At 39.8% G+C, this 72089-nt stretch overlaps 1 protein-coding gene across 1 annotated transcript; it reads left to right on the forward strand.

Moving 5' to 3' along the window:
• The first annotated feature begins 7035 nt into the window (after positions 1–7035).
• LOC126473786 (uracil-DNA glycosylase-like) lies at positions 7036–59812 on the forward strand. Its single transcript, XM_050101060.1, has 6 exons — positions 7036–7462; positions 7564–7714; positions 22961–23003; positions 36034–36122; positions 36488–36666; positions 59198–59812. Exons 1-6 carry the CDS (start codon positions 7172–7174, stop codon positions 59351–59353), a joined length of 909 nt encoding a protein of 302 aa, XP_049957017.1. The 5' UTR covers positions 7036–7171; the 3' UTR covers positions 59354–59812.
• Positions 59813–72089: the final 12277 nt, after the last annotated feature.

Here is a 72089-nt window from a genome sequence, read left to right on the forward strand (position 1 = left end):
GAATGTCCTGCAGGCTGGACATTTCGAGAACCTAATAAGAAACCCTTGCAGAGGATAGAACACAGTTAGGCGTCCTGCAGGCTGCAGGGTTCTGATTTTCGAGATTGAGTGCTTATTTATTAATTTAAGCATGATGTCACCTTTCGATTGCAGCCATGTGGTAGGTTCTAGAGCTAATGTTTGAAATGACACATGATATAAGGATGTAACCAGGGTTCTCGAATCTGCTGTCCATGGGCTGCATATGACCCAAAGCAAGTAGTAATGCGGTCCTAGAATTGAGCATCTGTCACATGAGCGGTAAAAAAAAAATCCCATAAAATTCCGTTTATGTAAAGTTATGATAAATTGAATATTTTCAATTTGAAATTCCCACCACACAATGCTAGTCTCTCATTGGTCCATCCCATTCTTAACATTGCCGCCCTTGCTGTATTTGAACTCCTAGAGTCTCGCTCTCACAACCAGCCAGTCCATCAGATGCGCAGGTCTGTTACCTCATGGCTACTTCAGTTGCAACTGCGAAACTAGAGATTTAGAGACATATTATGAAATTAATTTATAGAAATACAAGGAAAATCTGTATTATTTCTGTACAATTATGATAAAGAACCTTTTTCACTGTAGTTCTGATCACTAGAAGTCGGTAGAAGTCTCAAATCTTCATGTGGGTTACAACTACTGCCAATGTTTGCTATCTAACAGTACCATAATTCTGATACAACAGTTTTAATTTAATATCGTATCCATTGTTCAAATAAGAACAACATTTGAACATGAACATCTCTATAAGGGGTTTTATGAAATCTTTTTACTTCCCTGTGCAATTTGTACCATTTCAGATGATCGCTACAAATCGAAATACGTTTGCATTACACGTAATGGCGGAAAATGGTTCCCTTACCCTGTGTCGTCCTGCAGCAGTCACCATGCTCATTCCCCACACAACCCATCCAGAGTGCAGCAGTACATGGTTGTACTGCTGTACTATCTGGCCACAACAATTTGGCCCCTGTCTCTGAGAGGTAGATATCAGAAGTCATCGTCTTGGAACTAATGAAGTACTATCTACCAATGTGAGCTAACATCCTACATTTGACTATCGTCCCCCCCCCCCCTACGCCTCGACGTTGAAACCTCGCTTAACGAGCACCTCCCATAACGCGCAATTCGCACAACGAGCAAAGCAAATTGTAAAAGAATAACTCGATTAACGAACGATGTTTCGCATAACAACCGACGAGGGTTTAGTGTGACGTCACCAGCCGTTCCCGCACGGTAGGGGAGACGTTCAACAATATGAACACCTTTCACTGCTGGCAGCGACACATGAACAATGTGTTTAGTACGCACTTCAATCTGGGTTTAGCGCTTTTTCTGCTACTAACTTAGTGAAGCTTGTGATCAGACATTTTTCTAAACTTGTGTTCACTCATTTTTGTGTGTGTGTGTGCAAATTTTAATTATTTTCATAGAAATGTTCCTCAAAGATAAAGCTGCAAGAAGACGACTGTAAGAGAGAGAAAATTACCTTAGAAATGATACATAAAATCACTGAAAATCGCGAACAGAATGTGAGTGTTGCTGATTTGGCACACACATATATTCTCAAGAACAAGGACAAGATTAATGAGACAGATGCTTCAAAGGGAGTGACAAGACTATCTAAACAATAGTTTCACGTTCTGTACGATGTCGAAAGGTTGCTCCTTATATGGGTAAATGAAAAACAATTGCTAGGCAACACTATTATCGAGAACGTTATTTGTGAAAATGCGAGAATGATCTTCGCTGACCTCGGTAAGAAGACGCTAGGATCATCAATGGCCGAAGAAGTGTTTAAGGGAAGCCATAGATGGTTCGAGAAGTTTAAGTGAAGAACCGGCATCCACAGAGTTGTGAAGTGCGGGAAATCAGCCAGATCCAACACAAAGGCAGCAAAGAACTTCATCAGCAACTTCAAGATGCACAAAGATTCTGAGGGTTATCGGCCACAAAAGGATTTTATTTGTGAAAAGATGGATCTATTCTGAAAAAAGATGCCGCACCTTTATAACAGCAGAGGAGACTGCATTGCCTGGTCCAAAGCCAATGAAAGACCAGGTCACACTGCTATTCTTTACTAATGCAAGCAGCAATTTGAAAATGAAACCGCTACTTGTTTACCATTCAGAAATTCCACAAGCCTTCAGGAAGTGTAAATTCCAGAAGAGCAGGTTAAATGTGATGTGGAGGTCCAACAACAGGGCTTGGGTGTCACATGATCCTTTTTATGATTGGATCAATGAAGTGTTTGGTCCTTTGGTGAAAAAATCTTTGCTTGATATGAATCTGCCAGTCCATGTCTTCCTTGTTATGAACAACGATTCTACCCATTCTCCAGGCCTACAAGACTACCTCCTTGAAGAATTTCAATTCATCAATATCCAATTTCTGCCTCCCAACACCACTCCAGCCTATGGACCAGAAGATTATTTCTAACTTTAAGAAGCTCACACTAAAACACTCTTCGAGCATTTCTTTGAGTTGACTGAAACTATCAATCTCACTCTCAAAGAGTTTTGGAAATAACAGGTCAACATTGTATCCTGTGTTCAGATGATTGAAATGGTGTGGGAAGTGGTTACCAAGAGAACTCTCACTTCTTCTTGAAAGAAGCAGAAGTGGCCGGAGAGTGTTGCTGAATGTGAATCTGAGGCAATGCAGTCAGTACATGTGGAGACTATAATCAATGAGATTGTGTCTTCAGCCAAATGAATGGGACTAGAAGTGGATAACAATTATATTGATGAGGTTGTGGAAGATCACAGTCAAGAAATGACCACTGAAGAGCTTGTGGAGTAGCAGTGCGTTTCACAGCAGGAAGTTGTGGAGAGGAGTTCTTCAGAAGAGGTGGAGGAGGCAGTAACAGCAAAGCAGCGATCTTCTGGTGCAATAAGAGAGATGCTGAAAGCATGGGAATCCGTTGCATTGCACACTGAAAATCATCCCCCCAATAAAGCAGCGGCTGTGTGCACTGCAAATTTATTTTTTGCCAAGAGTTGAAGTGTTGTCAGAAACAAATGGCTACATATAACTTCCTAGTAAAAAAGAATTAGTTATGTATCATGAGTAACAAAGCACATAATACTGTATGTATAATTTTCTTTGAATGACTTTTATACTTATAATATAAATACTTCATAATATACTTTATACTTTATGATATACTTTATAACATATAACTCTTATACATTTTTGCATGGAATGCGTTATCGTATTCTTCTTTAATTTATATCAGTTAAATTTATTTGATTAAAGAGTGCTCCGCACTATGAGTAAGATTCTGGAAGGAGTTATGCTCGCTATGCATGTATTCATAAATTAGTCTGAAGTACAACAATCACTCAAACACATTCATCATCAGTATAAAGTTCCAAAGTTCATGGAAGCACTAACTTATCTTACACCAGCTGTAAAATGCATGAAAAAACTGGAAAGCAAAAAAAAGTGATGTTCTGACAATATTTCAAATGGATTAAAAAAAATGTCTTTCTTAAAATAAAATTTTGTTCTGGGTTTCTTTTAAAAGTCAGTGTCAGTGTTAATTTTTGCCTCTTTTTCGATAGCAAAAATAGCTTGATTTGTTAAACCCAAAGTGGTCATTGTAGATACTCAATAATTTTTTATTAGCGTCAATGTACAAAGGATTCTCTCACAACTGACATTGCTTGTGGCAGCTATGAGGATTACCTCAGCATTATAACTATATTAGGTAATGCCCCTTCAACTTTGGACTAAAAAATAAACTTTAGTAAATGCAGTGGGCTGGAACAGTAAGTTGTTTCTTACAGTCTGTTGTAGCTATGAAAGCCTGTAGATGCACCCACTTAAGTGTAACTTTACATCGATGTGCAGATGTAGAAAAGAAAGCATAAGAATGTACCAATTTGCCAAAGAATTCACTGAATTCACATTCACCGAGGCCCTTGCAAGCAAACCAGATTTAGCGAGTGATTTGAGCAGGACATAAATTTGGCATTTGTATTGATTTTACTTGTAGCTGCATACCTATTTGTTTTCGAGCCATTATAGCCGTAGTATCGTAAACTTGTCCACTAAAATTCGCGATATCGAATCTATCAGCATTGAACTTATGTAGTATCATCTCACTAATACCAATGACTCCCTTGCTTTTCGTTTCAGTGACAGATTCTGCTAGTCATATTTCCCCATTTTTCAGTCATCGCACATTGTAATATTCAGTTTGTTTGGCCTTTATGGGAAGTACTGTAGAGTCTCTTGGCATTTTTAACCTGACCTATAATTTTTTCCCTGAAATTTTATAAACTCTTTTTGATTTTCTGGTGACATATAAGTAAATTAAGTGTTTTTAGTCCATTTTCATTCTTGCCAAATGTCCTCAGAGAACAGGATATTACTTCGCTAATAGATGCACCAGGTCCTAAACGTTGTCTCTATTGACACTGGTGTCATTTTGCCTGTGGTCACATGACACCAAATTTTGTTTTACCAGAAATCATACATTCTGGTTAGAATTTCATGCATTTTTTTCCTATAGTATTTTGCCCTTACTTATCAGTAGTTTCTACGTTTTTATATTCTGTTGCCAGCTCCAACCAATGAAAAAAATTTGGTTGTGTGTAGCACTTGATTTGTAGTTGGCACTTTGTTTCCAGTTTGTATTTCCGATAGCACAGTGCTATTCATCCACAGTAGGCTATCCTCGAAGCGTTGCCATTTCTTATGACACCAGCTTCTGTTGTGTGTCCTCTAGATGGTCAACAATATTGAATGTTTCCCAGATGGACAATAATATTGACTTCCTAGGAGTGAGATTGAGAGGCTGTGTAAGAGTACCGAGAACTTCAAAACCTTTGGAAGTATATCGTGTTGCCTGGAAGTATTGTGCCATCTGTGAGCTCAAATGCCACACAGAGCAGGGAGCTTAGGTTTGCTGTTGCGTGGAAAATAAGGTCAAAACAAGATGAAAGAGCGTTATTATTACAGTGCACTGAAATTTATAAATCATTGCCGGCACTGTGTGATGTTAGGTCAGTGGAGTACAAAAACAGAAGTGTTAAGAATGTAGTAGTAGTTTAATTCATCTATAGATCTCTTTTACAATGATGTTGGATATCTTTTGGTACTACAATTGAAGAATGGCAAAAATAAAGAAATTAACATATACAGACATTTACAGACTCACAGGTCTAGTAAGATAAGAATGGGTAGGTAGACAGTTGTGGTGTTATAGTAGGAACAATTCTGGCATTTAATGAAGTAATTTAGGGAAACCACAGAGAACCTAAATTAGGATGGGTGGATGAAGATTAGAGCTGCTGCCCTTCTGAATACAAGGCCACTGTGCTTAAAACAGTGCTATCTTACTCGGTTTATACTGTTTTACAAATAAGCTATTTAATGATGAAAGAGGCTAATGCTACACTGTAAATTCATTTCCCACTCCTAGTTATTGCACATACTATACACACTGTACACACATTGCTTCATAACACTACACACCATTAGCTGATGTCAGAACCATTTTGTGCATCTCAACTTTCCCATCGCAGCATGAGAAAGTGAGTCAGTATCAGTCTATAAAGAGCTAGATGTTGAAAAAGAGCGTTGCATAGCCCTGACAGTAAGTTTCTCCAGAAAAGGAAAAAGGAAGAAAAAATATTGTTTGATATTATTGTGTGGAATGTTTTACGTTTTCTTCTTATTATTGTTTGTTTGTGTTACCTTTTTTACTAATCCTCTTATCCGCATTATCTGAGTACTCCATGGATGTATGGAATGTATTGCTCAGCAGGCGCTTTTTAACTGCGTTTTTAAATAAGTTTGTTTTAGCAATGTTTTTAATCTCCTTTAATATTTCACTGTACAGTTTTATTCCTTGATAGAATATGCTATTTTGTTTTTTCTGTTTATTCTTTCTTGGTAAATATAAGTTCAGTTTAGATTTCGTTCCATGGTCATGGGTGGAACTATTTGTGCTGTAATTATCAGTGTTATTTTAGATTGTACAATTTATACTAAACATAGAATGAGATTTTCACTCTGCAGCGGAGTGTGCGCTGATATGAAACTTCCTGGCAGATTAAAACTGTGTGCTGGACCGAGACTCGAACTCGGGATCTTTGCCTTTTGCGGGCAAGTGCTCTACCAACTGAGCTACCCAAGACGACTCTCGCCCTGTCCTCACAGCTGAGCTTTACTTCTGCCAGCGGCTTAAACGTACTGACACAGTGCAGTTAAAATCCACACTGTTTTGCACAAATATCTATATTGAGCTCGACTAATAGTTTTCGTTGTTATTCTCATGGTCCTCTTGAAACTGAATTTCATGGAATTTGTTTTCTTTATACTCAGTGAATCTCTATTGCTTCCTCACCAATTGTAAGCTGCCTTGAGGATTTTGTTTGCTTTGATAAATCGTATGATTTATCGCCAGAAAATCCAGGGAATGGCCATGAAGAAAGATTTTTTAAATTCATAGTTATGGATAAAAGTACATGTAGAAATTTGTCTCTATGTATACATTACTTACCCGAATATAGTCCCTTAGAGCATGTTTTATTGTATGACACGTTTCCACAACTAAACCTATGTCTCAAATACTGTAAGGTGAAACTCCACTTGTAAATTTCAAGTCTTTGAATGAATTGGCAGTAACAAGGTATCGTCGCGCGGTGGATAAGAACGTTGGACCATATGTACACATAAATTTATGAGGTTGTTTTTTAGTTCAATCTCAATTCTCTCAACGAGTTTTCGTGAGTGACTTTTGATGCTCCTTGAACCAACTTTTTACCTACCTTTTTTCTGCTTGCAACAAAGTAGAGCAGTTGTTACAGCAGCAGCATTTTTATCGTCCACAATTCCGAAAGACAGTAATATTGCGCAATGTTTTTGAATTTTGATCTTCCAGGGGCCGCATTACAGTCGGCTGTGTGTTTTCCCTCATGCATTGTGACTGGCACAAATGGCGATCGTGTGTGATGTGCAAGTTTTCAGCTCCTCTGGAAGCTAACCCAAGTCACGCAACAGTTGTTTATGCTTGTGTTTGCGCGGGCAACTTGGAACGCGTCAAATGTATTGTGACCGTAGTATGCCATTTTAGTGCGCGTGTGCCTTTGTTCTGTGGAGTTCGGAATAAGTCAGGATGCCGGCGCAGAGGAGTATTCTGAATTTCGTTAAACCGGTTCAGATCAAAAGGCCACTATCATCTCTTTCAGAAAATGAGACACAAACGTTGAAGAAATTTAAAGAGAGCGCAAATGAAGGCGTAGAATCGAAAACGGAGTCGCCCACCTCTCCACCCCGAGAGTGGCCGAACGCTGTGATTGCAAAAATTAAGCTTACCAGTAAGAGGTGTCCTGCGCTACATCATAGTATTGGTGTCTCTTGGTTCAAGGCCCTGGAATCGGAATTTAAAAGTCCGTATTTTGAGAAGGTATAAATTTTGTGTGTGTGTGTGTGGTACTTTATTTCTTCCAGTAGGCCATTGGAAATAATGAGAAGGAAACTAATTTTAAGCCATTTTTTCCTTTGCAGCTTAGCGAATTCCTACAACAGGAGCGTGGGAAAAGCCGAATTTTCCCCCCAGATGATAAGGTGTGGACATGGACGCAAATGTGCTCCGTTAAAGATGTGAAAGTTGTAATCCTTGGACAGGATCCGTATCACAACCCTGGGCAAGCGCATGGCAAGTGTTACAACAATTTTTAATATTACATGATGTAAAGTTAGCAACAATAGTCAGGCAGTTATACTTAACACACAGAATTTTTGCTTGGATTCGCATTAAAATTTTTTGTTTTCATTAATATTTATTTTGGTTGGATCGATTAGTTGTAGTTTTTAAATTTGTGGGAAATTTCTAGATCGTTTATTACAAACGAAGGTCCTCCAAAGTGCATTTGAGCTCTTTTTCAATATGCATCTGTTGACCCATATTGTTATGACATGGGTTACTTGCCCGATGATGATTGCACTAAACAGTGTTGTAGTTTGTTTCTGGTTTGCAACCTGTGTTGATACCCGTTTCATTCTGTACACAAGTGTGAATCAGCTCACAGCACTATCTCTCATTACCCATTAGGCTAACGTTGTTTCAGTAATGCTCACCCCTTACTGTTTCTGATTAAGTGTGCGGATTTACAAATCAACAACATAATGGAAACTTTGAGAATATCATGGAGAGAACAATGGATAAAATTCAGATGTTAGTACTTGAATAAAATATGTTATTACCATCCAATATTCCAAGCAAAATAGATTGTTGCAACAGCAGCAGCAGTAGTAGTAGTAGCAGCTTTATTCATCCGTGGATCTATCTTTGCAAGGATATAGGACATATCAAAATATTTACAAATTTAGATCAATTTAAAAAAAAGCTAATTTGTATGCACATATATTTAGCTACAGACTTCTAGTTGGAGACAATAATTAGATTAACTCCTCGTATAAAATATTTTTTTTTTTTTTTTTTTTTTTTTTTTTTTTTTTTTACAAATAACATACTAAGTAATGTAATGCCGCATTGTTCACTCATATTTCACTATGTCACTGCACACACTATACACACATTGTTTCGTAACACACACACTGGTGATCTCTGCGCCATTTTCTGTACTGCAACTTCCCATTTGCTATCCTGGAAAACTTGAGTCAGCATCCCTCCATACCGAGAGAGATGTTGAGCACAGAAAGAGGGCGAGGTGATAGTATTGTGCTATGCATGTCTTGGGAGGTAAGTATTTCTAGAAAGGAAAAAAAGAAGGGAAAAAACATAAAGTGAAGGTGTTATGTGGAATGTTGGACATTTCATAATCATTATTATTATTATTATTTATTTGTATAACATTTTTTATCAAACCCCTACGCTATTTTAGCTAAGTAATCCTTCATTGTATAAATTGTATTGCATAACAGGTCCTTTTTAGCTGCTTTTTCAAATAAGTGTATTTTGGCAATTTCTTTAATCTATTTTGATAATTGTACAGTTTTATTCCTTGGTAGAAAATGCTGTTTCGAGTTTTATGTTTATTTTTCTTGGTAAATGTAAGCCGAGTCTCTCTCTTCTTGCGTGGTCATGGACACAGCTGTTTGTGAAGTAATTACTAATGCTATTTTTGATGTGTACAACTGACTGGTAAATGTATTCACATGGAGCAGTTAAAATCCCAAGTGGCCTGAACAGATCTTTACAATGAGCTTGACTAGTATTTTTGGTTATTATTCTTATGGTTCTTTTCTGAAGTTTGAATATTGTGTTCATATTTTGTGCATTTGTCCCCCAAAAAAGAATTCCATAGCTAAGAACTGAGTGTACATATGAATAATACGTAACTAAAAGACACTCCATGATACACACTGATAAGATTCTAAGGTCATAACATGCTGATGACATTCTGTTTGCAAGTACCTTTGTGTGGTTACACCACTTCAACTGCGAATCAATATTCATTCCTAGAAATTTTGCATTTGTCACACAGTCTATAGAGGTGTCGTCTACATTCAATTTAACATTGTCATTTTTTTCTCTTCAAACTGATATTCATGACATTAGTTTCCTGTATGGTCAATGTCACTATATTACTTATTGACCAATCATAAACTTCCTTGAGAGTTTCATTTGCTTTCTTGGCAAGGAGTTCTCATGTTTTCTCAATGACTATAATGTTTCTTGTCATTAGCGAAGAGGAATTTTTCACCATGAGTAACACTACTCGGAAAGTCATTGATGTATATTCAGGAACAGTATTGGTCCTAATACCCGTGTATTAATGTATTTTGGTTCTGATAAGTGTTGTACTAAATGTTTAGATGTATTTGAAGTATGTGTTATCTCTACTCTTTGTACCCTATCTGTTAGGTATGATCGAAACCAGTCATTAGCCACCCCTCTTATTTATTCGTGATGCTTCAATTTATTTAGTAGAATCTTGTGGTCGACTGTATCAAACGCCTTAGAAAGATCCAAAAATATGCCTGTGGCACATACATCTTTATCAAGAGCATCAAGTACAACTTTTGTGAATTCTACTACGGCTGCCTCCGTATTTTTGCCACTTCGGAAACTAAACTGTGATTTGCTTAAAAGATTGTATTTATTCAGGTAATTCATTAATCTGGGTATCATAATTGCTTCTGTTATTTTTGAGAATGCTGACAGCAGGGAAATAGGATTAGATTCCACCCGTTGGCTTTAACCCGTGGCATATGTCTGTTGTGTGTGACATCACGATGGCATGAAGTTTGTGAGAATGGTGTTAGTAGGTGTCATTTTGATGTAATCGGTGGTGCTCTCTGGTAGTGTGTTTGTGTGCTGTGTGTTAGGTGATGTTTTTGGTTTAGATTGCGTGTGTGGCATGTTTATAGGTGGCATATTGTTGTGGTCGGTGGTTCTATCTGGTGGTGTGTTTATGGGTAGCAGGTTATGTGGCATATGGGGTTCATTTGTGTTGTAGCATTGCACGTGTGTGTTATCGGTGGTGGCTGTGCGTTCAGCGGAATATTTTTCAGTGAGTTAACAATTTTGGTTTTGTTATGTCGACATTACATACAATACTGACCTTACGACTTATCTTAGAAGAAAGATTAAGGAAAGGCAAACCTACGTTTCTAGCATTTGTAGACATAGAGAAAGCTTTTGACGATGTTGACTGGAATACTCTCTTTCAAATTCTAAAGGTGGCAGGGGTAAAATACAGGGAACGAAAGGCTATTTACAATTTGTACAGAAACCAGATGGCAGTTATAAGAGTTGAGGGGCATGAAAGGGAAGCAGTGGTTGAGGAGGGAGTGAGACAGGGTTGTAGCCTATCCCTGATGTTATTCAATCTGTATATTGAGCAAGCAGTAAAGGAAACAAAAGAAACAGTAAAGGAAACAAAAGAAAAATTCGGAGTAGGTATTAAAATCCATGGAGAAGAAATAAAAACTTTGAGATTTGCCGATGACATTGTAATTCTGTCATAGACAGCAAAGTACTGGGAAGAGCAGTTGAACGGAATGGACAGTGTCTTGAAAGGAGGATATAAGATGAACATCAACAAAATCAAAATGAGCATACTGGAATGTAGTCGAATTTATATAAGTCGGGCAAAGCTGAGGGAATTAGATTAGGAAATGAGACACTTACAGTAGTAAAGGAGTTTTGCTATTTGGGGAGCAAAATAACTGATGATGGTCGAAGTAGAGAGGATATAAAATGTAGACTGGCAATGGCAAGGAAATCGTTTCTGAAGAAGAGAAATTTGTTAACATCGAGTATAGATATAAGTGTCAAGAAGTCGTTTCTGAAAGTATTTGTATGGAGTGTAGCCATGTATGGAAGTGAAACATGGACGATAAATAGTTTGGACAAGAAGAGAATAGAAGCTTTCGAAATGTGGTGCTACAGAAGAATGCTGAAGATTAGATGGGTAGATCACATAACTAATGAGGAAGTATTGAATAGGATTGGGGAGAAGAGAAGTTTGTGGCACAACTTGACCAGAAGAAGGGATCGGTTGGTAGGACATGTTCTGAGGCATCAAGGGATCACCAATTTAGTATTGGAGGGCAGCGTGGAGGGTAAAAATCGTAGAGGGAGACCAAGAGATGAATACACTAATCAGATTCAGAAGGATGTAGGTTGCAGTAGGTACTGGGAGATGAAAAAGCTTGCACAGGATAGAGTAGCATGGAGAGCTGCATCAAACCAGTCTCAGGACTGAAGACCACAACAACAACAACAACAACAACAACAACAACAACATGTCGACATTATTGTAGTTGTTTTTTCCCCTGTTCGTTGTGTGCGAATTTTGCTAAATTGCGTTGTTTATGTCTTATGGTAGGTAGGGGTATGACCGACAAGGTCAACAGTTTTCGGTTGTAAGCGATAATAAAATTTCTTCAGCTATTCGGCCTGTTGCCTGAAGTCGTGAAGTGTTCAGCGTGTCATGAAGAAATGAGGCTTACTTAAATTTAAGCGTCTCGGACCAGGGTCGGCTATTTGTGATGTCGTAAGGTCACAGGAACTATTAGATTCTAATTTTGATTTTCTAGTTTTTTTTTGTTTTAATAATAATAATATTAGTAGGATTAAGTGTGGTGGTGGTGAAAGTTTTGAGATTTATAGTGTGGTAGCTTTACTGTAGTTTTGAGATTTATAGTGTGGCAGCTTTACTGTATGATTAAATGATGATGGCGTCCTCTTGGGTAAAATATTCCGGAGGTAAAATAGTCCCCCATTCGGATCTCCGGGCGGGGACTACTCAAGAGGATGTCGTTATCAGGAGAAAGAAAACTGGCGTTCTATGGATCGGAGCGTGGAATGTCAGATCCCTTAATCGGGCAGGTAGGTTAGAAAATTTAAAAAGGGAAATGGATAGGTTAAAGTTAGATATAGTGGGAATTAGTGAAGTTCGGTGGCAGGAGGAACAAGACTTCTGGTCAGGTGACTACAGGGTTATAAACACAAAGTCAAATAGGGGTAATGCAGGAGTAGGTTTAATAATGAATAGGAAAATAGGAATGCGGGTAAGCTACTACAAACAGCATAGTGAACGCATTATTGTGGCCAAGATAGATACGAAGCCCACACCTAATACAGTAGTACAAGTTTATATGCCAACTAGCTCTGCAGATGACGAAGAAATTGAAGAAATGTATGATGAAATAAAAGAAATTATTCAGATAGTGAAGGGAGACGAAAATTTAATAGTCATGGGTGACTGGAATTCGAGTGTAGGAAAAGGGAGAGAAGGAAACGTAGTAGGAGAATATGGATTGGGTGGAAGAAATGAAAGAGGAAGCCGCCTGATAGAATTTTGCACAGAGCACAACTTAATCATAGCTAACACTTGGTTTAAGAATCATGATAGAAGGTTGTATACATGGAAGAACCCTGGAGATACTAAAAGGTATCAGATAGATTATATAATGGTAAGACAGAGATTTAGGAACCAGGTTTTAAATTGTAAGACATTTCCAGGGGCAGATGTGGACTCTGACCACAATCTGTTGGTTATGACTTGTAGATTAAAACTGAAGAAACTGCAAAAAGGTGGGAATTTAAGGAGATGGGACCTGGATAAACTGACTAAACCAGAGGTTGTACAGAGTTTGAGGGAGAGCATAAGGGAACAATTGAAAGGAATGAGGGAAAGAAATACAGTAGAAGAAGAATGGGTAGCTCTGAGGGATGAAGTAGTGAAGGCAGCAGACGATCAAGTAGGTAAAGAGAAGAGGGTTAGTAGAAATCCTTGGGTAACAGAAGAAATATTGAATTTAATTGATGAAAGGAGAAAATATAAAAATGCAGTAAATGAAGCAGGCAAAAAGGAATACAAATGTCTCAAAAATGAGATCGACAGGAAGTGCAAACTGGCTAAGCAGGGATGGCTAGAGGACAAATGTAAGGATGTAGAGGCTTATCTCACTAGGGGTAAGATAGATACTGCCTACAGGAAAATTAAAGAGACCTTTGGAGATAAGAGAACCACATGTATGAACATCAAGAGCTCAGATGGAAACCCAGTTCTAAGCAAAGAAGGGAAAGCAGAAAGGTGGAAGGAGTATATAGAGGGTCTATACAAGGGCGATGCACTTGAGGACAATATTATGGAAATGGAAGAGGATGTAGATGAAGATGAAATGGGAGATACGATACTGCGTGAAGAGTTTGACAGAGCACTGAAGGACCTGAGTCGAAACAAGGCCCCCGGAGTAGACAAAATTCCATTGGAACTACTGACGGCCTTGGGAGAGCCAGTCCTGACAAAACTCTACCATCTGGTGAGCAAGATGTACGAAACAGGCGAAATACCCTCAGACTTCAAGAAGAATATAATAATTCCAATCCCAAAGAAAGCAGGTGTTGACAGATGTGAAAATTACCGAACCATCAGTTTAATAAGCCACAGCTGCAAAGTACTAACACGAATTCTTTACAGATGAATGGAAAAACTAGTAGAAGCCGACCTCGGGGAAGATCAGTTTGGATTCCGTAGAAACACTGGAACACGTGAGGCAATACTGACCTTACGACTTATCTTAGAAGAAAGATTAAGGAAAGGCAAACCTACGTTTCTAGCATTTGTAGACTTAGAGAAAGCTTTTGACAATGTTGACTGGAATACTCTCTTTCAAATTCTAAAGGTGGCAGGGGTAAAATACAGGGAGCGAAAGGCTATTTACAACTTGTACAGAAACCAGATGGCAGTTATAAGAGTCGAGGGACATGAAAGGGAAGCAGTGGTTGGGAAGGGAGTGAGACAGGGTTGTAGCCTCTCCCCGATGTTATTCAATCTCTATATTGAGCAAGCAGTAAAGGAAACAAAAGAAAAATTTCAGAGTAGGTATTAAAATCCATGGAGAAGAAATAAAAACTTTGAGGTTCGCCGATGACATTGTAATTCTGTCAGAGACAGCAAAGGACTTGGAAGAGCAGTTGAACGGAATGGATGGTGTCTTGAAGGGAGGATATAAGATGAACATCAACAAAAGCAAAACGAGGATAATGGAATGTAGTCGACTTAAGTCGGGTGATGCTGAGGGTATTAGATTAGGAAATGAGACACTTAAAGTAGTAAAGGAGTTTTGCTATTTGGGGAGCAAAATAACTGATGATGGACGAAGTAGAGAGGATATAAAATGTAGACTGGCAATGGCAAGGAAAGCGTTTCTGAAGAAGAGAAATTTGTTAACATCGAGTATAGATTTAAGTGTCAGGAAGTTATTTCTGAAAGTATTTGTATGGAGTGTAGCCATGTATGGAAGTGAAACATGGACGGTAAATACTTTGGACAAGAAGAGAATAGAAGCTTTTGAAATGTGGTGCTACAGAAGAATGCTGAAGATTAGATGGGTAGATCACATAACTAATGATGAAGTATTGAATAGGATTGGGGAGAAGAGATGTTTGTGGCACAACTTGACCAGAAGAAGGGATCGGTTGGTAGGACATGTTCTGAGGCATCAAGGGATCACCAATTTAGTATTGGAGGGCAGCGTGGAGGGTAAAAATCATAGGGGGAGACCAAGAGATGAATACACTAAGCAGATTCAGAAGGATGTAGGTTGCAGTAGGTACTGGGAGATGAAAAAGCTTGCACAGGATAGAGTAGCATGGAGAGCTGCATCAAACCAGTCTCAGGACTGAAGACCACAACAACAACAACAAGTGTGGTATCGGTAGTTGCTGTCGACCTATGTAGGTCAAGGGAAGTGTTCGGTTCCAGTGGATATTGTTTCTAGTTGATTTTGGGAAGGTTGTGGTTGTTCCATTTTATCGTTTGTCATTTGGTTTAGTGGTGTGTGTTTATTTTTAGTTTGTTCCCACCCAAGAACCCCCACTTGTCCCGTTAGTTTCATTATATTTTTGGAGGATTATATGTTTCATGGTATTCAGATCTATTTTTGTGTTTTGTTGTCATGTTTACGTAATAACGTCATAGTCGCGATATGGGAGTTGTTGTGAATGGTCGTTACTGCCATATTTGTGATGTCATTGGTCAAAGCAGGCGGGTGGAATCGGACGTTTTCGTTAATTTCCAGTAATGTTGTATGTCTTCTGTATTACCTTTCTTAAACAAAGGCAAAACTCTTGCCTGTTTTAACTGCTCTGGAAATGTCCCTGACGTGAAGGATTCATTTATTATATTTGTTATGGGGCCTTGTATAATCCCTAAGCATTATTTCAGTACACACATTGGTACTTCATCTCAGCATACTGACTTTTTATTTTTTAGTTTTTGAATTGTTTCACGGACTTCGTTCTCTGTGGTTGGAACTAATATCATTGTATTTAGTGCAACATTATTTACGTGTGTTATATTTGTTTGGGGGAATTTTAGCTGTAACTGCTCAGCAATACTTGAAAAATGCTCATTTACATAGTTTGCTAAGTGCTGTGGATCATTTATTATTTTATCCCCCTCCCTTAGCAGTATGTTATTCTGCGTTTGTTTGCCTCTCCCCGTTTCCTTTTTTTATAACATCCCAGGCTGCTTTGCTTTTATTCCCTACATTATTTATAATTCTGTCATTAAATGACTTATTTTTGCAGCAATCAGCATCTTCCTATAGATATAATGGCATCCATCCATCCATCCTTGAGGGATGTTGGTGTAGCATGCTTGGTTTAGAGTCTTGCAGTGTCTGCTGTGGCTAAAAAGTCCCACTCGAGAGTGGCAGTCCCTACTGCAGTTTGGACATGTGAAATTTGAGGGACTTCGAACAGAAGCCGCTCTGTCTGTTCACTTTGTCCTCTTCCTGATTTGTTCCTGTGTGCGTTCATCCTCTGACAGCTTGACGCCATTGCGCACAGTTACTCGCCACTTGACACGGTTATCTGCAATGCTTTCCCAGCGACTTGGATTGATTCTGGTCTTGGTCAGGTCTCTCTTGCAGACATCCTTGAAACGAAGATGCGGTCATCCCACTGGCCTCACACCTTCCTGAAGTTCGCCGTACAGCAGCTGTTTCGGTATTTGTTCAGGATCCATGCGCCTGACATGTCCCAACCATCTTAGACGTTGATGACTCAGGAGTGCAAACAAAGATGCTAGTTGTGCTTACACGATGAAAGACTTAGGTGTTGGGTACTCTATCTCTCCTAGAGATCTGAAGGATCTTCCGGAGACAGCGGAGATGGAAGCTGTTGAGTCGAGATTCATGCCTAGAAAGAGTTGTCCATGTCTCACAGCTATAGAGAAGGGTGCTTATAACACAAGCGTTATAGACTTTTAATTTAGTTTTTGTGGTAAGCAGTCCGTTGTTCCATACTCTGTTTTTTAATCTAGCCATGACAGATGATGCCTTTGCGATTCTGTTAGTAAGTTCAGTGTCCATTGACAAGTTGCTACCTATTGTAGATCCCAAGTAGGTAAAGTTATCAACTATCTGGAGAGGATTGCCATCAGTGCTAATGGATGGAAGGTTGGTAGTGCTCTGCGCCATGATCTTAGTCTTTTGAAGGCTGATGAGTAGACCAAACTTTTCACAGGCATTTGATAATTTGTTGATTATATATTGCAGCTCATCTTCTGTGTTCGCTACTAGAGCTGCATCGTCTGCATATAACAACTTACGGATAACAATTGTATTTACTTTGGTCTTGGCCTTGAGGCAAGCAATGTTGAAAAGATTTCCATCAGACCTTGTATGTAGGTACACTCCCTCCTCACAGTCTTCAAAGGCAAATCTGAGCAGAAGGGAAAAGAAAATCCCAAATAATGTAGGAGCTAACACACACCCCTGTTTCACACCGCTATTAACAGGGAATGCTTCTGATGTTTTACTGTTGAAGCAAATTGTTGCTTGTGTTTTCTAATGGAAAGAGACAATTATCTGTAGTAGTTTAGGTGGGCATCCAATCTTCTGCAACAGTCTGAAAAGCCCATTTCTGCTCACTAAATCAAACGCTTTAACAAGGCCAATGAAAGCAATATAAAGTGGCCTCTGCTGCTCACGACATTTCTCTTGTAGCTGTCTTAAGGAGAAGATCATATCTACGGTTGATCGGCCGGGCCTGAAGCCACACTGAGATTCTAGGTAGATTCTGGAAGCTAAGATCTGTAATTGCATTAGGATGACTCTTGCATAAGCTTTCCCGGCTACACTTAGTAATGAAATGCCTCGGTAATTGTTACAGTCACTTCTGTTCCCATTCTGTTTATATAGAGTAACTATCCTCGACTTCTGCATACTCATCGGAACATAACCTTCTTCCCAGCTGGTTGTGATAAGTGAATATAAATGTTTGAGAAGAACAGACTTGTTATACTTAATAACCTCTGCAGGGATCCCATCTTCACCTGGGGCCTTTCTGTTAGCAAGAGAATCTATTTCTCTACTAAGTTCTTCCATAGTAGGCATTGCATCTAGTTCTTCCATAACTGGCATTTGTTTGATGGCGTCACATGCATCCTTGCTAACTTCATTCTCGGCTGCATACAACTCGAGGTAGTGTTCAACCCAGCATTCCATTTGTTTGCCTTCATCAGTAATGACTTCACCTGTCTTGGACTTCAGAGGAGCTGTTTTTCTGACAGTTGGTCCAATTGCTTTCTTAATACCATTGTACATTGCCTTAGCATTCCCAGAGTCGGCCGCTTTCTGTATACCTGCACATAAATTCAGCCAGTAGTTATTTGCGCATCTCCTGGATGTTCGCTGTGCCCTGTTCTTTGCTTTTCGTAGGTCATCTCGAGTTCTTTCATGACTGGTTCCATTTCTTCCAAATTTTGCTCGTACCAGTCCTTATTTCTTTTTCCTTTTATTCCATAGGCCAATACTGCTGAGTTGTGGATTGCACCCGAGAGTTTTGCCCATTTCTTATCAACATTTCTTTCTGCTTGCATGTTTCCTGGGAAAGCACTTTCAAAATTACTGGCAAAATCCTGCTTTCTTTGTGTGTCATGAACATGATCTGTGTTGATACAGGGATGACCTCTCGGTTTAGCGTGGTGCCATTTCTTAGGAGTGAGCCTCAATGTGCACGCCACTAGGGTGTGGTCTGTGTTGCAATCAGCACTATGATAACTTCGTGTCAGTAGCACATTTTTGAGACCAGTACACCTAGCTATGACTAAGTCAAGTTGATGCCAGTGATGAGAGCGCGGGTGTCTCCAAGACTCCTTGTGCTGATCCTTAAGCTGGAAATATGTGTTTGTGATACAGAGTCCATAAAAGCAGCAAACTTCAAGCAGTCTCTGGCCATTTTCATTCATTTTTCCCACCCCATGATGTCCCAGGCAATTCGGCCATATGTCGTTATCTGATCCAACTCTAGCATTAAAATCCCCTAGAATATACAGTGTCTCGGTGCTAGGTACCTTGGCTATTCTGTCACTGAGTAAGTCATAAAACAGATCCTTGTCTTCCATGCTGGATGATAAGGAAGGTGCGTACACATTTAGGATGTTGACAGTGCCACTTGAGGAGCATATTTTCAAATCAATAATTCGCTCTGTTCCACTGGATGGTGGCACAGTGCAGTCCGGGAGGGCGTTTTTAACAGCAAATCCTACGCCATGAAGTCTTGGCTCGTCTTGAGACTTCCCCTGCCAGAAGAATGTGCAATTATCCTCCCTGATAGGGCCCGCGTTTGGAAGCCGCGTCTCCTGCAGTCCCGTGACGTCTACATTCAAACGATGGAGCTCTCTGTCAATTACGGCAGTCTTACAGATGAAATCAACCTCTTGAGCATCGTCGATGTACCTTGGACATATGGTCCTAACATTCCAGGTGGCAATACGAAATAGTGATTTCTTTATTATTTCATTTTTGTTGTTGGTAGGTGTACTATATCAACCCGCTTGTCGAAGATTACTTCTAAGCTTCACACAGCCCGTGAAGCAGGCGGATAGTGGCAGGACAGCACCTTTTTGGCTGGGGGCTGCCCAGCTTGAGGCGGGCGGTAGCTGTCCAATGAGATGCAATGGTCTCCCACCGTCGGAAGTGGCCCCTGGCACTCAAGTCTTACACCAATCAGACAGAGCTTATAACCGGTAACTGCCTCTTCCCGTGTTGTGCCGAAGTCCTTGGACGTCGCTGAAGTGTCCTCTCCAGGATGCGACAAGCCTGAGCGATAAATATGAAGACACATGAGTTGCCCAATCATCACAGTCTCCCTCTCGACCCAAATGATAATATCCAGAGGAAAGGCAAGCCAATACGTCTGGTATCACTTTGGTTGCAGGAGCTGCCGAAAGGGGACGTAGTACGCCTTCCAACTGCCTTTGGGGCCCCACTCCAGATTTTCTTTCAGGGTTTTCTCCCTTAGCCTTCATCCCTCCCGAGACCAACCACAAGGCAGTGGTGTGTTAAGATAATTAGAGAAAGAAAAGGAATGGTAACTGAGGAGAGGGTAGGGAATAGGATATAAGACGGGTCGTTGTGGGGCACACTTTGTCTGGCTCCTCTGCTGAGACCTGCCCGGCTAGGTTGGACCTGCCAGTAGCTTCGCTACCGCCGATATAGCTCTCAGCTTCCTTGGAGCACACAAACTCTCCCGCCCACACGGACAGTGCTACGATAAGGCGGTGCCTCATGGGAGAGCTTCCTATAGATATACAACAGGTATTCGACCATGTGTGGTCTGAGATCCACCCCCTATACTTTCATGAATCGGCTGTACCAATCTTCCCTTCCCAGTCCTGTTTAGTTGTAGGCCATGCCTAGTCAAGCCCCATCTGTTGATAGACCTGACGGGCACCAGAGAAACGTGAGCAAAGGTGGCTGTCCTCGGAGCCATTCCTAACCCCACATTGATTCACTTCACAGCTCCATCAGTGTGTGGTTGATCATGACGCCGGAACAGCTCAACAAAGTGTACATTGGTGCCATGAGTCAGGGAAGCTATCTTGTCCAGGTCACCACCTATGTCATATGCCCCATTCCTGTCCAAACTGTTTCCCACCCCACCCACTATCACTGCATGGCCGTCTTTTGTGAAATCCTTACATATATACCCTGCATTTGGCTTGAAGGTACTGGTGGCCTGGTATGCTGCCCCTAAACTTTCCTGTAACTGAGGGCGTACTCCTCGCCCATGGCTACTACCTATCAACAGCATTTTCTTCTTCCTAACGCTTTGTATATTCCTAGGTGGCTTGGCCTCTGTTGAAGTGTGCTGCACATTTCCTGCTCCTTGTTCTACCTGAGGCTCTTCTCCACTTAATTCTGGCAGTGGTAGATACCTGTTGTGGTGTTGTTGATAAAACTTCCTATCCTCCTACCAGCTGCCAGTTCCCAACCATCCTCCTTCCCCCCTATCTCCCTTGATACTTAAGAGTTCCTTCCTTGCTTCCTCCAAGTGTGCCTGAAGGATGCAGATTTTCCTTTCCTGTTCCCCAATCAAAATGTTCCTACTGCATACTCTGCAGTTCCAGGAGAGAGCCACCTCTGTTGTCCCAACATTCTCCCTGGGGTGTGTGGTTGGGGGGGGGGGGGGTGGATTGGTGGAATATAGGGCTTGTGTAGTGCTGTAATGGGAACAGTGAAGGGGCTAGATGGCTAACGAAGGTTGAGGCCAGAAAGGTTACAGGAACAGAGGATATATTACAAGCAGAATTCCCACTTGCACAATTCAGAAAAGTTGCTGTTGGTGGGAAGGATCCAGACGGCACAGGGTGTGAAGCAGCCCTTGAAATGAAGAACATAGTGTTGAGTGGTGTGCTCAGCAACGGGGTGGTCCAGCTGTTATCCACAATTTGTCGGCAAACATTCAAGTGGACAGACAGTTTATTGGTTGTCATGCCCACATAGAATGCAGCACATTGGTTGCAGCTTGGCTAGGCTGTATGGAAAGGAGTTTTTGGTATGGAATGCATTGCAGCTGTTGAATTGGAGGTATTGCTGGTGGTTGGTAGGTTTGATATGGATGGAGGTACTGTCATAGCCATCATTGAGGTGGAGGTCTTCATTAGTAATTGCCCTTACCCATTGAGCTCCTTCCCTGTTCACATTCCAGCAATACACAGCCCTCTGTTCCACCAACACACCCACTGTCATTTTATTCTCTCCTTTTCTGCTACCCAAACCCTCCCGCCCAAGCCCTCCATTTAACCTACCAACTGTGCACCTAGCTGTTCTACCTTCTCTCCATTTGTCCGTGTATGCTCCCACAAGCAGTGCTTTACCATCCCCCCACCCCTACTCTGGAATCCCTCTCCCTCCCTGTCCCAGCCTTCTCCACAACCCAATTTCTTCTCCCATCATGGACTGCTGTCTCGTAGTCTGGCCTCAGTAGCCAGAGACTGAAGTCATGTGTGTCAGCTGCTTTCGTGTGCACGTGCGTGAGTGAGCGTGCAGATATGTTCTCTACTTTCGATGATGAAGGCCTTGTTAGCTGTAAGCTCACTTTGACTCTTTTTGTTGTGCCTATCTATGACTCAGCTTCTCTGCTATATGGTGAGTAGCAACTATCCTATTCACATATTTTAAATTTTGTTTATAATTCAATTTTTGTACATAGCATGTGGCTTGATGATAAAGTTAATGTCAGATTACAAAACCAAGGATCCCGGGTTCAATCTTTTGTTGGTTCAAGGATTTCTTACCACTTGTTGTTTCTTTCACCTCTGGCAATGATCTGTCCATGAAAAAGACAAAAAATAAATGCCAAGCTGCACAACCATTTAATCGCCATTAAACTATAGGCCTCCAACAACTGCATGAATAATTCACGTCCAAGATTGAAGGAAGGCAAGGGCAGACAACCCTCAGTTGGAGAATGTTTAGGAAGTAACTGTAGTGTTGAAACTAATCTCTGTTGTAGGCAGCCTTCTCCCCTCCCCCCAGACTTGGTGATCTGCGATCTTCAACCAACCTGGAAGAGGTACATCTTATGAAGAAAAGAAAGTTATGCAGACTAGGCATTAATGGCAACATGACAAGATCATTAGTGGTAGAACACTGTCACTGAAAGGAAAGGAAGTCAACTTTCAAAACGAACTATCCTGACACATGCCTTAAGTGGGTCAAGAAAACATATGTGGGGACAGCTGTATGGAAATTTCAACTGTTGTCCTCTCAACTGACATCTTGTACCTTAACCCCTGTGTCACATTGAGAAAATCTAATATCATTTCATGTAGCAGTAAGATGTGATGAAATGGATAAATATCTTACTTACTTACTGCGTTGGCCACAACACAAACAGCAGTCTGTCTGTGGACTTTGGGCAAATATATTGCGCACATTAATTTGTTGACTCATTTGAAAATTTGAAACATTTTCTTACTAAAACAACTTATTAGGTCAGTAATTTTAAGCCTTTCTAATTTGTTATTTGTGTCTCTGTGTGTCTGAACCATTTTCTTCATTCAGAATATCTCAATGTCAAACCTCTAGTATTCTTGTTAAGTGCAATAGCTGCTTCCACAATTTAAAAAACTATACAGAACAGTGATAATTTAATTGTACTAACACAATTTATTTTGTTTGCTTTTAGGACTGTGTTTTAGTGTACCTCGTGGGGTACCACCTCCACCCAGGTATGTAACAGTAAAGTTTACAGTTTTCTGGTGTTAAGAAAAGAGCCAATGCCATTCTGAAAACTTTTCCCATGCTAAAAGTCGGGCGGCATGTCATTTTCATGTAGCCAAAGTATGAATAGTTTCAGGTAATAAACTAAGCGATAGTCATATAGTTCTGATTATCACCTTGGGAAAAAAGGTTACATACTTCATCACACCACTAGATGAGCTCAAACAAAACAAAATCATTATTTTTATATAGGCATGCAAGATATTGTGGCACAGGCAGTTAAGTGAGTACCAGGACTGCAGACATTTACCTACCAGTAAACAAAACATGGAGTACATCACTTTATTTTTTCGAGAGGAATTAAAACATTGATTATGTCTTGTACAACTGAATAAACAGGCATTTAGTTTTTTTACTGTGAAATGGAAAGCTTTTCACATCAATAGTTTATCTGTTGTTGTGTTTAGGTTGGTACATGAGTGTTGAATGCAAATTAATTCTACCAAAGTGAGCAAATTCAACATTTATGTCGTAGATCTACATACATTCTCTGCAAGCCACCGTACAGTGCTTGGTGGGAGGTACCGTATACCACTGCTAGTTGTGTCCTTTCCTGTCCCATGGGCAGTAGAACGAGGAAAAACGATCATCCATATGCCTCTGAATGAGCTCTAATTTCTCATATCTTATCTTTGTGGTCTTTATGCGAAATGTTTGCTGGCGGCAGTAGAATCGTTCTACATTCAGCTTCAAATGCCAATTCTCAAAATTTTCTCAATAGTATTTCTCGAAAAGTAAATCACCTTTCCTCTATTGATTCCCATTTGAGTTCCTGAATCATTTCCGTAATACTTAAATGTTGCCCGAACCCATGGTAACAAATCTACGAGCTCGCCTCTGAATTGCTTAAATGTCTGCGTTTAATGTGACCAAGTGCATGTTCCAAATACTCAAGAGTAGGTCACAGTAGCATCCTATATGTTATCTCCGTTGCAGATGAACCACACTTTCCTAAAATTCTCCCAATGAACCAAAGTTGACCATTTGCCTTCCCCATCACAATTCTCATTTCATTTCATATTTTTTTTGCATCGTTAAGTCCAGATATTTAGACGACATGATTGTGTCAAACAGGACTCTACTAATGCTGCATTTGAATGTTAAGGGTTTGTTTTACCTAATTGTCTGCATTGTTGTTGTGGTGGTCTTTAGTCCAGAGACTGGTTTGATGCAGCTCTCCATGCTACTCTATTCTGTGCAAGCTTCTTCATCTCCTAGTACCTACTGCAACCTACATCCTTCTGAATCTGTTTAGTGTATTCATCTCTTGATCTCCCTCCACGATTTTTACCCGCCACACTGCCCTCCAATACTAAATTGGTGATCCCTTGATGCCTCAGAATATGCCCTAACTAGTCAAGTTGTGCCTCAAATGTCTCTCCAATTCTGTTCAATACAACCTAATTAGTTATGCGATCTACCCATCTAATCTTCAGCATTCTTCTGTAGCACCACATTTCATAAGCTTCTATTCTCTTCTTGTCTAAACTACAATGTCATCGGCGAACCTCAAAGTTTTTATTCTTCTCCATGGATTTTAATTCCTACTCCGAATTTTTCTTTTGTTTCCTTTACTGCTTGCTCAATATACACATTGAATAACATCGGGGATAGGCTACAACCTGGTGTCACTCCCTTCCCAACCACTGCTTCCCTTTCATGCCCTTTTGACTCTTATAACTGCCATCTGGTTTCTGTAGAAATTGTAAATAGCATTTTGTTCCCTGTATTTTACCCCTGCCACCTTCAGTATTTGAAAGAGAATATTCTGGTCAACATTGTCAAAAGCTTTCTCTAAGTCTGTCTTTCCTTAATCTATTTTCTAACAAGGGAACCTCCCCATCGCACCCCCCTGAGATTTAGTTATAAGTTGGCATAGTGGATAGGCCTTGAAAAACTGAACACAGATCAATCGAGAAAACAGGAAGAAGTTGTCTGGAGCTATGAAAAAAATTAGCAAAATATACAAACTGAGTAGTCCATGCGCAAGATAGCCAACATAAAGGATAGTGTGAGCTCAGGAGCGCCGTGGTGTCGTAGTTAGCGTAAGTAGCTAAGGAACGAGAGGTCCTTGGTTCAAGTCTTCCCTCGAGTGAAAAGTTTAAATTTTTATTTCAGACAATTATTATCTGTCCGTCCGTCCGATGCGAGGTAACTGTGCCATAGTATGGGGACGCTACACCTAAACAAACATCGAAACACACGTCAATCAACTACAGCGCACGGAAGAGAGAGTATTCCTGCTAACGAGGCTCCATGGCTGGCAGTTGACTGTTCGCTACTTTGGACGAGAGTGCATTAAATACGTGAGATGTATTCCGTGGGCAGTATGAATCCAGCAGATATAGCTTGCGACTTCAATAACAAGGTCAATGAATATTTTCCAAACTGTAAGGAATCTGAAAGTTCATTAAGGGATCGAATAATTGTCGAACATTTGTATGATTATTTCCTACATTTGTTGATAAACAGTACGTGTGGTGATGACGATACCGTGCTGATTGCTGCGGGACTGTATGTACCAGATGATGAGATTGTTGACGATCCGTACGAAGAACACATAGAGAAAATACTGCGACTTCAATCTGATGGTATTCCTTTGGGTTACATGAAGGAAATGCTCCAATACAGGTTACTGTCCAAACCAATTAAAAGACGCAAATATAGATTATGGATTGAAGTAACAAATAAATTTAAGAAATTTAAAAGGATGGAGGAAGAAAGCACAATTAAATATTGCAAAGAAGTTGTGGAACCCGAAGACAGAAATTCAGTGATCTAGAAAACAATGTATACCGACAATTTATTAAAGCCAGAAATGAATTAAGTGCAGTGCATGATACAGACCTACAGATTTGGGGATTGCATTACACTAAACAAATTGGCCTGGACTTCAAGGCTTCATCTCATTGGCTTGTCATGTTCAAAAGAAAATACAAAATTACAAGCAGGAAGATTACAAAATATGTAAGCAAGAACTACGTGAATAAACTGGAAGAACTTTTAGTGTGTTCCAAGACGTTTGTTACAGAAACTAACATCAGATTCCAACAGTATGAAGACACATATATTATCAACACAGATCAGTCCGGTTTTAACTATGAAATGAAATCGACCCGCACATTATAGTTTGTTGGAGAAGGTGACACGGAATGTACTGTAGACCAGCTGCATGCCACTTAACATAGTTATACCGTACAATATGCTCTGAACAAAGCAGGATTTTTTTTACCTACATTTTATTTATGTTTGCAGGAAAAAAATGGTGTATTTGGACCGCAAGTTCAGCAACAGGTGAATAGGGTACTTGCGCAAGTGCCGAATGTCATTGTGAATTGCAGTGCATCAGGAAAAATGGAGGAAAGACTAGTGAAAGACTTTAATGAACGTGTGATTGTTCCTTACACGGACAAAGATTTTGCCTTACTCCTTGACCCCTATACAGGACAGAAGGATCAGGCATTGTACAATTTTAGTGTGGGAGTAGGCATGATTACCATTCCTCCAGGTTGTACACCTCTTGTGCAACTGTTAGATGTGTTTGGTTTTCGGCAAGTGAAATACTTTGTGAAAAGATTGTATGATTTTGCGAAGCTGCACAGGTACACATTTAGTATAGTTGACGTGATCGTGTGTCAGTTATCAAAGTTCAGGCACTCACACATAATCAACTTCACTCTCCAAAATTCCAGGACATGTTCAGATTTGCTTGGACATATGCAGGATTTGATGGTCTACACACGGAAAAATTTGAAAACGTTAACATATGTTTCGACAGAGCACAGGGAAAACTGTGCGACTGAAACTGTTGCATTCATTTGTTGCAGTTTATGTGACAAACTTCTATGTTTTCATCACTTTTTTGGGAGTGATTATCACACCCACAAGAAAACCTAAATCGGGCAAGGTAGAAGAATCTTTTTACCCACTCGCCAAGTGTACAAGTTAGGTGGGTCGACAAAATATTCCTGTCATGTGACGCACATTGTGTCATCAGTGTCGTATAGAAGATATCAGACGTGTTTTCCTGTGGAGGAATCGGTTGACCTATGACCTTGCGATCAAATGTTTTCGGTTCCCATTGGAGAGGCACGTTCTTTCGTCTACTAATCGCATGGTTTTGCGGTGCGGTTGCTGAATACAGACACTAAACTTACTACAGTGAACAGAGATGTTATTGAACAAACGGACAGATCATAACTTTGCAAAAATAAAGAAAGTAAACTTTTCACTCGAGGGAAGACTTGAACCAAGGACCTCTTGTACCGCAGCTGCTCACGCTAACCACGAGACTACGGCGCTCCTGAGCTCACACTATCCTTGATGTTGATTATCTTGCGCATTGACTACTCAGTTTGTATATTTTGCTTATTTTTTTCATAGTTCCACACAACTTCTTCCTGTTTTCTCGATTGATCTGTGTTCAGTTTTTCCAGGCCTATCCACTATGCCAACTTATAACTAAATCTGAGGGGGGGTGCGATGGGGAGGTTCCCTTGTAAGATAAGTTGTAGGGTCAGTATTGCCTCACGTGTTACAACATTTCTACGGAATCCAAACTGATCTACCCCCAGGTCGGCTTCTACCAGTTTTTCCATTCATCTGTAAAGAACTCGTGTTAGAATTTTGCAGCCATGGCTTATTAAACTGATAGTTTGGTAATTTTCACATCTGTCAACACCTGCTTTCTTTGGGATTGGAATTATATTCTTCTTGATGTCTGAGGGTATTTCACCTGTCGCGTACATCTCGCCCACTAGATGGTATGAGTTTTGTTAGGCCTGGCTCTCCCAAGGCTGTCAGTAGTTCTAATGGAACGTAGTCTATTCCCAGAGCCTTGTTTTGACTTAGGTCCTTCAGTGCTTTGTCAAACTCTTCACACAGTATCATATCTCCTATTTCATCTTCATCTACATCACCTTCCATTTCCATAATATTTTCCTCAGGTACATTGCCCTTGTATAGTCTCTCTATATACTCCTTCCACCTTTCTACTTTCCCGTCTTCGCTTAGAACTGGGTTTCCGTCTGAGCTCTTGATATTCATACAAGTGGTTCTCTTTTCTCCAAAGGTTTTTTTAAATTTTCCTTTAGGCAGTATCTATCTTACCCCTAGTGATATATGCCTCTACATCCTTAAATTTGTTCTCTAGCCATTAGTTAAATTCAATCTCTCTTCTGTTATCCAACGATTTCGATCTGCCCTTGTCTTTTTACCTACTTGATCCTCTGTTACCTTCACTATTTCATCTCTCAAAGCTACCCACTCTTCTGCTACTTTATTTCTTTCCCCCGTTCTTCTCAATCGTTCCCTAATGCTCTCCGCGAAGCTCTCTACAACCTCTGGTTCTTTCAGTTTATCCAGGTCCTATCTCCTCAAATTCCCACCTTTTTGCAGTTTCTTCAGTTTTAATCTACAGTTCATAACCAATAGATTGTTGTCAGAGTCCACATCTGCCCCTGGAAATGTCTTAAAATACTGAATCTCTGTCTTACCATTATATAATCTGTCTGAGACCTTCCAGTATCTCCATGCTTCTTCCATGTATACAACCTTCTTTTATGATTCTTGATCCAAGTGTTAGCTATGATTAAGTTATGCTCTGTGCATAATTCTACCAGGCGGCTTCCTCTTTCATTCCTTACTCCCATTCCATATTCACCTACTAAGTTTCCTTCTCTTCCTTTTCCTACTATCGAGTTCCAGTCACCCATGACTATTAAATTTTCATCTCCCTTCACTATCTGAATAATTTCTTTTATCTCATCATACATTTCATCAATCTCTTTGTCATCTGTGGAGTTAGTTGGCATATAAACTTGTACTACTGTGGTAGGCGTGGGCTTGGTATCTATCTTGGCCACAATAATGTGTTCACTATGCTGTTTGTAGTAGCTTACCCGCATTCCTATTTTCCTATTCATTATTAAATCTACTCCTGCATTACCCCTATTTGATTTTGTATTTATAACCCCGTATTCACCTGACCAGAAGTCTTGTTCTTTGTATCCCACCTGGAAGGCGGTGCGTGGGTCTGCTCCTGAAAACTGAAAGGTTGGCAGAATGAAGGAAGTGAGTAGGAGCAGGAACAGGTAACACAAGTCAGTACGGCAAGAAAGTAAAAGTGGTTTACTGGTGCTTGAATCTATACAGGGCATACATAACTTTGTAATGATGAGCAAGCCTTAAACCCGTCTTAAGTAGAGTGAAGTATATGAAGTGAAGCTGAAGTGAAGTGTCCCAGCCGTCTGCTCTTGATCAAATGGGCAGAATCTAGAGCGGAGCTTGTAGAGCTCTCCCGTCCCGGCTATGGTGCATTGTCGTCGGTATCTGTCTTGGTGCCAAGCTAGCAGAGCGCACCTACGTTGTGGCATCGTAGCTATCGATACCACATTGTTCCTCACGCCACCAAACTTCACTAATTCCTACTATATCTAACTTTAACCTACCTATTTCCCTTTTGAAATTTTTAACCTACCTGCCCAATTAAGGGATCTGGCATTCCACGCTCCGATCCGTAGAACGCTAGTTTTCTTTCTCCTGATAGCAACGTCCTCCTGAGTAGTCCCCACCTGGAGATCCGATTGGGGGGACTATTTTACCTCCGGAATATTTTACCCAAGAGGACGCCATCATCATTTAACCATACAGTAAAGCTGCATGCCATTGGGTCATTTCGTGTCAGTTCAACCAGGGGTTCCAGCTCATAGTCCCAGATTTGACTGAAATTCAATACACTAACATGTGTGGAACACTCGTGTGCAAAGTATTAGTTAGTTCCAGAATTATGGCTTGTGAAAGAAGGTGGTGTGACCCGGAAATTGCAACCCGCATCTGGCAATCTATCTTCAGACCCAATTTCAGGTCTCGATAACTTTGGAACTATTCCACACAGTCCAGTGAAATTTTTACAACCCAGTAACATCCATTTAGAGAACACATGCCATGAATCAAAACACCAACAACACATTTCTGAGGGAAAATAAAAAATTCCAAAATGTGATTAAAAAAATGTAATACGTTAAAATGTACATATTGTAGGTGCCCTCTATGCCAAATATAATTCACTCAAAAAGGGTATACATTTTTTTTGTGGTAAGCTTAATGTGGCCTAAACACACACAGAACTCATCATGCCCATATCAGTCACACAAACAGAGTTACATGCACACAAAACACAAAAATTTGAAAAATTACCTGAAAAACATGGATTTTCGAAGTGTGGTTGCACAAAAGCGACAAGTGGTATCAAAGCCAAATTTCACACACTGCATAAGTAGACCATAATGATATATATCTCAAAATTTCAGCATGTTATTGCAAGATGTTTGTGTACAATGGAAGTTTACAGATGTATTTGGTGATGTGGGCATTGTTCCACAACACAATTTTGCAAAAACTGGTCTGCCTCTTCTTATCCTCTCCCACAACTGTTTAATCGCTAAGCAACACCATATAGACAGATTAACACAACCTATCATTAATGTTTACTGCACCTTAACTGCTAAAAACCAGTCGATTGTGCTTCGAACAGAAGTTCTCCCACACTTTAGCTACTGTACTCTGTACATTGAGTGGCAAATTATACTTTCTTCCTGACACTGTAGGAACTGGAACTGTCATAAGAACATGTTCAAAAGGAATCCAACACCTGTCTGCCAAACATGGCCAATGAAATGATCTTGCTGGTGCCATGAAGTTCACAAATATATCACCTTCTGCTTCACAGCACTCTGCAACACATCCTAAGTACCATTTGTCATCATAAACAGCAATAACATAGTAACTTGGTTGTATGTTGCTGCTTTTGCTTCTGAATCCTGAGACACACACTGTGAAGACACATGTTGTGCATGAACCTATAGTCATAACTGGACAGTCTGCTCATCTGCACATTGTCAGAGTCCGCTGGAGAGAAGTGATGATGGCTCCTTATGCCTGCAACAGTTTTAACGTGTTCTAGTCTGCTTCTGATTTCATCTCATCTTTTGAAACATAGAATGATTGTATGCCAGAGATATTTTTCTGTACCCAGGTAAATAATTGAAGAGGTGTTAGAATGTGACCTTCTGTAGGGTGCTGCAGACGAGCTCATGATGCCATGCACTTACTGGTAGCACCAATACCATCACATAGATTTTTACCATGACTTGTTGCAAAAAAAATCCATTCTGCGTGAATATGAAAATCATGGTAATGCATACATAAATTTTTGAGATTTTTACAGCTTTTGTACTGACTAGCTGCCCCATCACTGAAGTATTTCGCAAAATGTATGTGAGGCAGCTTGTTTTTCACATATACCATGACAGTGCGAATGTGGGCATGAACTGCAATGGCATCATGAATTAAACAGTCACTAAAAACGCACAGGTTCATGACAGACACATCACCTGATTCACCTCTATAGTAAATCGCAAATGGCTGGAGAATTGCTTGACTGTTGTCCCAATGATATCCTTGGATGGCATCTTGAACTATAAATGCATAATTTTTAGAAAAGTGTAGTATTACTGTAATTTCATCTTGTTTCAAATTATCCTTACAAAACTGGAGATAAGCCGATTGTGCTGTTGCTGTGAAGCCGTGTGTGGTCAGTTTGTCCATTTTTTGACAACACATTTCAACAAAATCTTCCACTGTACTTTGCTTTGTTTCAAGACTTGTGCGATCCATGTTTGCCCATTGTTTATAAGAAACAAGTTCATTGTCATCCATAAGGAGTTCACCATACAGTTTGTTATTCATGTGTTCTGCAAGATTGGCCTTACCAGGACACTTTTCATACCTGTATATCATGCACTGGTAGGAACTGATGTCACACACTAGCAGCTTCATTGCACCTTTGTAATCCAGACCAGAATCTTTTATAGCAGCAAACATCAGCTTATCATTTTGATGGATCTCACATACACAAACATTGTGTGTGCCCCTTGCTCTTACAGGCACAACCCATTTTGGTCGAAGATCGAAAAAAGATGATAACCCTACTTTGGTATTGGGACACTTTTCTTGAATTCTATATATATTTCTCATATGTTGCATAGCAACAGTCTTTTTTGCATCTGTACATGTACATTTCCCATTTTCACCTTTACATAGTCTTTTTTTTCCAGGCATTAATCGGCTGTAGTCATTATTTTCATAAAACTCTGACACTAGCACCTTTATTTCTGAACTCAATTGCTTACCCTGAGCCTGCTGAATTTGTGGAAGCACTTCTTGGGTTGCTTTTATTTTCCTAGCTTGTTTTACGATATATGTAGAAACATTGAATTCCTTTGCAGTGTAGTCAAGAGACCAGCCGGAAGGTGCAAGGGTAAGAATAGCTACTTTTTTGTGGCGTGTGAATATGGCACATTTTTCTTTCAAATCGTGCACAGTTTTGTCCAAATCAGACCATTTCTGGCATGATTTCTGTTCCTCGGAGCAGATAGTTCTTCCTCTTCCACCATTAGTGTGTCAGCTATTTTGTGTTTTAATTCCATTTGAGCTTCTTGTAGTTTTCTTCTACCATAGCTGGGCCTGTCTCTCTTCCCAACTTTACGTGTCTTCATGGGAGACAAACCGAGAGCAGTCACTGAAGTATTTAATTGCTCATCTGCTGTGGTTTTAGGTGGCTGATACTCTTCGTCACTGTCATGTAAATTATCAGAGTATTCTTCATTTTTTAGCAGTGTAACACACCTGGAACATAACTTTTGTCTAACTGTCTTCTTATGAATCTGAAATGGATCAAAACAATTTCTTTGTAGGAAAGAATACATATCCAGAAACACTTTCATATGATGATAACAAACACTAAAGTTTCTTGGAACTGTACTTCTTGTGCCCACAGGGTGTAACCCGCATCTCCATAGCAACAAATCTTGGTCCGATTCATCCAGATCATACAGTCAAAGCGAATGCCACATTTTGTTCCATATGTTGTTTTATGACATTCAGATGCTTGTGCTCTACCAATACTGCAACTTGCTTGAACAAAAGCACCACTAGTACATTCTTGTGCCTCCATACTGACTTTTCAAAACAATACTGACCTGTCTGAACTAGAATCTTAAAAACATGAGTAACCTGTAATTGTTGCTTGTTTCCTTTGTTGTTCCTGCCTAACAATGACTCATTCTGTCCCTGAAAACTACCATTGTTTAACTCTCTGTTGCCTAATGATTCCCAACAATTGCTGCAGCTTTATCTGAAACAAGCTGTCTGCATCATCACTATTACTTGCTAAATCGTGTTAAAAGAAACGTAACCAAACGCATCTCCAACTTTTATTGTACACAAATGCCTTGCAATAACAAGTTGAAATTTTGCCACATATTATGGTCTACTTATGCAGTGTTTGAAATTTGGCTTGGATATCACTTGTCCCTTTTGTGTTACCACACTTCGAAAATCCATGTTTTTCAGGTAATTTTTCAAATTTTTGTATTTTCGTGTGCATGTAACTCTTGTTTGTGTGACTGATATGGACAAGATGAGTTGTGTGTGTTTTGGCTGCATTAAGCTTACCACAAAAAAAATGTATACCCTTTTTGAGTGAATTAGGTTTGGCATAGAGGGCACCTACAATATTTACCTTTTAATGCATTACATTTTTTAGTCACATTTTGGAATTTTTTATTTTCCCTCAGAAGTATGTTGTTGGTGTTTTGATTCATAGAGTGTGTTCTGTAAGTGGATGTTACTGGGTTGTAAAAATTTCACTGGACTGTGTGGAATAGTTCCAAAGTTATTAAGACTTGAAGTTGGGTCTGAAGATAGATTGCCAGATGCGGGTTGCTATTTCCGGGTCATGCCACCTTCTTTCACAAGCCATAATTCTGGAACTAATTGGTAGGGGAACTTAAAATTTTGTACACGAGTGTTCCACACTTGGTATCATTGGTGTGCTAAATTTCAGCCAAATCTGAGACTATCAGCTGGAACATTTTCTCAAATTGGTTGAATTGACATGGAATGACCCCCTTGGGAAAAATTATGGCTGTAGTTTCCCCTTGCTCTCAGCCGTTTGCAGTACCAGCACAGCAAGGCCGTTTTAGTTAGTGTTATAAGGCCAGATCAGTCAATCATCCAGACTGTTGCCCCCCTGCAACTACTGAAAGGCTGCTGCCCGTCTTCAGGAACCACACATTTGTCTGGCCTCTCGACAGATACCCCTCCGTTGTGGTTGCACCTACGGTTCAGCTATCTGTATCACTGAGGCACGCAACCCCCCCCCCCCCCCCCCGCCCACCTACGGCAAGGTCCATGGTTAATGGGGGGGGGGGGGCATTATCATATAAGAATATCATCTGCATTACCTTATATTTTTGTATATTTAAAGCTATTGGCCACAGGTCGCTGGCTGTGAATATTTTGAATAAATTTTACATGCTGATGTTTGGATTTGGTGGAATGTGAGAGATTAATTTATTAATTACTATGTAGCATGTTTTCTATATGCTGTTCTCACATTGGGTAATTAAAAACACCTATCAACGCATCACTTACATTCTCTTAAAGTCTAATAATAAGTGACACCATTGTTCCACAAAACTTGCAAACAGCCACATTGTGTGTTTATAACTTCAAAAACCTTGGCTTTTGGGTAGCCTGTCTTTGACACCAGCTTAAAACCACCCAAAGAAAATTATTTCTAAATGATAAGAAATCTTGATCCCAAATGAAACATGTATTCTTTCTACTGGGTAGTAGGAATGCCAAGTCCTAACAAATTCAAGCTTGTAATCAAAATGTATAGAAATGGAATAATGTAGCTCCATTAGTGTCATCATGTGTGACCGGTCAGATCAGTCTTACAGTTGAGTGTTGAGCTGCCAACATGAAAATGTGGAAGCAATCGTAAATATGCCTATACTTTCCTTAAAGTACATTTATGATTTACATGTGTTGTGGAGAGTGGAGGTGCCAACTCATACCAATGAAGCCACATGCGCATGCAATTGAAAATTACTTCCCCCCACATACATCTCACAAAATAACCATGATGAAAAATTTTGAGAAATTAGAGCTAATAACTAAGGTTTACCGACATTCATTCTTCCCAGGTGTCATTCGCTAATGGAATATGCTCAGCGGGGGATAAGTTAGTGGTACCAGAAGTACCTTCTGCCACAGTCAGGTGGCTGGCAGAGTATTAATGTTGGTGTAGGTGTAGTTGTATGAGTATGACGTGTAGCCTGCCTCACCTGCCCTTCCCAGCAAGGCATTTCTGCTTGTGCCTGCAAAACAGGCAACACAGTGAGCATGTAGAACTGTGATTTGCTGACACCTAGCCCCGTGCCGCTTGACTCGCAGAATTTTCAATCACAATGTTATTTTAACCAAAGTGTATACTCCAATTGTGTAGCAGAACCTGTGTAGAATGCACATGTTCCTTCTACTAATACCTTTAAGAGCCCCAGGCAAAAACTAGATGTTTGATAACCCATTTCTTGAAAATTGAAAGATATCAAATATGAAGAAAGAATATTATAATATTTATTGTTAACAGCAGCAAACAGCACTCGTTTGTCTCTCCCCCCCTCCCCCTTTTCCCTCCTTCCCTCCCACTTCAACCCCTCACCCCTCATGTCATTGCATGTTACATGATCTACATGCTTTGCTTGCCATAACCCATATCCTCTCCTATGCTTTGGCACACTCCTTCCTTCTACCTTGACACTTGTCTGTGTGGGCTGTTGCTCATAAACAGTCATTGTTTCTATGGGATGTACAATTTACATGTCTATGTGTGGAAAAGTATATGCTTTACTTAAACTGAAGTAGAAGAGTAGCTCTCTCAAGAAATAGTTTAAATTTTCTGTGCTGTTAAGTTTGCATGTAAGTTGCTTACATTATCAGCAGGTGAGTGGTTGCCTTTCTTTGTTTTTGTTTATTCTTTCCTCCCTAGAATTTCTATAAAGCTTATACATTTCATGTGATTCTTCTGACAGTATTAATGAAAGCAATAAATTCAAATATATCTTGCAGTCTGTTGAACATGTATAAGGAGCTGGAAACTGACATACCAGGCTTCAAGGCACCTGTGCATGGAAATCTCTGTGGCTGGGCTCGTCAAGGTTGGTTTGACTTACTTTATTTGTTATGTTGTTCACTTATTTTGTAAGTCACATTCTTATTAAACATGGTAATTTAGCATTTAACACTGTAGGGGTTTAGCCCACATTGTGTCTTTGTATTCCCATAAGGTAGCTATTTCTTGATAGGTTCACTATTGCATAATAGCGGGATCTCTCTAATTTCATGCTTCCCCTTTTCAATCCGTTTCATTAGTTGGACTCTTAAATTTGTGCAGTGACATCAAAATTATTACTGCTGAGGAAGTTTATATTTGTTTCCTTATAGCTGTGAATATTTTTACTGAGAGCCGTGTTTCCAAATTTTTTTGTTTTGTTTTATTTTATTTTTTACTTTCTCACTCTAGGAGTTTTATTACTTAATGCTGTCCTCACGGTTCGTTGCAACAATGCAAATTCCCACAAGGATCAAGGATGGGAGCAATTAACAGATGCTGTTATTAAATACCTCAGCAGTAATCATAACAATATTGTTTTTCTTCTGTGGGGATCATATGCACAAAAGAAGGCAGCAGTTGTTGACAAGGTAATTTATTGTAAACTTAAATATGTCATAATTGGGAAATTGATGTTGCTTTTTTTGTCTGTCTTGGGAATACTGAAAATATGCATGACTTAAAGGTGAAGAATGACTCATTCATTTATTGTGTATTAGGTAAATCAGGTTAGTGCAGTTATAGTGTCAGTTCCTGTTGTTGCATGTTGATGTTGGCAAATTGTTGATATGGGTTGTAGGCTTTTGGGTGATAGGATATGATAGCCAGTGACACTCACTGAATCTAATGATTTCTTTTGGCAGGAAATAAGAATTGAATTGAATTTGTTTTCAATATGGAGAGCACTCTGGTTATTATGAATCCTAATGCAGGTTACGGATTTTCATATTTATTTGGTGACTGGAAAAAATTAATGTGCAGACAGACTGATCTGTAACTAACCCCAAGGCCTAGGTTAGGTTTGCATGTGGCAATTTGATATGAGTTGGCGAAGCCAATGAATGCGAATGGAAGAAGCTGACAAAATGACTTATAATGTATCCAGAGGGCTGGGTTATTTTGAAAAGTGACAAGTTATTTGTTAGTTGGTGAAGGCAGTGAATCTCAGCACGAAAATAAGATTTTCACAATAGATTGATGTCTGGTGTAGCCTGGGATATTGTTCATCGCAGTAACCTACTTGTTTATCATATTTCATGACAGTGTGATAAAATTCTAATGTAATAGAACAAAATACTAGCCAACTTCATTTATGAACCAGGGAAAATTCCAAATGAGTATTCTGATTGGCTACTGACAACTGACTTTCAATTCATCATACTTGGTTGCTCTTGTTTGTCACACAGGTTGCTACAATCATCAGCACAAAATGCACCAAGTGCAGACACCATAAGACCATGTTTACCAGTAGATCTTCCTATGAAGGAGAACCTTCAGATCTGTGGAAAGAAGTATTTTGAAGATTAACATAAGGGAGCCATTTGTTAAAAACTATATCTTACGTTCTGTATTACAATTGAATGACACTTTGCTCTTACACTGTGTATCCCACATCTTCAGGGATCTCTAAACTGAACATTCTGAAACAAGAAACCAGTGGATTAAATTAATATTTCAGTCCCTGAGTGGAGAAAATCACTGACCCCAGAACATTCTGTTAGACTTAAATAGACTACATTTAAGATAGAAAACAGAGCAAAAGCAAAAATCTACTTCCTCAGTATGTTAAGCAGATACTGTTTGTCATAATCCTTTGGTTATACTGTCACCAGCAGTTTTGAGTTAGGATTTTCATTGGCAGGCATCTAGTTTAATGAGGATTTCTGTAAATCGAGGTACTGGTATTTATCATTTAGGAGTAATTGGGGAGGAGAATACCCTTGATTTAATGTCTCATAATGTCCCTGGAGTCTTTCCCTCATAAGATAATTAACTTGTGGCTCATGTGCATGATTCTACTGCACAATTGACAAGGAACAGAGGGATGTCGTGCGTGTAAACAGTATAGTATGATTGTTTTTAAATGTAAATGAGACTACATACAGAGATCATTGTATGTCAGGAGTTGAAGCAAATGTAATAATCCATTTCATTGGCCATATTTAATCCTTGCAGTGGTAGTAGGTATACGATATTTGTGATGAACTGATGTATGCAAGTATATGCTGCCGAATGTGCCTTACAATTTTCTTGTTATAGTGCAATTCCCTGTATGTGGTTCAGGCATTGAAACAGCTGCTGAATTTCAGAAGTTACTTGCTGATGGAATTTGACACAGAATTTTCTACTTTCGTGTACTGTGTACTAAATAGAGACTTATTGAAAGCTTTGGTAAACAGGGACTTCATATTATTGAATATTGTAATAAATCTGTATAAAAAATCTGTTGCTTGTTTTTCTTAAATGCTTAAGAAAGACTATGCTGTATTGTTTTACACAGTGTGGTCCCCCCCCCCCCCCTTCATCAGTCTACTGACTGGTGTGATGCGGCCCGCCACGAATTCCTTTCCGGTGCTAACCTCTTCATCTCAGAGTAGCGCTTGCAACCTACGTCGTCAATTATTTGCTTGACGTATTCCAATCTCTGTCTTCCTCTACAGTTTTTGCCCTCTACAGCTCCCTCTAGTACCATGGAAGTCATTCCCTCATGTCTTAGCAGATGTCCTATCATCCTGTCCCTTCTTCTTATCAGTGTTTTCCACATATTCCTTTCCTCTCTGATTCTGCATAGAACCTCCTCATTCCTTACCTTATCAGTCCACCTGATTTTCAACATTCGTCTATAGCACCACATCTCAAATGCTTAGATTCTCTTCTGTTCCGGTTTTCCCACAGTCCATGTTTCACTACCATACAATACTGTACTCCAGACGTACATCCTCAGAAATTTCTTCCTCAAATTGAGGCCGGTATTTGATATTAGTAGACTTCTCTTGGCCAGAAATGCCTTTTTTGCCATAGCGAGTCTGCTTTTGATATCGTCCTTGCTCCGTCTGTCATTGGTTATTTTACTGCCTAGGGAGCAGAATTCCTTAACTTCATCGACTTCGTGACCATCAATCCTGATGTTAGGTTTCTCGCTGTTCTCATTTCTACTACTTCTCATTACCTTCGTCTTTCTCCGATTTACTCTCAAACCATACTGTGTACTCATTAGACTGTTCATTCCGTTCGGCGGATTATTTAATTCTTCTTCACTTTCACTCAGGATAGCAATGTCATCAGCGAATCGTATCATTGATATCCTTTCACCTTGTATTTTAATTCCGCTCCTGAACCTTTCTTTTATTTCCATCATTGCTTCCTCGATGTACAGATTGAAGAGTAGGGGCGAAAGGCTACAGCCTTGTCTTACACCCTTCTTAATACGAGCACTTCTTTCTTGATCGTCCACTCTTATTATTCCCTCTTGGTTGTTGTACATATTGTATATGACCCGTCTCTCCCTATAGCTTACCCCTACTTTTTTCAGAATCTCGAACAGCTTGCACCATTTTATATTGTCGAACGCTTTTTCCAGGTCGACAAATCCTATGAAAGTGTCTTGATTTTTCTTTAGCCTTGCTTCCATTATTAGCCATAACGTCAGAATTGCATCTCTCGTCCCTTTACTTTTCCTAAAGCCAAACTGATCGTCACCTAGCGCATTCTCAATTTTCTTTTCCATTCTTCTGTATATTATTCTTGTAAGCAGCTTCGATGCATGAGCTTTTAAGCTGATTGTGCGATAATTCTCGCACTTGTCAGCTCTTGCCGTCTTCGGAATTGTGTGGAAGATGATTTTCCGAAAGTCAGATGGTATATCGCCAGACTCATACATTCTACACACCAACGTAAATAGTAGTTTTGTTGCCACTTCCCCCAATGATTTTAGAAATTCTGATGGAATGTTATCTATCGCTTCTGCCTTATTTGACCGTAAGTCCTCCAAAGCTCTTTTAAATTCCGATTCTAATACTGGATCCCCTATCTCTTTCTAAATCGACTCCTGTTTCTTCTTCTATCACATCAGACAAATCTACACCCTCATAGAGGCTTTAAATGTATTCTTTACACCTATCTACTCTCTCCTTTGCATTTAACAGTGGAATTCCCGTTGCACTCTTAATGTTACCACTGTTGCTTTTAATGTCACCATAGGTTATTTTGACTTTCCTGTATGCTGAGTCTGTCCTTCCGACAATCATATCTTTTTCGATGTCTTCACATTTTTCCTGCAGCCATTTCGTCTTAGCTTTCCTGCACTTCCTATTTATTTCATTCCTCAGCGACTTGTATTTCTGTATTCCTGATTTCACAGTATAAAGTCTTAATTGACAATATTTTGGTGCCATTCATTCGGTACTGTAATTTTCTCATTCAGTCTTCTTTTCTGTTGTACTCAATCCTAACATTTGTCACCCAAGGAAAAGATACTAAATCTTGCTGAGGTCTGAAAGCAAATTTTAATTTTAACAAATAGTTAAACTATTGGGTCAATCCATACCAAGTGGTCCAGCACTTGCTTGACCATCTCAGAAAAATTTTATACCATATTTACTCGAATCTAAGCCGCACTTGAATCTAAGCCGCACATGAAAAATGTGACTCAAAATTCAAGGGGAGAGAGAAGTTTGTGGCCGCACCTCCAAATCGAAACAAAGTTGGTCCATTGTGATATGAGACACAATTCAGGTTGAATGAATGACGATACAGCTACAGTAGTTTGGTTTGAGTCGTAAGCTTAGCAGTTAAGCTTTACCAGGTAGCCATTGCTATGCGTCAAGTGCTCCGTCATATTTATACAGGTATCCTTCCTTTTTCACTTGCTTCGTCTGGTTTGAATTGATTGCTTATTTTTCTTTGATCTGATAAGTGCCGTTCTTTTTGTTATAGGTGTTTACGTCACTCTCAGCTGAAAATGCATTATTGTACTGGGTCATGCATCGTTTGTCACATTCTGACAATGAGTGTTTACGGCCTGTCGCCGCTCGCAGCATGGCTTGCTTTTGTGCGCGCTACCGCCGCTTACAATTAAAAGAGAGAGAGAAATCGTCTCATTAGCGAAACAATGGCAAGAGACCGCTATTTGTTGTTACTTACACTGCTGCTTTCTTTGATAATGATCAACAAGAACCAAATAATAGACTGCATATGATAGAAGATGTTCTGAACGAGAGTTCAGCGAAAATGTTTCTCTGTTTGAAAATCTTTGCAGGCGCCTCTTTAGTACATTACATTCTGCACAGAAATTAGTCATCTTAGATTTAAAAATCTACTCAATTGCTGTGCTTCATTTCTTACTGCATCACTATTAGGCATAAGAATAATTTGGTTGTAAACATGACATGATATGTATATTCTTTCACTTTTGCTGTTGTCTCACTCTAGTTTCGTAGTTTATTAGGCAGACAGGATTGAAATGAGATAGCAGCAGACATGAAAGAATACATGGCAAAATGTTTATATTCGTATTATTCTTATGGTGAAGAGAATACTGCATGTGATTCACAATTCAAAAAGTTCCTATTAGGAACCATCTCTTCTCACAGGTAGGAAAAAATTCAGAATGTAGAGTTGGCCATATTGACAAACATCCCAAACGGTCTTGCCAGTCGGATTTTCGTAGTGCATTGAAATGCTGCTACATTTGAAGATGAACAATACGGAATTTGTATTTAGTTCGTTGGATAATGTATGAAAATGCAGTGGTCAAAACTCGGGGCGGAGAAAAAGGCTCGTCTTCCACAAACAGGTAAAAAAGTGCGGCTTAGATTCGAGTAAATACGGTATTTGCTGGGTGAATACCCCAATGTTTAGTAGTCACAAAAATATTTTTTAAAAAAATTTATTGCTTATTATTTTGAAATGGCGGCCAGATTTGTTCCAGGCCGTATGCATTTTTTCGTATTTGCAAGCATCTACATTTTTACATTTATACAGTAGTGGATTGTCCCAAGCCTTTCAGATAAAATGCATTTTGTTCAACACATTCTGGGCTACAAATTAACATAATTATCACTTAGCTGAGTTAATAGTTCCAAGTTATCAGCCACAAATAAAAAAACTCAATTTCTGAACAGTAGTTTTCCAAAGAAAGAGTAATTTCTCAGCTTCATTATTTTTTCTGCTATTACACTGTATAGTATAGTTGCTTTTTATAGAATACATTATTTTAAAAATGGATTTTTTAATTTTTCCATTTTGTGGCCTACAATATCTTTGTTGGGGACCAGATAAAAATCTGAAAATTTCACAAATTATAGACCTTTATGATATCAAACTTCAGTATAAAATTCAACTTTGAGATTCAGTTGGAAGTTATGGAAAAAAGATTACAAACAAGAGTCAAAAATAAGTTTTTTAACATCTGCGATACCTAGTAGGCCAATTAAATAAAGTATACCAATTGCATAATGTAACATACCACATTACACTAGCTGATGATTATTTGTCTAAACAACGCTGTGGTAATTGTTTCGGGAGGCTAACAGTTGCATCTACAAGCCTATACAAGTCTGACTGTTCTCTTTCCTCTTACACCAACAATTATCTACTCACAATTATTTATCTAGAAGTTCTTGAACTGGGCATGTGCAGTTGAGAAATGGGGTCTCAGTGTTCTGTTGGTGTTATTGTTAATGAAGCAGGTCATAAAAGTGTTTATGGAGTGTATCCTAAAGACATTACTTTAATCGAAGATTACAGTTACGAAGAAAAAGTGTTGTTTTAGTTAAGAGTCGACCCAGAGGTCAAATCAACATGTAAGTAACATGAAATGAAATACTTCAAAAAATTTCATTGCCTTTTTGGCGAGTCTTGCATGGACCATTTTGAGAAACATGTTGTTGTTGTTGTTGTCTTCAGTCCAGAGACTGGTTTGATGCAGCTCTCCATGCTACTGTATCCTGTACAAGCGTCGTCATCTCCCAGTACCTACTGCAACCTACATCCTTCTGAATCTGTTTAGTGTATTCATCTCTTGGTCTCCCTCTATGATTTTTACCCTCCACGCTGCCCTCCAATACTAAATTGGTGATCCCTTGATGCCTCAGAATATGCCCTACCAACCGATCCATTCTTCTAGTCAAGTTGTGCCACAAATTTCTCATCTTCCCCAATTCTATTCAGTACCTCCTCATTAGTTATGTGATTTACCCATCTAACCTTCAGCATTCTTCTGTAGCACCACATTTCGAAAGCTTCTATTCTCTTCTTGTCCAAACTATTTATCGTCCATGTTTCACTTCCATACATGGCTACACTCCATACAAATACTTTCAGAAACGACTTCTTGACACTTAAATCTATACTCGATGTTAACAAATTTCTCTTCTTCAGAAACGATTTCCTTGCCATTGCCAGTCTACATTTTATATCCTCTCTACTTCGACCATCATCAGTTATTTTGCTCCCCAAATAGCAAAACTCCTTTACTACTTTAAGTGTCTCATTTCCTAATCTAATTCCCTCAGCTTTGCCCGACTTATATAAATTCGACTACATTCCAGTATGCTCATTTTGATTTTGTTGATGTTCATCTTATATCCTCCTTTCAAGACACTGTCCATTCCGTTCAACTGCTCTTCCCAGTACTTTGCTGTCTATGACAGAATTACAATGTCATCGGCAAATCTCAAAGTTTTTATTTCTTCTCCATGGATTTTAATACCTACTCTGAAATTTTTCTTTTGTTTCCTTTACTGCTTGCTCAATACACAGATTGAATAACATCGAGAATAGGCTACAACCCTGTCTCACTCCCTCCTCAACCACTGCTTCCATTTCATGTGCATTGACTCTTATAACTGCCTTCTGGTATCTATACTAATTGTGAATAGCCTTTCGCTCCCTGTATTTTACTCCTACCACCTTCAGAATTTGAAAAAGAGTATTCCAATCAACATAGTCAAAAGCTTTCTCTAAGTCTACAAATGCTAGAAACGTGGGTTTGCCTTTCCTCAATCTATCTTCTAAGATAAGTCGTAGGGTCAGTATTGCCTCGCATGTTCCAACACTTCTACGGAATCCAAACTTATCTACCCTAGGTTGGCTTCTACCAGTTTTTCCATTCGTCTGTAAAGAATTCGTGTTAGTATTTTGCAGCTGTGACTTATTAAACTGATAGTTTGGTAATTTTCACATCTGTCAACACCTGCTTTCTTTGGGATTGGAATTATTATATTCTTCTTGAAGTCTGAGGGTATTTTGCCTGTCTCATACATTTTGCTCACCAGATGGTAGAGTTTTGTCAGGATTGGCTCTCCCAAGGCCGTCAGTAGTTCTAATGGAATGCTGTCTACTCCCGGGACCTTGATTCGACTTAGGTATTTCAGTGCTCTGTCAAACTCTTCACGCAGTATCATATCTCCCATTTTATCTTCATCTGCATCCTCTTCAATTTCCATAATATTGTCCTGAGGTACATTGCCCTTGTATAGTCTCTCTATATACTCCTTCCACCTTTCTGCTTTCCCCTCTTCGCTTAGAACTGGGTTGCCATCTGAGCTCTTGATATTCATACAAGTGGTCCTCTTCTCTCCAAAGGTCTCTTTAATTTTCCTTTAGGCAGTATCTATCTTACCCCTAGTGATATATGCCTCTATATCCTTACATTTGTCCTCTAGCCATCCCTGCTTAGTCATTTTGCACTTCTTGTCGATCTCATTTTTGAGATGTTCTATTCCTTTTTGCGTGCTTCATTTACTGCATTTTTATATTTTCTCCTTTCACCATTAAATTCAATATTTCTTCTGTTACCCAAGGATTTCTACTAGCCCTCGTCTTTTTACCTACTGGATCCTCTGCTGCCTTCACTGCTTCATCCCTCAAAGCTACCCATTCTTCTTCTACTGTATTTCTTTCCCCCATTTCTGTCAATTGTTACCTTATGCTCTCCCTGAAACTTTGTACAACCTCTGGTTTAGTCAGTTTACCAAGGTCTCATCTCCTTAAATTCCCACCTTTTTGCAGTTCCTTCAGTTTTAATCTCCCTTCACTATCTGAATAGTTTCTTTTACGTAATCATACATTTCATCAACCTCTTCTTCATCTGCAGAGCTAGTTGGCATATAAACTTGTACTACTGTAGTAGGCGTGGGCTTCGTGTCTATCTTGGCCACAATAATGCGTTCACTATGCTGTTTGTAGTAGCTGACCTGCACTTTTTTTTTACTCATTATTAAACCTACTCCAGCATTTCCTCTATTTGATTTTGTATTTATAATCTTGTATTCACCTGACCAGAAGTCATGTTCCTCCTGCCACCGAACTTCACTAATTACCACTATATCTAACTTTAACCTATCCATTTCCCTTTTTAAATTTTCTAACCTACCTGCCCGATTAAGGTATCTGGCATTCCACACTCTGATATGTAGAATGCTGGTTTTCTTTCTCCTGATGACGACATCCTCTTGAGTAGTCCCTGCCTGGAGATCTGAATGGGGGACTATTTTACCCAAGAGGACGCCATCATCATTTAACCATACAGTATAGCTGCATGCCCTCAGGAAAAATTACGGCTGTAGTTTCCCCTTGCTTTCAGCCATTCGCAGTACCAGCACAACAAGGCCATTTTGGTTAGTGTTACAAGGCCAGATCAGTCAATCATCCAGACTGTTACCCCTGCAACTGCTGAAAAGGCTGCTGCTCCTCTTCAGGAACCACACATTTGTCTGGCCTCTCAACAATACCCCTCCATTGTGGTTGCACCTCCGGTACAGCTATCTGCATCGCTGAGGCATGCAAGCCTCCCCACCAACGACAAGATCCATGGTTCATGGTGGGGGGGTTTGAGAAACATAAGAAACCTATAACAAAAGGTTTGCGAGAAATAACATTTGATCATTATTCTAAAAATAAAAGCCTTGTCAATCTCATACTAGGAAAATCATTGTCCAATATGTTATTCTAAGATATTTGTAATTCACGAGAGAAAGGCTAGTGAAACCTCAGATACAGAATTTTGTGACTTATCAGCAACCATCAAAAAAGTAGATACAGCTTATGAAATCCTGGGTATATGACCTGCTAGTAAAATTAGAAAACCAAGTCAAGATAAAATACAAAGTGTCTTGAATACAAAAACTGAGAAAGTGGCAGCTACAGTCAAAAAGAATTTGGAAGTTTCATTTCAAAATAAAATTTGTACTAAAACAGATGGAAGTTCTAAAACTTCACCAACAGAATATGATGATTTGATAGAAAAACTAAATGCAGTATTTCAAACAAAGAGGATAAAATTAAGATTGTCATTTTACTGCTGAATTCTTGGAGTTGTGCAGAAGTTAGTAATTAATTTAATGTGTCAGAATGTCTTGTTAAGTTAACAAGGCAATTGGTAAAAAAAACAGGGTATTTTACCAGCATCACAAGAGAAAAGTGCATCTAATTTGGTAGATGAAAACACAGTCAATATAGTAATTAAGTATTATGACGATGGCAGTGACAGCCGTTTGATGTCTGGCAAAAAAGACTTTGTTTCTGTGAAAGAAAATGGTTCTAAGATTCAAAGACAAAAAAGGTTAATACTGCGTAATTTAAATGAAATATTCACGGAATTTCAAAAAGAAAATCCTGACATTAAAATAGGAAGATCAAAGTTTTGTGAGTTGAGACCAAGATGGTGTATTGTTGCAGGGGCATCTGGCACACACAATGTTTGTGTTTGTTTGTATCATCAGAACGTAAAGTTGATGATAAATGGGGACAATCATAGATTTGACTATAAAGACCTATTGGAAGTTACGGTATGCAATATTGACAGTTACAATTGTATGATCAAGGGAAAATGTGGAGATTGTCTAGGCAAACAAGCCTTACTTGACATGTTTGAAGAATTCGAAAAAGATTTGATGCCTGACAATGTAAAATACAAATTGAAAATCTGAACATGCAACATTTTATTGCCAAAGCTCAAAGTAAATTTTGGAAAGACAAAAAGCAAACCTTGGCAGCTGATGAATGCTTAGTTCTTGCTGACTTTTCGGAAAATTATTCCTTTGTTGTTCAAGATGAAGTACAAGGGCACCACTGGGTAAACAAACAGGCCACAGTTCATCCATTTGTATTCCATTATAAATATGAAGATAAACTAATGAGCCACAGCTTTTGTGTCATAGTGACTACCTTGAACACAACACTACAGCAGTGCACATTTTTCAACCAAAATTAACAAACTACATAAAACAACACTACCCTTCCATAAATAAAACTAATTTACTTTTCAGATGGGGCAGCAAGTCAATATAAAAACAAAAAAATTATTAACATCTCCTTTCATAAAGAAGATTTTGGGTTTGATATAGAATGGCACTTTTTCGCTTCATGCAATGGGAAGAATGCTTGTGATGGTGTCGGAGGTACAACAAAGCAAGCTGTCACAAAAGTAAGTCCGTAGCGGACCGATGACAATCGTGTAATAACACCTCAAGAAATGTTTGAATTCTGTAAAAAACATCTCAAAGGATTTACCTATGTTTTTGTACAGTGTGAGGAAATACAAGAAGTCTATGACAGTCTCTTGAAGAAAAGGTATAACACTTGTCAGAAGAATTGCAGGAAGAGTTGTGCAATTTGGATCAACAAAAGTATTCTAAAATAAATGCAGAAGAAGACAGTTGCCCAGTCCTGAAACTGTGCTCTTCACAACTGTTATCTTTCACAAGAAAGGTAACGGACAAGACGTTAAGGACTATGACGTATCAACTGCCTGCTGTAATATACACAACATTCAATAAAACCCTTATCGACTGTGTAGCAAAACATTTGATTTTAATGAAAGAAAGGAGCAAGCGAGCTTTAAATGTAGATTTGGTTTAGTGAATAGCTTAACTCAAGAATGAAATTTCAGAATGGAATAAAGAGTATAAATTAAAACTTCATGTGAGTAATAGATTTTGAGAGAACGTGTGACTCTGCTTAAACAAATTTGTTTAAATGAACATTGAGAAATAATCTGTTTGTGCACAGAAGAATACGCACTGGTGATACAGTTTCCCTTATTCTTGTCAAGATGGGGAAATTTAGTATTAAATAGGAGTCAAGCAGGAAGATTTCAAATCCCTATAATTATACTCCGTTTAAAATTACTTTGTGATCGACATTTCAGCAAGTAGAGTGGTAGTGAGCAGCCGCCATCCAATCTAGTTCTTTCTCAAGCACCGCATGCTTACTGTCTTGCCTGTTTTGTAGATGTAGGCAGCGCCTTGCGAAGCATGGCTGTCTGCATGTTGCATGTGCTCCGTGCCGCTACAGTCTATCACAGAAAAATTATAATCGAAGTATAGTCTCAGCAGTCCTACTGGAGGAAGTTTCCAGTTCATTAAACAGTGAAGATGAAGAAGGAATATGTAATAATGGAACATATATCTGAACCACCTCAGTTTTGCCAACTGAAAAAGTCTGACAGTAGGTTTGAAATGCAATTATAAGAATAATAAAGTAATGTATGTTATACACATGTATTATACAAATTTAGAATGACGTGGAACCAATTTAAGGGTTTTTGTATATTGGACAGTTAAAGTGGGTGAATTGGTACATGGAATAATTTTCAAAACGAATCTTACAATGTGTGAAAAGGGAAGTGCGTATTACGAGCTTTGACTTGAAGCAGTGAGGCATTGTTTAATGTGAAAAACTGAAGCATTAGTGTGGAAAATCATTCAAAAATTGAGGAGTGCTCAGTGAGCGAGGGAGATGTGCATGTTGTGAATTACTAAAGATCTGTTTGAATGGGCCATAAAAATTGCATATTGCTGATGATGCTTGAAAGTCGTTTTTTAGTATGCAGTCAGATTTATTAATTGTCATAGAACGACTATGTAACATGCCTTCATCATCGGTTTACGGCTTCTAACTGGCATGCTGGCCAGTGGATGCCATGTATATACCAGTTGTCTCCCCCCTCCATTGACCCTGTGTATGGATGACATGACGTGCTGGCTGTGTTGGTGGGGGGTAGCTTGTGTTTGGGAGGTAAATGATGGTCCTCAGTCCGCACTCAGCCTTCGTCATGCTCAGTGTTATATATCCACTGCATTTGAAGAATTTTCAGTGCAAGGGCCCACACTTGACTAAATTGAAACCCATTGTCCTTGCTAATGAGGTTTTCATGTAGCTGGATTTCGGTAGCAACCTTGTATTTACAGTCCCAATAGTGGGATGTGTTGTGCAGAATTTTTGTATCTTAGTATTCCATTTTGTGATTGTTTCAAGGCAATATTCCACAGTTGCTGATTTTGTGGGCTACTGGAAGTCAGCGTGCTGTTTTTGTTCTGTGCACTTTTCTTTAATTGTGTGAGTGGTTTATCCAACAGAATCATTCCCACACTCACATGGTACATAATACACTCCTTATTTCCAGAGTCCCAGGTCATCTTTTACTGTCTCGGAATCTGGGCTTCTGTAGACATTCCCCAAACTGAGCCGAGTTCTGATGTAGTGTTCACATTTACCAACAGACTCATAACTAACAAAAAGCATTTTGCCATATCTCCTCCACCATGTCCACTGGTAGAGTGGAGGCAACTTCTTCTACTCCGCTGATGGCTTCCGCAACAGGTAGTGCTGCTTGGGGCACAGTCTATGCCATTCTGAAGGACAGACAATGCAGTGTCATCAATGGTTTTCCTCTAAGATTCGTCATGGTTCATGTAGTCTCTTGTTTTGGCTGTTTTGTGGTAGTCAGTTGAATTTTGAAGACTGTTTCATAGATGCATTTCATTGTGCCCACCCTATTTCTGAACGGGATGAACATTCAACCCGCTCGCAGGTAATGGGGATGAGCAAAGTACTTTTACAGAATAGAGAGAGCAAAGAAACTTCACAAGTGCTGCCACACCACTTACCGTATTTACTCGAATCTAAGCCGCACTTTTTTCCGGTTGTTGTAATCCTAAAAAACTGTCTGCGGCTTAGAATCGAGTGCAAAGTAAGCGGAAGTTCTGAAAAATGTTGGTAGGTGTCGCCACAACTAACTTCTGCCGTCGGATATATGTAGCGCTGCACAGGCATGCTTTGCGGGCACAAAGATAAATACTGGCACCAAAACCTCTGCGTCAGTAAATAAATTTAATGTCAATAAATAAATTTTTTTTAAAAAAAGGTGGAAGACGAGCTTTCTTCTCCGCTCCGAGTTTCGACCACTGCTTTTTGATACATTATCCAACGAAGTAAATACAAATTCCGTATTGTTCGTCTTCGAATGTAGCAGCATTTCAATGTACTACGAAAATCCAACTGGCAAAACTGTTTGGGATGTTTGTCAATATGGCCAACTCTACGTTCTGAATTTTTTCCTACCTGTGAGAAGAGATGGTTGCTAATAGGAACTTTTACGAATTGTGAATCACGTGCAGTATTCTCTTCACCATAAGAATAATACGAATATAAACATTTTGCCATGTATTCTTTCGAGTTTGCTGCTATCTCATTTAAATCCTGTCTCCTTAATAAACTACAAAACTAGAGTGAGACAGCAGCAAACGCGGAAGAATATACATATAATGTCATGTTTATGTTCGTATTATTCTTATGCCTAATAGTGATACAGTCAGAAATGAAGCACGGCAATTGAGTAGATTTTTAAATCTAAGATGACTAATTTCTGTGCAGAATGTAATGTACTAAAGAGGCTCCTGCAAAGATTTTCAAAGGGAGAAAAATTTTCGCTGAACTCTTGTTCAGAACGTCTTCTATCATATGCAGTCTATTATTTGGTTCTTGTTGATCATTATCAAAGAAAGCAGCAGTGTAAGTAACAAGAAGTAGCAGTCTCTTGCCACTGTTTCGCTAATGAGACGATTCCTCTTTTTTTTTTTTTTTTTTTTTTTTTTTTTTAAAAAAAGCGGCGGTAGCGTGCACAAAAGCAAGCCATGCCACGAGCGGGGACAGGCCGGAAGCACTTATTATCAGAATGCGACAAACAATGCATGACGCAGTACAGTAATGCATTTTCAGTGTAGTGTCGTAAACGCCTATAACAGTGAGAACGACACTTATCAGATCAAAGCAAAATAAGCAATCAATTCAAACCAGGCGAAGCACGTGAAAAAGGAAATGTACCCGTATAAATACAGACGGAGTGCCTGATGCATGCATAGCAATGGCTACCTGGTAAGGCTTAACTGCTAAGCTTTAGACTCGAACCTACTGTAGCTGTATCGTCATTCTTTCGACCTAAATTGTGTCTCGTATTACAATGGACCAACTTTGTTTTGATTTGGAGGTGCGGCTTGAAACTTTTCTCTCACCTTGAATTTCGAGTCTCAAATTTCAGGTGCGGCTTAGATTCGGGAATTTTTTTTTTTTTTTTTCCTTGATTTTGAGTCTCGTTTTTCAGGTGCGGCTTAGATTCGAGTAAATACGGTAAGCTCTACGAGCTTCCAAAGGTAAACAAAGAGGGCACACCCTGAGACCAGTAGGAATGCAAAACAGTTGACATTACTTTAGAGTCTGGTTGTTGGCAGATGTGAACACCACTTAAAGAACTCTCCTCAGTTCATGGAACCTCTATGGAAATTCGGATGAGCCAGTTCAGATCTCGTGGTCAGCTTTGGCATCGCTTTTCACTACAGTTCACCTCGATGAGTTGCTGGAACTTATTGAAAAGAAATTTGGGCCCTCATTCACTAAACTTTTAAATTTTGTGCTCACTTCCACATATTTTCTTTCTGGTTGAAATTAATATGAGCAGACTAAAGATGTGCCTATAGGTAGACCTCTGTCATCTGTAGTGGCTGGTATGTACATGGAAGACGTTAAACACAAGGCACTAGACTCTGCACCATTAAAAGCAACGGTCTTTTACAGATATGTTGACGATTCATTCATCATTTGGCCTCATGGCAAAAATGAAGTTCAGGTTCCCTTGCAACACCTGAACTCTGTCCACAACCAAGTTCAGTTCACCATGAAGGCGTAGCAAAATTTTCAGCTAGCATTCTTGGATGTTCTCTTTCGGAAAAAACTGGACGAACACTAGGACACAGTGTCTATTGGAAGAAAACTCTCACAGACCAATATTTTCACACCTCTAGCTGTCATTCTGTCACATCGCGTGGTCCATACACGGAGCAGTGGAAGGGGGTGACAAATGGTATATATATCGCACCCACTGGTCCAGGATGTTAGCTAGCAGGAGTAACTTGATGATGGCATGTTACGCCACCAAAAATTTGTACTACAACTATCAGTCAATCTGGCTGCATGCCTGAGAGACTTTTAAGCAACTTAGCAATCACACGAATTGCAGTCACATGTACTACATTATTACTGACCACTTTCACGTGGCAGTGTTTGTGGGTCAGAAGTGTTTACTTGGTGCCATGTTTTTGCCACAGAATGGATGAATGCGAGCTGTTGGAAATGAGTGTGGCTCTTCTGCTTTTGCATCACCCCAGGAATCAAGTTACAAAGGACAAGCTTTGTGATTAGATAAGATTTACTTTCTTTCCAATTGACCCGTAGTGAAGAGATCCTCCAGGATGTAGAACAATCAATAATACATGACTAATATTTACAACTGAAATAAATAAGCTAATGTACCTTCCACAGGTCCCAAGTGGAATCGTCGTCATTTTTTTAATGAACACTACATTGAAAGAATCATTTTACTAACACTCATTTACTAACATTGCATTAATGCACTGAATTTAAGATTAATTTTTTTTTTATTTATAAGGTAATAAACATATAATAGAACTAATACAATACTTATTTACAAAGAAGACGTTACTGCACTGAAATGGTGCAAGTTCTACTGAGAAATTCATCGATGGAGTAGTAGGAGTTGGCCACAAGTAAATCTTTTAGGTTTCTCTTAAACTGAATTTTATTGGCAGGTCATCGAAAATGTGTTTTCCTGAATAATGCACATCTTTTTGTACAAGAGTAACTGACTTTAAATCCTTGTGAGAGTTATTCTTATTTCTAGTATTGATTCCATGAATTGAGCTGTTGGTTTGAAAAAGTGATATATTTTTAATGACAAATTTCATTAAGGAATAAATATATTGGGAATCTGTATGTTTTGGGATAGGGTCCACCTTTAGCAAAACACAATTTTGTTTTTTAACCCAAACATGTTTCACTGCAGTTGGAGCATCTCCAGTGAGCTGTTATTTTATGGCTTTTTAACTTAAACATGGTGTGGTTTTTCTGATGTGTTGTGTTTCTACAGTGACTGTTTTGTTCCACAGTTTGTCATCTGCAACCACTTACAGGTTTTCTTTTTCCTCATCTTCATCACTGTCAAACACTGTATTTTGAGTTGCCACTGTCACTGTTTACCAGCTGTAAAACCAAGCATGGTGGGCAGTGGAAAACTGATTGGGAATCAGTAGTTAGTATTCCCAGTTTCCTAAACAGGCCTCTGCAGGATGTTCTTGAATTCACACCACATATAACTCTTATTGCACATTTTTGTGACCAGAAAACTTTAGCTTGGCTTGATGAATTACCCCAAAAAATAATCCCACATGGCATTATGGAGTGAAAGTAAGCATAGTATGCCAGCTTTTTAATTTTTATATCCCCTATGTCTGACAGAATTCACATAGCAAATAGAGATTTGATTAGACGCTTCAGCATTTCTGTCGTGTGCTCCTTCCAGTTGAATTTATTATCAAGCTGTAATCCCAAGAATCTAACACTGTCCACTTCTTCTATCTGCTTGTCATCGTATGTTAGGCATATACTCGTGGGACACCCCTTACAAGTTCTGAACTGCATGTAGTGTGTTTTTTCAAAGTTTAGTGACAAGGAAATGGCTAGGAACCAGTGATTAATGTCTACAAATATTTTATTAGCCATTCTTTCTAAGACCACACTTGATTTTTCTACTTATTACAATGTTTGTATCATGGGCAAACAAAACAAACTTGGCGTCTGGTAATGTTACTGATGAAAGGTCATTGATATACACGAGAAAAAATAAGGGCCCTGGGGTGGAACCTTGTGGTACCCCACATGTAATTAGTTCCCAGTTGAATGATGCCTGATAGATTAATACATGTGTCTTTCCTAATAACACCCTTTGTTTCCTGCCAGAGATGTAAGATTTGAACCATTTTGCAGCATTTCTTGTTGCACCATAATATTCTAATTTACTTAAAAGGATATTGTGACTTATATTGTGATTTACACAATCAAATGCCTTTTGACAGATCAATTTTTTGTCTAATGAATTATGTTCATTTTCACTGTAAGTGTAGATAGCCTTCTCAATATCAGAAACCTTTAGAAATCTGAACTGAGACTTTGATAGTATGTTATTTGTGATAAGATGGTTATAAAGCTGATTGTAGATTACCTTTTCTAAAAAATATTGAGTATGCTGGCAAAAGTGAAATTGGATGGAAATTTGATGTTATTTCTTTTATCTCCCTTCTTAAACAGTGGCTTAAATTCAGCATATTTCAACCATTCAGGACATAATCCACTGATAAACGAATGGTTACACAGATAGCTTAATATGTTACTTAACTCAGAATCACATTCTTTAATTAACTTTGTTGATATTTCATGATACCCACTGGATGTTTTTGATTTTAAAGATTTTGTGATGGACATTAATTCTGCTGGGGTAGTGAGGGTCAAATTCATATTACGGAAATTACTTGAAATGTCTGGTCTGAGGTATTCCAAAGCAGCATCTACCGAACCTGACAACCCCATATTTTCAGTAATAGTTATAAAATGTTTGTTAAAAAGTTCTGCAACACTATACACATCTGTCACCAATGTATCATTTACTCTTTATGCTATTTGCCCCTCTTCATGTCTGGTTCTACTGGCCTCCTCCTTCACTATATCCCATATTGTCTTTAATTTGTTACCTGATATGACTATCTTTTCCTTGTAATATATTTGCTTTGATGTCCGTATCACAGTCTTTAATATTTTGCAGTATTTCTTGTAATGTGCTATAGCATCAACATCGGAACTGTTTCGGATTGACAGATATAGTTTTCTTTTTGTTTTACAAGATACCTCTATTCCTTGAGTAATCCATGGCTTCTTTGTAGACTTTTCCCTAACCTTGGTTGGTTTTGGGGAAAACTGTGTTCAAATAAGGTAAGCACTTTATTAGTAAAAATGTTATATTTTTCATTCACGCCATGAGCACTGTAAACATCACTCCAGTGGATGTTTCCTTTTTTGTTTAAGTACAGTAAATAAAATGCTTCAGAAAAACTGATCCTAAAGTTGAAAGACAAGTTTTGAATATCTGGTACAAGCAATTAGTCTGAGAATTGCTAAAACCAATAGCGACAGGAGAGATAGTATACCAGTAACAACCTGACTCGTGATCACCCTTCGAGTTTTAGCTTCTAGTGATTCATACACAAGTTTAATGTAGCTGCTTTTTAAAGTTCAGTATTCATAAATATGCCCCATTGTACAAGGAGTATGCAATGCTTTAGTAGAAGGACTGAGTGAGTTCATTAAATGAAGTTTGAAATAAGAATAAAATTTTTGTTTTATTTTTATTCACCAGGACACACCACTGTTTATACTGTTAATTCCTGCCTCGGGTATGTCTTGGGATAGTGCAAAGCTCATGGCATCAAATGCAAACCATGTGGATGCTTTTCCCTTTTCCTATTCAACTTTTGTGCCTTGTGTTTGGCACAGGTTCAAATACTTGGAAATTTTTTGTATGCTGCATCAAGCATGATCCTGAGCTCATCAGCAATAGCTTCCCAAATGTTTTGTCAGGTTGTGATCTTTGTGTCAATTAAATTCAACCTCCCACAGCTCCAGTGCAGATGAATTTCATTTGTAAAATTCCACTTCCTCATAACTGTACACAGCAAACTCACAATAACCAGCATATGACTATATATACTGAAGTGCCAAAGAACTGGCGCAGTGCCAAAGAACTGGCGCAGTTGTTAGATCTGTTACTGCTGCTACAATGGCAGGTTATTAAGATTTATGTGAATTTGAATGTGATGTTATAGTCTGCGCATGGGCAATGGGACATAGCATCTCCGAGATAGCGTTGAAGTGGGAATTTTCCCGTACGACCATTTCATGAGTGTTCTGTGGATATCGGGAATCTGGTAAAACATCAAATCCGCAACATTGCTGCGGCAGGAAAAAGATACTGCAAGAACTGGACCAACAAAGACTGAAGAGAATCGTTCAGCGTGACAGAAGTGAAACCCTTCAGCAAATTGCTGCAAATTTCAGTGCTGGGTCATCAACAAGTGTCAGCGTCCAAACCATTCAATGAAACATCATTGATATGGGCTTTCAGAGCCAAAGGCCCACTCGTGTACCCTTGGTGACTGCGCAACACAAGCTTTATGCCTCGCCTGGGCCCATCAACACTGACATTGGACTGTTTATGACTGGAAACGTGTTGCCTTGTGTCAATTTGTATAAAGCGGATGTACATGTATGTGTACGGAGACAACCTCATGAATCCATGGACCCAGCATGTCAGTAGGGGACTGTTCAAGCTGGTGGAGGCTCTGTAATGGTGTGGGGCATGTGCAGTTGGAATGATATGGGATCCTTGGAATGACATGGGATCCCTGGTATGTCAACATATGACACTGACAGGTGACACAAACCTAAGCATCCTCTCTGTGATCACCTGCATCCATTCATGTCCATTGTGCCTTCTGATGGACTTCAGCAATTGCAGCAGGACAACGAGACACCCTACATGTCCAGAATTGTTACAGAGTGGCTCCATGAACACTCTTCTGAGTTTATACACTTCCAGTGACCACAAACTCCCCAGGCATGAACAATATTGAGCATATCTGGGATGCAAGATGTATGAGACAGGCGAAATACCCTCAGACTTGAAGAAGGATATAATAATTCCAATCGCAAAGAAAGCAGGTATTGACAGATGTGAAAATTACCGAACTATCAGTTTAATAAACCACAGCTGCAAAATACTAACACGAATTCTTTACAGACGAATGGGAAAACTGGTAGAAGCCGACCTTGGGGTAGATCAGTTTGGATTCCTTAGAAATGTTGGAATACTGACCCTACGACTTATCTTAGAAAATAGATTAAGGAAAGGCAGACTTAGAGAAAGCTTTTGACAATGTTGACTGGAATACTCTTTCAAATTCTGAAGGTGGCAGGGGTAAAATACAGGGAGCAAAAGGCTATTTACAATTTGTACAGAAACCAGATGGCAGTTATAAGAATCGAGGGGCATGAAAGGGAAGCAGTGGTTGGGAAGGAGTGAGACAGGGTTGTAGCCTCTCCCCGATGTTATTCAATCTGTATATTGAGCAAACAGTAAAGGAAACAAAAGCAAAATTTGGTGTAGGTATTAAAATCCATGGAGAAGAAATAAAAAGTTTGAGGTTCGCCAATGACATTGTAATTCTGTCAGAGACAGCAAAGGACTTGGAAGAGCAGTTGAACCAAATGGACAGTGTCTTGAAAGGAGGATATAAGATGAACATCAACAAAAGCAAAACTAGGATAATGGAATGTAGTCAAATTAAGTCGGGTGATGCTGAGGGAATTAGATTAGGAAATGAGACACGTAAAGTAGTAAAGGAGTTTTGCTATTTGGGGAGCAAAATAACTGATAATGCTTGAAGTAGAGAGGATATAAAATGTAGACTGGCAATGGCAAGGAAAGCGTTTCTGAAGAAGAGAAATTTGTTAACATCGAGTATAGATTTAAGTGTCAGGAAGTCATTTCTGAAAGTATTTGTATGGAATGTAGCCATGTATGGAAGTGAAACATGGGTGATAAATAGTTTGGACAAGAAGAGAATAGAAGCTTTCGAAATGTGGTGCTGCAGAAGAATGCTGAAGATTAGATGGGTAGATCACATAACTAATGAGGAGGTATTGAATAGAATTGGAGAGAAGAGAAATTTCTGGCACAACTTGACTAGAAGAAGAGATCAGTTGGTATGACATGTTCTGAGGCATCAAGGGATCACTAATTTAGTATTGGAGGGCAGGGTGCACGGTAAAAATCTTAGAGGGAGACCAACAGATGATTACACTAAGCAGATTCAGAAAGATGTAGGTTTCAGTAGGTACTGGGAAATGAAGAAAGAGAGGAAAGGTAAGCAACATTGTTTTTAATCCGATGTGTTACTGCTGTGCAGAAAGAGAGGAAAGCAGATTGGTCAGAGAACACGCTGAACAGGACAGGGCATTAGCTAGGGAAATGGAATGCTAGGTACTCCGGTGGTGTTCTTTGTTAGATTTAGGTGATGAGAATAGAGTGAGGCAGTTAAATGAAAGCTGGGCAGATTGCATTAGGAGACATACATGGATGTATGTTGCTGAAATCTATAATGGTTAGAAAATTCTGAATGATGCAAATGGTGATAATGAATGGTGGTCACCTTCAAGAGGGAATAATTTGTGTGCACACTTGTCTATATTCTGACCTTCCAGTACCAAGCAGAACATAAGTCACCAACTGTTTGTCTTTTGCCATTTGAATTTATTAATTTTTGTGAAACTTATTATGCCTAAGGAAACAGTTTTAGGTTGAGAAACAGTTGCACAATAATGTGCCACAACAAATAGTTCTTTAGTAATGCGAGCCGCTTTTGTTTCTGTTGTGTTCATGTGGTATTTTGCATTTTGTCAAAGCTTTTGATAAAATTCTGCTTGTGAAGCTGTCGCGTTATTGGTATTGAGTGCAACCTTCTTGCATGGACATAGTCTTATAGAAAGCACCTGTTTATGCTGCCTTGCATTTCAGTGATAAAACCAATCCGAGTGAGTGAACATAAAATACATGGTGTAAATGACTTATCAACTAGTTTTTGGTGCTGTTCAAAAACTGTATGTCTGATGATGACACAAGCATACTAAACAAGTCCTGAAACTCAACCGAGTAGTCCGGATGGTGGCTGAACAATTCTACAACTGTCATAGCAAATGTTTTAAGCTTTAAATTAAAATTCTCATTCTTGATAATAAATTCTGCCTACTGTCTTTTATATAATTTCTCTTTTGCCAATGTATATTTCAAAGCCTGTGTGTGTGAATGGGGGGAGGGGGCCATTAAGGTGACACACATTTGCAGAAGTCCCACCATAGTAAATTTTTTTTCATTTCCAGAAAAAACATCATCTTTTAAAGGCACCTCATCCTTCCCCACTCTCTGCTCATCGTGGGTTCTTTGGCTGCAAGCATTTCTCTCAGTGCAATGAGCTGCTAAGAAAGGCTGGACGTGGAGAGATTGACTGGTGTCACCTCCCTGAAGATCTCAATTAAATTGTGTTTCAGTACTTCCTTTATTTTTATGTGCCAATTTGATATTATAAGTTTCTGTACTTGTGTTCATAATTTCCACAGTACTGTGATCTGCCCTTACCTATAGATTTTGCAGTGACAAAGAGTCATGTGTTTTTATTTTTCTTTTATTTTCTTTTTTTCTTTTTTTTTTATGTACATTAGTGTAGCAAGTTGAAAAAGTTCTTTACTGGAGCTGTATGAAGTGTATAGCATTTTAAGGCTTTTAGTTCAACCATACCTACCTGCAGCAGTACAAATTTTGAGTACAAATATTTTTCCCTTCACCATGAAAAATGGTGAAGTATTATTTTTGTACTTGCAAGACCTGTACTGAAAGTCTGATAGCTAATTAGTGAAACAAGAATCTCTCAGCATTGTATTAGCTGATAGGATGCAGTGTATGAATGTTCCTTTGTGTAAATAAACGCTTACTTTCTATGTGTTGTCATGAATATTTTTGACTTCCCTGTGTCAGTATCAAGATCTACATTACATTAGCTTTATTCTCTACTTATAAGTACTTCTGCGTCATATATATCTCACCTGAAGGGCATTGTGTCTGTCTCAAATGTGTGGGTAATGTAGGCCCTACTAAAACATGTACTTCATGAAGACCATCACAGCCTGAATTTTGACTAGTGCAAGTTAGTTGGTGTGGCCATTTTCAGCAGTAAGTGCATAATTATTTGTTTTATAAATTCGTAAGCATTGTGTCTGTTATGATATAATAACCTGGCTGAAAAAAATTAGTACCCATTTAAAAAAAGGATAAAGGTCACTGTGGAGTGCTGTAGTTGGTGTAGAACTGGTAGGTGTGGTTCATGCTGAGACGATGTGATGTGCGATATGACACATTGCAGACATGGTCATGCACAAGATGCTTATCTGTGTGACACATTTTCCCAGTGGAATGCTACCATATACGATTATTACAGGGAAGTCTCTAAACTTAAATAAGTTACATGAATTGTATTGAATGAGTCTAGCCTGCTAACAGTTTTTGGAGAGTTTTCTATTGACTACTCTGTGAAAACAGGGCATAAATTTTGTACTTGCTGTTTCTCCTGCTTAGTAGCTAATCATTAGATAACTGTGAGCTGGTGAAACTGTATGAATGACGTTAAAAATGCCACCATGAAAAGTTAATTTTTTTTGTAAAACCACACAGTATGGTACTTTATTCAGTGTGTACATGTATAAAAAGTGGTTACAAATTAGTAAACATTGGACAGTATTTCTACAACTGTTCAGTTTCACACAGTAATGTATGATAAAGCTTGTGGCTTATTCAGAAGAAACATTGCTGGACTTGGAAGTGGGATCAGGCAACGTTGATGTGGGTGGCAAACTTGGCATAGGAATGGACAGTGTATATGGAAAAACAAAAGCACCCTTGATCGTGAGGAAAATCCTGACATGTCCTTCTCGGCTTTGTCTAGCTGCTCATTCAGAAATAACAAGAGTTTAGCTTCCAAATCTATTTTATGCCTGTTCAAAGTTTCCCGATGAAGCATAATCTGTAAAAGCATTGTCAGCTGATGACTCCTGGTGTCTTTTCAGTACAGTAAGTTTTCCATTTCCAGCTTCAGTTTGTATTGGCAGCTTACAAAGAGAAACATGAGCCATCTGCATAGTGGGTGGCAATAGTGTCGTCGGTGGCTAGTATCTGCCAACCTCATCACAGGCAATCTCCAGTATAAATCTCATATTTTCTGGAGAATGAAAAAGGTATTGCCCATCTTCTGCTGTTAGAAACAATGAAGATATCTTAGCTATACTTTGTACGAAGTAATCTAGACATAAAACCCACCAAACTTAAACTGGCCAGCGACTACATTATTCACTATAAGCTTTTCAAAACATGCTCGATGGTTTACTCATTTATGAAGTATTGCAATAACGAAAAGAAAACCAATTTATCATCAGGCTGTGATGTCAGACTGTAAGATATGGAGAAATCGTCTTTTTTCCCAATAGTTACTCAAAAGCAAATGAGAAAGACTGCATCGTGGAGAATGGACAAATTACAAAAGTGTGGTTTTGAATTTTTACATGAAAAGTAAAAGTTAATGAGAACAAATACAAACACTGATGTAGCTTTGCTTAATCTTTGTTTCTCATGCACATGATGATTTGAAATTTCCTTCATGGATTGTACAACACAAGTTGTATAGAGTGAGCAGCACTCTATGTTGCGCCAGGTGATACAACAGTGATATGGGTTGGTGTTGTGTCTCTGTCATCTCAGAGTAACCAGTTAAGTAGCTTACACTATGTTTCTATGCGCTCTGACAATGCGAGTTGTTTCTGCATCGAATTGCAAGACACTAACAAGTTGCATTGCCTCATTGTGTACTGCGCCATACTGAGTGGTCATGAAAACCTCCACCACTGATGTAAATTGTGACATTGAGATGGGTGTTGTGTGATTGTTGGTCATAAGGAATCAGCTGAGTAAGTTGGGTTGTTGTGGGGGCATATTATGATGGCAGGAAAGAACTATCATTTTTGTAAATGCCCGTGACCACATCAGCACGTCTACAAGGATTTGTATACAACCAAATAGTGTAACATGGCATAAGATCAGTTTTCGTAAAAAGATCCTAACCAACAGGAACCAGAGACCAGTGTGACACCTTGCCAGTGACAATTGGGTTCAAACTCAACAGGAATTGTTGGTGTTAGTGAGATTCAGGTTCATCTCAAATCAGTTTCCAAGAGAACATTGCAAAGTTGACTGCTTGCAGTGGACATTTGCAGTCAGGTACCTCACAATCTATTTGGTTATGAACTTGCAGACTAAATCTTGAAGTAATTCCAAAAAGGTAGGAAATAAAAGAGATGGGACCTGGATACACTGAAAAAATGAGAGATTATTGAGATCAAACAATGGAAAATCCAGGATGAAATGTAACATTATGAAAAGGAAGGTCAGTACTCACCACATAGTGGAGATGCTGAGTTGCAGATAGGCACAACAAAAAGACTGTCAGAAATAAGCTTTCAGCCAAAAATGCCTTTGTCACAAATAGACAAAACACACACACTGCAGGGTATTGAGAGTCTGAGGGAGCATAAGGCAAGAATTGAGTAAAACGGGGGGAAAGAATACAGTAGAAGGTGAACGGGAAGCTTTGAGAGATGAAATAGTGGAGGCATAGAGGATCAAATAGGTAAAAAGACAAGGCCTGCTAGGAATCCATGGATAATACAAGGTATCGAATTCAATTGTTGAAATGAGAAAGTATAAAAATGAAGCTGGTGAAAGGGAATACAAACGTCTGAAAAACAAGACGAATAGGAAGTGCAAAATGGCTAAGCATGAATGGAAGGAGGACAAACATCAGGATGTTGATGTATACATCAGCAGGGAAAAGATAGGAACTGCCTGCAGGAAAATTAAAGATGCCTTTGGGAAAAAGAGAAGCAATTATATGAATATCAAAGAGCTCAGATGGAAAACCAGTCCTAAGCAAAGAAGGGAAAGGTGGAAGTAGTATATAGAGGGTCTATACAAGGGAAATAACTGGGAGGCAATACTGTAGAACTGGAAGACATAGATGAAAAAGAGATTGGAACTGTGAGAAGAATTTGATAGGGCACTGAAAGTCCCAGGTCAAGATGAGGCCTCAGGTGTAGATGACATTCTGTCAAAACTACTGATAATCTTGGGAGGCCCATCTACGACAAAACCCTTTCATCTTGTGTGTGAGGTATACAAGACAGTCAAAATATCCCCAGACTTCAAAATGACTAGTAATTGCTATTCCAAAGAAAACAGGTGTGAAAGTTACCAAACTATCAGTGTAATAAGTCATAGCTGCAAAATTCTAACCCACAGTCATCACAGAAGAATGGAAAAATTGGCAGAAGCGAGGTCTGTGGTACTCCTCTTGCATTCTGGAATGAACGGCTCACCCATCTTACACTCTCCCCTCCCACTTCTTGATTTTCTCTCTGTCTTATTGTATCTTGGTCACTACTGGGCTTCCCAGGATTTGGCTTTTGTATCCTTCCTCAGAGGATTGTTGATACATATCAGATGAAGAGACTGGTAACCTCACAGTTTGGTCCCTTTGACTCCAATGACCAACCAACCAGCTGGCAGAAGCCAACCTCAGGAAAGATAAGTGTGGACTGGAGAAGTGTAGGAACACATGACACAATACTTACCCTACTACTTATTTTAGAAGACAGGTTAATGACTTGTAGACTTAAAGAGAAAGCATTGGACAGTGTTGACTGGAAGCCTCTTGTTTGAAAATCTGAAGGCAGCAAGGAGAGAAAAGAACAGAGCAAAAGGTCCTTTACAACTTGTACAGAAACCAGATGGCATTTGCAAGAGCTGAGGGCATTAAAGGGAAGCAGCAGATGAAAAGGAGTGAGGCAGGATTATTCAGTCTGTACACTCAGCAATAAGTACAGGGACCAAAGAAAAAATTGGTGAAAGAATTACAGTTCAGGGCAAAGAAATAAAACATTGAGATTTTCCAATGACTTTGTAATTCTGTCAGGCAGCAAAGGACTTGGAAGAGCAGTTGAAATGAACGGACAGTTCTTGAAAGGCGGATATAAGATAAACACTAGCAAAAGCAAAACATGGATAAATCAAGTGATACTAACGATATTAGATTATGAAATAAGAGACTTGTAGTGGTAGATGAGTTTTGTTATTGGGGAAGTAAAATAAGTTATGATCAAAATAGAGGGGATATAAAATGTTGACTTCTAGTGGCAAGATTTAGATTTAAGTATTAGGAAGTTGTTTCAGAAGTTTTTGTGTGGAGTGTAGCCATGTATGGAAGTGAAACATACACATTAAACAGTTTAAACAAGAAGAGAACAAGTATAACTACGTAGCCTTTTGTGGCTAGTGTTACGATTAAAATTCTTCTTGGTGTTCATCCGCGTCGTTGTATAAAATATTTAATTATTGGTTTTAAGTTTATAAAGTATTTTATAAAATGACATGGTACAACAACCAAGGGAATTTTAATAGTCAAGAGAATAGATGCTTTTGAAATGTGGGGCTGCAGAAGAAGGCTGACGATTAGATGGTAGATTACGTAACTAATAGTGCTGCAACGCTCAATGTTTGACCGGACACGGCTCGCCTGTTGACAGGGGGACCGAGCCGCTGTCTTCTCACCCCGCCTCGCCCCGGCTAGCTGCACTGTACTGTACAAATCAACGTCTCTCTCTCTCTCTCTCTCTCTCTCTCTCTCTCTCTCTCTCTCTCTACAAACAACGAAACTCGTCTAGCTTGAAGGGGGAAACCAGGTGACGCTGTGGTTGGCCCGCTAGATGCTGCTGCCATAGGTCAAACGGATATCAACTGCGTTTTTTTTAAACAGAAACCCCCATTTTTATTACATATTCTTGTAGTACGTAAAGAAATATGAATGTTTTAGTTGGACCACTTTTTTCGTTTTGTGATAAATGGCGCTGTAATAGTCACAAACGTATAAGTACGTGGTATCACGTAACATTCCGCCAGTGCGGCCGTGTTAAAATGGACCGTTTACCAATTGCGGAAAAGCTCGATATCGTGTTGATGCATGGCTATTGTGATCAATATGCCCACCCGGCATGTGTTGTGTATGCTGCTCGGTATCCTGGACGACATCATCCAAGTGTCCGGACCGTTCGCCGGCTCTCTCTCTCTCTCTCTCTCTCTCTCTCTCTCTCTCTCTCTCACACACACACACACACACACACACACACTGTATTTATCTCTGCATCTCTCTGTTTTAATACAAAAGTAACGTTTCCATGAACGGGTACGTGGTGACAACTAAATTCATAAAGCACTTGGAAAGTAAAATGATATTTCAATACAATCGCGGATAGAAAACGACTCATTTTCGAACAGAAAATATATTTTTCCTTTCATTAATAAGAAACATTAAATAAGTGCTTTCCCTGTAATCTAGAAGACAAACATCTTCATAAAGAAAGCATATCAAAAACATTTACAGACGTAACTTGTCATACTTTTCATTTGTTTGCAACAGAAACAAAATTATAGTTCTTGTTGATCACTAACGCGTTCCGGATTTAATTGGCTGCGGCGATTTGTTAGTAACATGCCGGCTTTACTAAAGCATCTTTCACTATGTGCGCTTGTTGCTGGGATACATGAAATACGTCTAGCAGATCTGTTTCATGTGTGCTCCATCACTTTAAGATGTCATCATCTCCAGGGTGCATTAAAATGTAGAGATCTACTTCATCTGTTGCGGATGATCTGTTGTTCCTCCATTCCTTGAAACGATCTCTCTTTCTGGGTGGTGATGACACAGTACTTGAAGGATCTATGATAATAAACAAGAGAGACAAGTAATACAGAACTGATGTGGAAATCATCGAAACGTTCCCGTTAAAACTAGGTGTTTTACGTTAATGAAATACAGGGTGATTCAAAAAGAATACCACAACTTTAGGAATTTAAAACTCTGCAACGACAAAAGGCAGAGCTAAGCACTACCTGTCGGCGAATTAAGGGAGCTATAAAGTTTCATTTAGTTGTACATTTGTTCGCTTGAAGCGCTGTTGACTAGGCGTCAGCGTCAGTTGATGCTAAGATGGCGACCGCTCAACAGAAAGCTTTTTGTGTTATTGAGTACGGCAGAAGTGAATCGACGACAGTTGTTCAGCGTGCATTTCGAACGAAGTATGGTGTTAAACCTCCTAATAGGTGGTGTATTAAACGTTGGTATAAACAGTTTACAGAGAATGGGTGTTTGTGCAAAGAGAAAAGTTCTGGACGGCCTAGAACGAGTGATGAAAATGTAGCACGCATCCAGCAAGCATTTGTTCGCAGCCCAGGAAAATCGACTCGCAGAGCTAGCAGAGAGCTGCAAATTCCACAATCAACTGTATGGAGAGTCCTACGAAAATGGTTAGTTATGAAACCTGAACGTCAACTACCCGAGGCGATGGATCGGCCGCCAGGCAGCCCGTGACAGAGCACTTCATCACTGGCCTCCAAGAAGCCCTGATCTTACCCCCTGCGATTGTTTCTTATGGGGGTATGTTAAGGATATGGTGTTTCGGCCACCTCTCCCAGCCACCATAGATGATTTGAAACGAGAAATAACAGCAGCTATCCAAACTGTTACGCCTGATATGCTACAGAGAGTGTGGAACGAGTTGGAGTATCGGGTTGATATTGCTCGTGTGTCTGGAGGGGGCTATATTGAACATCTCTGAACTTGTTTTTGAGTGAAAAAAAACCTTTTTAAATATCTTTGTAATGATGTATAACAGAAGGTTATATTATGTTTCTTTCATTAAATACACATTTTTAAAGTTGTATTCTTTTTGAATCACCCTGTATTATACGAAATATAACATTCCCGTTTCTCTGTAATACACTCTCCACTAACTATGCAGAAACGATTATGTTAATGATTGCATGTTGTACCTGCATAAGTAGCACACATTTGTCTCACATTGCTAAGAATTTCCTGCTTTTGATTTATTTCAAGCATATTAAGATCACGGAAAAACAGCCAAAGAAACTTAGCAATTTTATGTCTGGAAATGATCACAATCTTCTCACAAACGAAAGTCAAGGCTCGATTTTTAATTCTTTGTACCTCCTTTAAAAAATACGTATGTTAGTACACATCAATTACGCTAATTAATTATAAATCTATCACGTATCATAATGAAACAGTGCTTTTAACTGCAGTAATTATTCACCTGACAGTCAGTGTCACTGACACTACAGATTTGTTGCAGTTTGTGAAACCAAAGAAGAACTAACTGGATTGTCGGTTCTTTTTCGCCTTCTAATTCATCTGTGGCCTCTTTAAATGGCCTCATAAAATGCGCAATTTTTTCTGCAAGCTCATTATCATATCCTTGCAATCTGTAAGTGGAGTCCTTTTCCGTCAGCAAAGCAGCAACTTCATTATGCTGAGTGTGTAAGGATTCCATCATAGCGTACAAGCTGTTCCAGCGTGTGCAGACCTCCTGTTTCAACGATGATTTCAAAGATGAACAGAGGCCACTTTTCTTAATGTACCTTACAATGCATTTTGCACAATTTATTGTTGATGCGATGTTCGGGGCATGATACAACAAAAAGTTATCTTCATCGAAAGTATGGCTAAGTGCAGGGTTTATACAATGAACAGCACAAGGAATCTTTCCGTGATTTTCCAAAGCCTTTATTACATTGGCACCCTGGTTGGAGACAAAAACAAAACTGAGCAACATGCCCGGCGAAATATTCCAGTCAGTCATCCTCTCTTCAATTTCTTTCATAATATTTACTTACGTCTACTTAACGTCCGGGAATTTTGTTGTAAATAAAACATTGTTCACAAGAGACCAATCTGTGTTAATGTAATGTGTTGTAAGCGTCAAGTAGTGCACCTGATCGTGCGAATCAGTCCACATATCAACTGCCGCAGCACATGTTTCATTAATAACGTCCGCGATAACAGATGTTCAAATGTCTGTGAAATTTTGTGGGACTTAACTGCTAAGGTCATCAGTCCCTAAGCATAACCACTACTTAACCTAAATTATCCTAAGGACACACACACACACCCATGCCCGAGGAAGGACTCGAACCTCCGCCAGGACAAGCCGCACAGTCCATGACAGCGCCTAAGACCGGCCGGCTAATCCCGCGCGGCTCCGCAATAACAGAAGGCATTATGCTGTTTCGTATTGCATCAGCTTGTTATTTGACATGTCTGCTTATAGTAGAGGGAGGTGGCATGATATCTGTCACGTTAACTTCTCCATAATGCGCACCTAGATGTATTAATTCTTGGCCTAGTTCTCTGAAACCTTCACTGGATACAACTTTAAAAGGTCTCATATCTTTAGCACACATTGCAGCACACTTTTCTGTAATACTATTTTTTATTACTGCCGGTATCCCTGAAGGAGCTGTATCTTAGTGAGGTTTCTTGCAACCGTGTTTCTTTAAATGAGTGGTTCCTGTTGTGGTTGGCAGGAGAGCCAACACCGTGTTACTAGAGGAAGCCGAAAGGCACGCGTTTTAGCTCACGCAGGCTGGCGTGAGGTCTGGAACAGGACAAGGAAATTAGAATTTAGAAAAAACGGACGTAGCTGGTGGAATACTTAACTTTAATCCATTAATGATGAACGTCGCTCTTGAAGGTACATGATTCACAGTATCAATAGCAACTGGTAATGGCGCCGTGCTAGGTCGTAGCAAATGACGTAGCTGAAGGCTATGCTAACTATCGTCTCGGCAAATGAGAGCGTATTTTGTCAGTGAACCATCGCTAGCAAAGTCGATTGTACAACTGGGCGAATGCTAGGAAGTCTCTGTAGGTCTGCCGTGTGGCGGCGCTCGGTCTGCAATCACTGATAGTGGCGACACGCGGGTCCGACGTATACTAACGGACCGCGGCCGATTTAAAGGCTACCACCTAGCAAATGTGGTGTCTGGCGGTGACACCACATTCCTCCCCCACAAATCGGCGTACGGTTGTGGCATAAGGCTTCCGCCCGCCGTGGGGAGGACCCCATGTTGAAGTATGCGACGAGGTGGGGAGCCTAACAACAGGCGAGGCTGTGCCACCCACACCCTGCCATTCGGACCGCAGGGAGCTAGGAAACGCCTGAAAACCTGCTCCAGGGTGCACGCCAACATGCGGTGTATGCGCCCGCAGAGAGACGGAGGGGCCGAAGGGTCGACCTCCATCGGCCCGGGGCACCCGACGGGCGAAGACGACATATGGTCCGGAGCGGGCAAGAGTTCCATGTCGGAGGACAACTGGTCATGGGAAGCGATCGGCAGCGCGTGACCCAGGGAGGCGCCCGGCGGTTGCAGCGACACGTCCACTGCGGGCGTCGCCGGCGGGAGAACAGGCGGCGGCGGCGCGTCGACATAGGGCAAAATGGAAGGCAGCGTCGGTAACACCTGGGGCCGAGGCGAGCCAGTAGATGGGTCCCCAGGGCGCTGACCGGACGGCACCGTCGCTGAAAACAGACGGGGAGCGGCAGATCCCGTGCGACGACAGAGGCGCAGCTGATTGAGATGCCGACGCACCTCACCAGAGGCCCCCAAAACCACATACATAGCGCGGCCGAGGCAACGAAGAATGCGCCCTTCCAGCCAACGCCGTGAACCTCGGTAGTGGCGGTAGTAGACAATGTCGCCTGGGGCAATAGCAGGTGTCTACCGCTGCACAGGAACCTGATGCGGCGGATGTAGCAAAGACATCAAGGTTCGATGAGGGCGACCGTGGAGCAACTCAGCCGGCGAGCGACCATCTCGGGGCTGAGAGCGATAAGAGGACAAAAAGAGCAATAACGCGTCCTCCCGAGGATGCGACTCTTTCAACTTCAACATCTGTGACTTGAAAGTCCTGACCAACCGTTCAGCGGGACCATTTGACTGTGGCGAAAACGGCGCGGACGTCAGATGTTGAATACCATTGGCCTTGCAGGATGACTGAAATTCTGCGGACATGAATTGTGGGCCATTGTCGGAAACAATAGTGTGGAAGACCTTCAATGCAAAAGATAGCAGATAACGCTTGGATGGTGGCAGATGACATCGTGGAAGACATCCGGACAACAAAAGGAAAATTACTGAATGAATCTACCACAACCAACCATCGAGCATTCCAGAATGGACCAGCAAAATCGATGTGTAAGCGTTGCCAAGGGGAAGTGGCTTTTGGCCATGCAAAGAATGTCCGCATTGGTGCTGATTGTTGTTCAGCACACACCACGCAAGAAGAGCACATATTCATAATCGCGGCATCGATTCCGAACCAAGTACAGTGCCGATGAGCAAGTTGTTTCGTTCTCACTATACCCCCAATGTCCTTGGTGGAGAAGCTGTAAGACAGAGGACTGTAACGAACGTGGGACCATGACCCTGGACTGATCATTATCAGAACGCAACAGCAAAACACCATGTCATACAAAAAGTCTCTCCTGGTGAGCAAAAAATCGGCGAACCAACGGATCCCCGATCTGTGACTTTGACAAGGGCCATTGCGTAGCAACAAAACGCTGAACGGTAGCAAGGACAGTGTCGGCAGCTGTGGCTGTAGCTACACGACGAAAATCAATCGGAAACGATTCGACCACCTCATCGGTTTCCGAATCAATGAACATGCAAGCAAGTTCGGAGGAATCGAATGCTCTATCCTCAGCAACAGGCAAACGGGACAACGCATCGGCGTTTCCGTGCTTAGCAGTGGACCGATACAAGATATCGTAGCGGTACTGCGAGAGGAAAATAGACCAGTGAATGAATTTCTGCGCTGTACGTGGAGGTACAGGCTTGGTCGGATGAAAAAGCGATGTCAAAGGTTTGTGGTCTGTGATGATGGTAAAGTGACGACCATACAAGAAATCATGAAACTTTGTAACACCAAATACGGGGGCCAATGCTTCTTTCTCGATCTGTGACTAATTTCTTTGCGCAGACGAGAGCAATTTGGACGCAAAAGCAATAGGGCGATTGTGCGAACCATCTTTGTGCGCAAGCACAGCACCGATCCGGAAATCCGATGCATCCACCATCAACAAAAGGGGCTTCTGGGGATCGAATGGCGTAAGGCAAGTATTGGAAAGCAATGCCAATTTCAACTGGCGAAAGTCGCGTTCGCATTCCATCGTCCAGACGAACGGAACACCTTTACAACGTAAGTGGAGCTGAAATGGAAGAGGCATGTGGCACATATCTGTGATAATAGTTATTTTTCCCAGCACACTCTGTAGCTGCTTCAAATTCTGCGGCGAAGGCAAGTCTTGTATGGCACGGAGGTGCTTGGGACTGGGATGTATGCCTTGGGCATTGAGTCCATGTCCCAGGTAGGGCAAGTCACGAGCAAAAAACACACATTTGTCCTTCCGCAAGCGAAGACCATTTTGTCGCAAGACCTGAAATAATGTTCTGAGATTGGCTAAATGTTCTTCTTCCGTCTTTCCGGAGATCACAATGTCGTCCAGATAGTTTGATCCAGTAGGGACTGAGGCACGAACAGTTTGTAGATATTGCTGAAACAATGCAGGGGCAGATGCACACCCGAATGGCAGTCATTTGAATCAATACAAACCAAGATGCGTGTTAACCACCAAAACGCGCTGGGATTCTTCGTCCACCAGTATTTGCAAGTATGCATCCGCTAGGTCCAACTTCGAAAAATATTTACCTGGGCACAGTTTGTCAAAAACATCTTCCGGGCGGGGTAAAGGAAAAATTGCAGTCACTAGTTGTGGATTCACTGTTGCCTTGAAGTCCACACAAAGTCTCAACTGTCCTGAAGGTTTTGGCAAAATTACTAAGGGAGATGCCCAGAGAGAAGTCTGCACACGTTTAATTACACCTTGTGATTCCAAATCGTGTAATGTTTTTGCGACCTCATCACGCAATGCGTGGGGAACATTGCGCGCTCTGAAAAATTTCGGTTGCGTGTTTACTTTCAGTTCCAAATGTGCTTTATAGTTTTTAGTGCAACCAAGGCCCGGTGCAAAAATGTCTGCAAATTCTTCACATAGACGAAAAACACTGTCGGAAGGCACAGTCTGGTTCACTGATAGGACCTGATTTACTATAGACAAGTTAAACAACTGAAATAAATCGAAACCAAACCACTTCACTGCAGAAGAAGAATGAAGGACGTAAAATGACACAAGTTTTGTTTGTCCCTTGTATGTTGCAAGAAGGCTGCACTGTCCTAACACAGGGATCTCTCCCCTCCGT

This window comes from Schistocerca serialis, chromosome 4 (genome assembly GCF_023864345.2).
Source record: "Schistocerca serialis cubense isolate TAMUIC-IGC-003099 chromosome 4, iqSchSeri2.2, whole genome shotgun sequence".
Classification (NCBI taxonomy): Eukaryota; Metazoa; Arthropoda; class Insecta; order Orthoptera; family Acrididae; genus Schistocerca; species Schistocerca serialis.

Excerpts from the sequence above, each read along its gene's own strand:
- LOC126473786 (XM_050101060.1), top strand. The coding sequence starts at position 7,172 with ATGCCGGCGCAGAGGAGTATTCTGAATTTCGTTAAACCGGTTCAGATC. Across the intron at positions 7,463-7,563 it reads AAAGTCCGTATTTTGAGAAG|CTTAGCGAATTCCTACAACA; the intron begins GTATAAATTTTG and ends TTTCCTTTGCAG. Across the intron at positions 23,004-36,033 it reads GGGGTACCACCTCCACCCAG|TCTGTTGAACATGTATAAGG; the intron begins GTATGTAACAGT and ends TATATCTTGCAG.